Here is a 67,045-nt window from a genome sequence, read left to right on the forward strand (position 1 = left end):
AGGCAAAGGCAGGAGAAGGCAAAGAGAGGAGAAGGCAAAGGCAGGAGAAGGCAAAGGCAGGAGAAGGCAAAGGCAGGAGAAGGCAAAGAGAGGAGAAGGCAAAGAGAGGAGAAGGCAAAGGCAGGAGAAGGCAAAGGCAGGAGAAGGCAAAGGCAGGAGAAGGCCAAGAGAGGAGAAGGCAAAGGCAGGAGAAGGCAAAGGCAGGAGAAGGCAAAGAGAGGAGAAGGCCAAGAGAGGAGAAGGCCAAGAGAGGAGAAGGCAAAGGCAGGAGAAGGCCAAGGCAGGAGAAGGCAAAGGCAGGAGAAGGCAAAGGCAGGAGAAGGCAAAGAGAGGAGAAGGCAAAGAGAGGAGAAGGCAAAGAGAGGAGAAGGCCAAGGCAGGAGGAGGCCAAGGCAGGAGGAGGCCAAGGCAGGAGGAGGCAAAGAGAGGAGAAGGCAAAGAGAGGAGAAGGCAAAGAGAGGAGAAGGCCAAGGCAGGAGGAGGCAAAGAGAGGAGAAGGCAAAGAGAGGAGAAGGCAAAGAGAGGAGAAGGCCAAGGCAGGAGGATGCCAAGACAGGAGGAGGCCAAGGCAGGAGGAGGCCAAGGCAGGAGGCAGGACAATGCTGCTCTGAAGGAAAACGGAGAGCATACCAGGAGAGGGAAAATGACAGAGACCCTGGAAGAAGCAGACCAAAAGGAGCCCTCTCTCCATGTCCTAAGTTCTGCCTGCTACAACTCATGGAGCTGAAGAGGCTGCTCAGAGGACAGCAATGACCTCTGCTCTACAGCCAAAGCTGCAGCACCCTTCCTCCACAGACCCAAACTGTCTTGGGGGGTGAGGGGGGTGCCAATAGAATTCCTCTTCTCTCTCTCCCTATTTTCTCTCTCTCTCCCCTTCTGATCCATCCACTTTATTTGTGTACTACAGAGTCTAGCTGTTGCTATTTTGGCCTCCTCTGTGCCTCTAATTTCCTAACACAGGAATATTCACAAGAACTGAGGCTCTTTCCCTCTCCAGACCAAGACAGTGGGTTCCTGTTCCCAGCAAACCTGTAGGATGGACTGGAAAGCATCAAGGTCTCTCTCTCCCAAAGCCCTTTGCTCCCCAGCACAGCCTGGCTGAGCCCTGGGGGCAGGAGGTGGGTGGGGGTGATGCCAACCTGAGGCAGCAGTGCATAGCAGCCTGGCAGGTCGCTGTCCTTCCCCAGGGGCAGCAGCTGCTGGGCAGGGAGCTGCAGGCAGCAGCGGCCGAAGGTCACCACGGGCTTGGGCACTCCCAGAGCAGGAACCACACACCTGGGCAGAGAGAGGGCCAGAGGCAATGGAGACACTGGCAGAGGAGAGGCTGCTTGACCCCTCAGGGGGCATGGAAGGGAGCAGAACACAGCTGCCTAGAGCAGAGTGGCTGCAAATTGCCACCAGCATCCTGGCCTGGATCAGCAACCCCGTGGCCAGCAGGAGCAGGGCAGGGATTGGGCCCCTGGGCTCAGCACTGCTGAGGCCACCCCTCACATCCTGGCAGCACTTTAGGGCCCCTCACTCCAAGAAGGCCACTGAAGGGCTGCAGCAGGTCCAGAGAAGGGCAACAAAGCTGGGGCAGGCTCTGGAGAACAGGGCTGGGCAGGAGCAGAGCTGCTGGCTGGGCTGCTTTAGCCTGCAGCAAAGGAGGCAGAGCAGAGCCCTCCTGGCTCTCCATAAGTCCCTGCAAGGAGGCTGGAGCCAGCTGGGGCTTGGGCTCTGCTCCCAAGGCACAAGTGACAGCACAAGAGAAATGGCCCCAGGCTGTGCCAGGGGAGGGGCAGTGCCAAGCAGCCACAGAATTGCTGTGCCCTCTAGGAAAAGGCTCAGGGCCAGGCCTGGCCATTCTGGGCAGATGCTCCTCCAGGGGGCTGCCTGCAAGCCCTGCTGCTCCCAGCTCTGCCTGGGCAGAAGCAGCTCCTGCAGCAAGGCTCCTCCTGGGGAGCTGCAGCCAGCAAACCACATGGCAGGGGCTGGAGGCAGCAGGAGAGCCAAAGGGCTGCAAGGAAAGTGCTGGTCCCTGGCTGTGAGGGGCAGTGCCAGCAGCTCCTGGCCCACACCATCCACATCCAGCACCAGAGCCAGCTCATACAAGCCCTGGGTGTTGGAGCACAGGGTGAGCTGGGGGGAGAGCAAAGCCCCAAACACTTCAGCACCCCCACAGCTGCTGCCTTTCCATTCCCAGGCCATGGGAAGCAAGGGAGGCCTTGGCCCTGGTGCTGCTCCATCTGCAGAGCACAGGCCCTGGCAGCACCACAAGGCTGCTGGCAAGAGCTGCTTGCAGAAGTGCCTGTGGCAGCTCCCAGGCCATGGGTGAGAGGAATGCAGGCCCCAGCAGGCTGCCACTCAGCACTGCATGGCCAGGGAACAGCAGCAGTGCAGGGCAGAGCTGCTGCCTCCAGCAGAACCACTCCAGCTGTGCAGGGGGAAGCTGCTGCAGAAGCTTGGCCCAGCAGAACCTGCTCAGCTCACAGCCACCACAGCTTCTGCAGTCCCCCTGCAGAGCACTGCAGGGAATCCAACTCATCCTGCCCACAGCACAGGAGGAAGAAGAGCAGGCAGAGAAGCTAACTGCTTCCTCCAGCCACATCTCTCCCTGCAACAGCCTCCTGCTGCCCTCAGCCTTCCTCTGCCCAGCTGCAGGCCAAGGAATCAGCCTAAGCAGCTCTGAAAGCCTCAGCAGTGGCTTCTGGCCTGCAGCCTGGGGGGCAGGAGCTGCAGCTTCTGCCTGCAGGCTCCAAAGGCTGCTCCTTCAGGCAAGCCCCAGAGCAGCACAGCTCCCAACAGCCCAGCCCTGCTGCAGGGCTCTGCCTGGCCTCCCCCTCCCAGCCAGCAGCACTGAAGCCCTCTCCCAGAGCAGGGCAGCCTCAGCCCCAGCTGCTGAAGCCCCTCTGGCCCCACTGCTCCCTACCTGGATGTCCTGGAAGCTCAGGGCAGGGATGGTGCCTCTGCCAGGGCTGATGGTGAACTCACAGGGCCTGAGGCAGCTCCTGGCTCTCCTCTCCCAGCAGGGCAGAGAGGTGTCCAGCCCCTGGGCAGCGCTGGGCACGCTGGGCTCTGCCACACCGTCCCCGGGCACACGGAGGGTGAAGGCCACAGGCAGCAGGGAGGTGTTGGTCAGGCGACAGAACAGGCTGGGAGGGAAGCCTAGGAGAAAGGACACAGCTCTGCACCTCTGCACACAGCTCCCCTGCCTCCTGCAGGCAATCTCCTGACGTGCTCAGGCTGCCCTTGGGCTCTGGCTCTCTTCCCTCTGAGCTGCAGCTGCCGCGGAAGCCAAGCAGCTCTGTGCTGGCACTGCTGGGGGACAACAAGTTCCCCATCGGGCAGCCAGGGGCCCTCCTGGCCAAGAAGGCCAAGGCTGCTCTCAGCAGAGGGTGGCCAGCAGGGCACAGCAAGCACCAGGAGCCTGCAGCTGCAAAGGCCTTCTCCAGGCCAGCAGCTGGAGAGGACTCTTCTCCTCTTGGATCCCAGGCTGCTGCCTGCTGGCATCCCTCTGGCTCTGTCTGCTCACAAGGAAGCCAAGAGACAGGGCAGGGATGGAGGGAGGGGAGGCTGCAGCTCAGCAAGGGCCAGCACTTCTCTTAGCCAAGTCCCTCAGCAGGAGGAAAACAGAGAGGCATCCTGGCCAGGCTGAGCACAGCTCTTCAGTCAGCCCAGAACTGGCTTCCCAGGCAGAGCTGAGAGCCCCTCAGGGAAAAGCCTTCTGGGAGCCTGAGCTGAAGCAGCAGAACCTGCAGCTCAGTGCTCAGGCAGCAGAGCTGGGCCTCTGCTGGGCAAGGAGAAGGAGCCAGGGCTCTGAGCACACCAGGGCCTGAGGCAGAGCTCTTTCTTGGCCACATTCCCTGGCACTGACAACCAGTGGCCCTCCCAGCACCAAGCAACATCTCACCCTGCAGCTCAGGGGGGCAATGGTCTCCAAGCCTGGCAACATTGACCCACAGCAGCTATGGGCTAGGCCAGAGCTTCAACTCCCTCCTCCTGCAGTCCCAGCCCCTGGGCCCTGCTGGGGCTCTCACAGCCATCCTGCTGCCAAGGACTGGCAGCCTGGGGCTGATCAGACCATCAGGGACCCCACAAGACCCTGCTCTGCCAGTCCTTTGGGCCTCTGTGCCCTCAGGATGGCAAAGCCCTGCCCAGGCAGCCTGCAGCCCTGCTTGAACCTCCTGCAGGCTGCTCTGGAGGGCCACCAGTGCTGGAGGCTCTGAGGCTGCACTCTGGGGCTGCAGAGCCCTCGGGCTGTGCTCCAAGGCCAGGCCACACTCACCCCAGGAGCCGTCCCCGAAGCGCAGGCAAGGGACATGGAAGCGCAGAGGGGGTGCAGAGACACAGCCCCTGGGGGGACACAGCAGAGGAGGCCTTGGCTTGGCTGCAGAGCACTGCAGAGCCTGCAGCTTGCACTGCTGCTGGCAGGCTGCAAAGCTGCTCTCACAGCACAGGGGGCTGCACTCAGCCTCTCACCTGACAGCCAAGGGCCCAGGCTCAGGGGATCCTTCCACACTGCACCTCAACTCCTCTCTCAAGTGCCCCAGGACAGGGGGACAGAAGCAGACCTGGATGACTTGGAACTCATCTGGCCAAAGGAGGCCCTGGCAGGGGCAGGAGCTGAAGCAGGAGCCCAGAGCTGCAGCTGCAGGAGGCATGGATGGCTCCTGTCTTGTGCAGGATCACCTGCAAGACATCCCATGGCAAGCCCTGAGGAACCTTCTTTCCTTCCAGGAGGCTGATTTGTGTCCTGCCCAAGCACCTCCCTGCAGGGTTACACCCCCCTTGATGGGGGCTGAAAAGAGCCCAGCCCCAGCTGCTCTGGCTGGGCAGAGAGAGACTTGGCTTTCCCCCTCCCAGGAGGAGGGGGCCCCTGGCTCCAAGGGGCTCTATGCCACTGCCCCTCCCTGCCCAGCAAGCCTTGCTAGGCAGGGCAGAGCTCTGCTCCTGCTCTCTCTTTCCCCTGCACAGCCACTGCTGCACAGAAGGCTCCCCAGGGCTGCTGCATCCCCCCCCTGCTGCTCCCTGCTGCATCCACACCTCCTGAAGAGCTGCAGCCACTGGCACCAAGGGAGTCCAGTGCCAGCTGGGGCTGCCTTTGGATGCTTTGCCCCCTGCCCTTCACCCTATCCCTTTGGAACCTGCCCTGGGACTGAGATCTACACAAAGAGAGTGGAACAAGGACCTTTTCTTCTGCCCAACAGATTCCAGACCATTTGCTGTCCTGATCTTACCTCTCCTTTCTCCTGCCTGATTTGCTTGACCTTCCCAGCCAAGGGAGAGGGGGAGGGAATCTCCATCAGCTTCCATTTGGGCTTTTGGCCTGCAGGTCCAGCCCAGAGCAGCACAAGCTGACAGCTGGCAAAGGCAGAGGATGCTGCCTGCTGCTGCTTGGCAGAAGCCAAAGGGAAGTTCAGCCTTTGGGGGTTTGATGCCAAGCAGCCAGGACTTCATAGAATGGATCCTGGAATGGCTTGGTTGGAAGGGACCTTCCAGCTCATCCAGTTCCAACCCCCACCAGAGGCAGAGACCCCTCCCACCAGCCCAGGCTGCTCCAGGCCTCATCCAGCCTGGCCCTCAGCACCTGCAGGGAGGGGGCAGCCACAGCCTCCCTGGGCAGCCTGTGCCAGGCTCTCCCTCCTCTCACTCTAAAGACTCTTCCTAAGCTCCAGGCTCAAGCTGCCCTCCCCAAGCTTCACCTCATTCCCTCTCATCCCCCCTCCCAGCCCTTGGCCAAAGTCCCTCCCCAGCTCTCCTGGAGCTCCCACAGCTCCTGGAAGGCTGCTCTGAGCTCTCCCTGGAGCCTTCTCTTCCCCAGCCTGAACAGCCCCAGCTCCCACAGCCTGTCTCCACAGTGGGACTTCCCCCCAAGCCCTGCCAGCCCCTGCTGCTCACCTCAGAGCTGTTGCTGGAGCCAACCAACAGCTGCCCAGGGTCCAGCTGCTCAAGGCTGAAGCAGAGCCAGGGCCCTCAGCCTTCCCCTTGGATGTGCAGAGGCAGCCTGGCCTCACAGCCTGGGGGGAGAGTTCCATTGGATGACTCCTTGAGGCCTTGAGGTGGGAAGGGAGCTTCCAAGGCAGCCAGCCCAAGCAGCAGCACTCAGCAGAACAGCTGCAGGCACAGCAGGGAGCTCTGAGCCCCAAGCAACCTGACCTGAAGTGGTGCCAGCAGTGGGGCACCTACCCCTCCCTGGGCAACTGGGGCCAGGCTCTCACCACCCTCAGTGTCAAACATGCTGGAGGTCTGAGGAGGTCAGCCAAGGGGCTTGGAGGAATCAAGGAGCAACAGGAACTGACTGCCCACTTAAACATCCTGGGCTTCCTCTTCAGGCTCACAGGGACCTGGACTCTGGGCCAGTGTCTGCCCCGGGGGCACAGGGGATCTCCCCTGGGGGCACAGGGGGTCCCACCCCGGCAGAAGAGCCAAGGGCAGCCTCTGCTCATCTCACTTGTCAGCTGGAGCAGCACTTGGATCCTTTCTACAAGCTCCAGCCAGCTCCAGTGCTCACTGCAGGGCTGCAGCACCACAGCAGCACCCAGAGAGCACAGCAGGCTGCCCAGGAGCCAAGGGCAGCCCCAGGCACAAAGCAAAGCTCTGCTGCAGGCAGAGACAACACAGCCCCAGGGCACTGTCAGCAAGGCTCTGCCTCAGCATCAGCTCTGCTGAGCCAAGGCTGTGGGCAGCATTTGGAGGTCACCTTGGCTCCCCACTTCCTCCTCAAGGGCCTGCTGAGGCTGACACTTCTCCTGGGGCCTGCTCTTGGCTTCTCCTGCCCCAGGAGGAGTTTGACACCTCTCCAAGGAGGCAGCCAGCACTTCCTGCCCAAGCCCAAGAGCCTGAAGAGCCAGCAGAAGCAGAGAACCTTTCTGGCTGGAAGAGCTCTTTCAGCTCCAGTCCAACCATGCTCCCATTGCTAGGGCACCCCCAAACCATGGCCCTCAGCACCACACCAACCCCCCAGGGATGGGGACTCCACCACTGCCCTGGGCAGCCTGCACCAGGCCTTGACAACCCTCAAGGGCAAGAGATCCCAGCCTAGAAAGCAGCCAGGGCCAAGCAAAGCCTGGCCTGAAGAGCAGAGCAGGATGCTGAGCTCCTCACCTCTGAGTGCTGAGGCTGTAGGGAGCCTCCTTGGCTCTCTTCCTGCCCTTGGCTCCTGCAGCTCCTCCCAGACTCTGCTCTCTGGGCAATCTCCGCCGGCTCTGGCCACTGGCCTGCCCCCTGCCCCCTCAGCCTGCTCAGGGCTATCTGAGGCAGCTCTCTAATTTGAGGAGTTGCTGAAGGAGGAGACTAACTTCTAAGCCTTCTTCTGAGGCTCTGTGAGCAGCACCACTCAGCCCTTTGCCTCTGCTGCCTGCTGCTCTGCCTCTGCATGTCTCGGCTTCTGCTTTGGCTTCCTTCTCCCTGCAGCTCCTCCTTTTCTTCCCCTCCTTCTCTTCGCCCTCTGCCTTATCCTCAAGATGTCTTTTCAACCTTGATTGCTGCTTGCTGACTTCAGACACCTTTGTGCTGTCCCTTGCCTGGGGGGCAGCACGCTGGGGAGGACTTGGGCAGGGTTGCTTCTCCTCAGCTTGCACAGCAGGCTGAGCAGGGCCTTTAGCTGCCAGATGAGCTGTGGCAGCCCTGTGCTGCTCAGCAGGGGCTGGAGCTGGAGCTGCAGGAGATGATCCTTGCTGAACACCCAGAGAGGCAGCCTGCAAGACAGACAAATCCACCACTGGGCTGCCTGGCACAGCTCTGACTCTGAGCTGCTCAGATCCTCTCTGCAAACCAAAGCCACCACCAGAAGTGTCTTGAAAGCTGTGAGGCTCAGCCCCTGCCCTGCTAAGGAGCCCTGCACTGCTCATCACCAGCACTGCAGCCATGGAGCCCCCTTACAAAAGATCCAATCCAAGCCCAGTGCAGAATCAGGGCTCCAGAGCAGCACTGCAAGCTGTGGCCCTTCACACAGGGCCTCGCTGCAGCCTTCCTGCTTCTCCCCAGCCCTCCTGCTCAAGGCCACTCAGCTGCCCAGCCCCTGAGACACTTTCCCTCTTGTGGCCCTTCTGAGGTGCTTGGCTTTGCCTCCAGCTGCCAGCACAGCAAACTTTCAATGGCAAAGGCAAAGCCCTGCAGCTTAGCTGCCATCTTCAGAGGCTGGCATCCAACCAGCCTGGCCTGAGGAGCAATGGACTTGATTGCCAGCAGCCAGGCCTCCTTGTCCTGCCACAGAGCAGAGCTTTGAGGAAGCCTGGCTTGCTGTGAGCCACAAGAAGGGCTGGAAGAGGAGGATCACAGGCAGGGATCATTGGGGAGGGAAACTCAGGACCTTTTTTTGCCTCCCTTTTGAGTGCAAGTCTTAGTTTTGAGGTCACCACGTCCTGCCCAAGCTCCCCAGATGAACTGGCACTGCTCCACTCCTCACAGAGCTCTGCTTCCCAGGCAGCAGCACCAGCTGAGGGCTGGCAGCTCCCAGCACAGCCAAGTTCTATCCCCAAGAGCCTGAGCCCCCCCCAGCAAAGTGTCCCCACCTGTCCTGCTCACCTGTGCTTGGGCCTGCTCCAGCTCTGAGAGCTTCTGCCGCAGCTCCAGCAGCTCCTTTTCCTTCTCAAGCACTTGCTGCCTCAGCAGCTGCTCCTGGCTCAAAGGCTGTGCTGGAGGAGCAGAGGCAGCAGCCCTGGCACAGGCAGGGGCAGTGCATTCCTCTGGCTGGAAACAGAACAGAACCTGTGACACTGCACATCCTGAGGGAGCCAGGGAGCCCTGGAGCTGCTTTGCTTAGGACAAGGTCACCCAGCCCCAGCCTCAACCTAACACCCCCATGGCCCCCATGCTCAGCTCACTCCAGCTCCCTTCCCTGCTGCCACCCTCCAGCACTGGAGCTCACTCTCTGCAGCTGTTAGGAGCTGCACTCTTCAGGCACAATGGAACCAAACTCATTTGAAACCTTTGCCCCCACTTCAATTTGCTGCTGTGACAGGGGGACGTCGCCTAACAGCAGTTCCTCCATGGCCACCCTCCAGAGCACAGGTTTGACATAGGCAAAGCAAGCCCCCCCAGTGCTCTGCATTCAGGAGTGCCTCTGCCCTGCCTCCACAGCCCAGGCCCTGCACTCCTGAGGCACTGCACTCTCACCCAGCAGCCTACAGACAAGGATGGCTGCTCTGGGACCCTCTGTCCGTACAGCAGGCACACACACTGACCGAGGGAGCTGCAGGCTGAGGGCTCACAGGGCTGCCAGCAGCACTCCCAGCTGCAGGCAGAGGTGTCACTGGCCAAGCAGGATCTAAGGACTTGACTCTGACATCCAGGGCATGCAGCTTCTCCAGGGGGAAAACCCTGTCCCACGTCGAGCGCAAGAGGAATAAACTCTTGCGAGTCTCTGTGTCCCCCTGCAGCAACAAAACCACCCCAGGGCTCCCTCAGCTCCTGCCACACACAGCCTGCAGCTTTGCTGCCAGAAGGAAGGCTGCATGGCTGTCCTGTTGCTCTCAGCACTTGGCATCTCAACACACTGGCCTGGCTGTGCAGCAGCTCTCAGCAGTGCAGCTCACACTCCCATGCCAAGGGAGTCAGGCAACAGCCTCTGAGGCAAGCAATGAGCCCAGGGGCTTGTGCTCAGCTCTCCAGCCCCTGAAGGACTTTGCCCCACCAGATGCCAGAGCAGGGCTAGCACTTCCAATTCAGCCAGCTCTGCTTCAGCTCAGCTGCACCCTCAGACCCATCTGGGAGACACAGATCCAACCTCCTTGGAGGCTCAGGGCCCACTTGATTGCTTCAAACCACCAGCAGGGACCATGGCCCTCAGTGCAGAGCCAGGACAGAGATGCAGAAAAGCCAAGCACTTGGTGTGCTTCACCACCCAAGCAAAGCCACCCCTGGGCACAGGACTCACTGCCCAGCCACAGCTTTGGCCTACAGAACTCTTCTGAAGTGCAGAGACCTTCTCAAAGACAGAGAGAAAGGTTTCCACCAGGTTTGGGGCAAAAGCCTGCAGGTATGCTCCTCCCACGTTCTTGATGATGGAGTCCAGCAGGTAGAGAGCAGGGAGCTTCTGTGCTGGAGGAGCCTGGAATCATGAGAAGAGAGGGAGGAGTTGAGACAACCAAAGCACCTCTGAAGCATTGCAAACCCAGGGATTGCCAGGCTCAGACACCTCAGAGCCAGCACTTCAGCAGGGTTGGAACACTGAGGTTTGCTCGTGCAGGCCAAACCAGCCCCTGGGACAGGCTTGCAGACAGCTTTTAACCCCCAGGCTTCTGGGCAGGCTGGAAAGCAGCCCTCGGCCCCCTGCTGCCCTGCTCTGCCCCTCTCCTGCCTCACAGCAGGACATCTCCCCAGGCCCTCCTCGCCCTCCAGCCCCCCCCAGCCCGCTGGCTCCAGCTGCTCCCCCCAGCAGCACAGCTAGGAGCAGCAGGCAGGGGAACTTCCAAACCTTGGCCGCTTGTGCCTCCACCAGGGCGGCAATGCTGCTGGCAAAGGCCACCTTCTGCTGGGCCAGGACGGTCAGCTTGCTGATGTAGGACTTGCTGCTGCGTGTCAGGCCCTGCAGCTGTGCCCAATAATCCTGGCACACAGCTGACAGCTCTCTCCTGGCTGCTGGGCACTCAGCAGGCAGCTCTGGCAGGCTGGTTCCGCTCAGCAGCTCCGACCCCATCCCAAAGGCGCTGTGGGCTACAGGGCCTCCCACCTCCTCCAGCCCAGGCAGCTGCTTCCCTGGCAGCAGCTCTGCTCTCTAGACAGGGAGAGCAGTTCAGTGACAAGTCCAGGAGCCAAGGACACGCAGACCCTGCCCTCCCCAGCCCTCCCCAGCCCCACACAGGCCTTGGCTCTGCAGGATGCCTCCTGCAAACCCTCCTGCCCTGCGCCTGCCTCCCTGCCAGGCTGCAGCCCCCCTGCCCTGGCAGAGCAGAGAGAGGGGCAGCAGCTCCCAGCACCCAGGAGCACTGGCCAAGAGCAGCCTCCAGGGCTCCCCTGGCCCACCCCTGCTGAAGACAGGAGCCCCCTGCCCGCAGCTTTCCTGACCTCCTCTGGGACGCTGCCAGTGCGGCCGGACAGGCTGGAGGCAGCCTTGGCAATGGGCCCCTGCCAGCTCTTCCTGAGGCTGGGGATCCTGGGGAAGGCAGAGAAGGGCTGGCATGAGCTGCCAGGGGCTGAGCCTCTCTCAGAGATGCAGAGGAGAAAGAGGAGCCAAAGCTCTGAGGGCATGAGGTGCTCTTGAGGGAGAGTGAAACCGTGACAAGGGGCTGGGCCCCTCCCTGCCACCCTCCTCCCAGCCAGGGCATGCACAGGGCATTGGGGTACCCGGGCCAAGCTCCTGCCCACAGCCAGCCCTGTGCCAGCCCTGTGCCAAGTGCTGGGAGCAGGGGGCAGAGGGGCCAGCAGGCAGCAGACACTCACCTCTGGTAGAACAGCAGGTAGGCCTGCTGCTGCTGCAGGACCTCTTGGGGGGCTGCGGAGCCGACCCGCTCGTCGTCCCGCTCGATACCACTGCCCATCGCTGGCCTGCAGCAGCAGAAGAGAGAGCAGGGCTGGGCTGTGCCCAGGCACCTTCCTGGCAGCAGGAGCAGCAGGAGCAGCGCCCGTGGGCACAGCTCCTCTCCCCACGAGGCAGAGGAGGCTCAGGGCAGGCCAGGGGGCTCTGCCAGAGCTGAACCTTCCCCCCTCCTGCGGCACAGCACAGCCTGTACCCCCGCAGCCAGTGCTCCCCACCACGCACATCTGCTGAGCACCCTCCTTGCTGGGCCTACAGGGACCCCCCAGCACCCCCCAGCCCTGAGGGGGTGGCACCACAGCTCCTGGGCTCACCTTCACGTAGCAGTAGTAGTGCCCTGCGTGGCAGCTGTGCCCAGAGTGCAGCAGCACCGCATAGAGGCTGTACAGGACGGGGTCCCTGCGCCGCACAGACATGTAGGGGCGGAGGTTCAGCAGCATGGGGTACCGCACCTCCTGCAGAGACAGGAGGGCTCAGCAGCCTGCACAGGCCATGGCTTCTGTGCTGGGGCAAGAGCAGCACAGCTCTCCCAGCAGGGCCACCTCTCCAGAGAAGGGCACTCAGCCTCCTGGTGCAGAGGGGGTGCTGAGGAAGGCGGCAGGAGGAGCCGAACTCCGCCTGCAGCGCACAGCGGGGGAAGGGCTGCAGGAGCGCGGCACAGCTCCCGCTGGCCACAGCAGCACCTCCCGGCCTGCTCTGGGCAGCAGCACCTGGGGCCAGGAGAGAGCCTCAGCCCTGGGCTGCCAAGCGCTCACCTTGGTGATCTTCCCTGCGGCGTAGGGGGCAAAGCGCTTCAGGGCCACCGTGAGGACGTTGGGGGCTCGGTGGATGCTGAAGCGTTTGCTGGCCGACACCTCCTGCTGGCACCTGCACAGGCAGAGCTCCAGCTCTTCAAGCTGCTGCGCCAGCCAGCTGCCTGCCAGCCCTGGCCGGGCAGCAAAGCCCTTGGCACCGACCCTGCTGACAGCAGCCGCTGCTCCAGGGCCCCTGCTCACGGCCACGGCTGCCGGCCCAGCTCCTCCTCACCACAGGAGGCAGCCTTCGCGGCAGGCTTCCACGGCCACGGCCCTCAGGGCTGAGCCGCGGAGCAGGCAGTCAAGCCCTCCCGCAGCCAGCAGGGGGCACACCTGCTTGCCCCAGCACAGCGCCCCCCGGCCGCCCGCAGCCCCCAGCCTCACCTGCCACACTTGTAGGCGTTCTCCCCGCACAGCAGCTCTGCCTGCACAAACTGCCCCAGCGCCTGCACCACGCTCCTGGCCTCCTGCAAGGACAGAGCAGAGCTCAGGCCACCAGTGGCTGTCCACGCCACGGCCCCGAGAGAGCACACCCAGCGTGGGCACAGGGCCACAGGCTGCAGCAAACCCCTCAGCCCCACCAGCTGGCAGCGCCCAGCACCACGAGGGGCAGCTGCAGGGGCCCCAGCACCACGCAGCCTCACGCCCAGGCACCGGGCACTGCCCTGCCAGACACAGCAGGCAGCTCAACAAGGCAGCGGCTTCCCTCTTGCCTGGGCTGTGCCTTGGCACCGGCAGGCTCAGGAGCCCTGAGGGCAGCGATGCTGCAGCTGCAGGAACAGCCCCAGGAGAGCAGAGCTCCTCCCCAGCCCCCACCCTGCCGCCCTACCCCGATCTCCAGCGCCAGGTCCAGGCAAGGCTCGTAGCTGTCCGAGGTGCTCTTGCACTCCAAGCACGTCACTGCCAGAGAAAGAGCACTGAGCGCAGCCTGCCATGGCCCTGCACCCACCCCAGCAGCTGCAGCTGGGCATCTTCTGCACACGCTCAGCAGTGCTCCCAAATGATTCCTCCTGCCGGGCAGCCCTGAGAGGCCCAGGCCAGGAGCTGGCAGCCAACACTCACCACGGGACCGCAGGGAGCCGCCGAAGATCTGCTGAACCAGCGTCGGGGCCTGGCTCTGGCCATCCAACCTAGGCACAGGAGCAGCAGGGCTCACACCGCCCCTCCCCCACGCCCGAGGGCCCCCCCCGTGTCCTCAGCACAGCTCCCCCCGCTGCGCTCTGCCCAGCACACAGGCTGCAGAGCTCCAGAGGCAGAGGGAAGTCGCAGCCTCTGCCAGGCTGCTCTCCCAGGGCCACAGCTCCAGGGCTGGCACCAGGCTCCCAGGGGCACCTTCCTCCAGAAGGAGCAGAAGCTGCCGGCCGCGGCTCAGAGCTGTGCGCTGCAGACTGAGGCAGCGCAGGGCCCAGAGGAAAGCTGCTCACCCACAGCCACAGAGCTGCACCTGAGCCAGCTGCACCCCGGGTTCCCGGGCAGCTGGCACAGGATCCAGACCCACAGCAGCCTCAGAAGCGGGGGAGAGGGCCACAGCTAGGCTGGGGCAGAGGAGCCGGGAGAAGGGGGACTGTGGCACAGAGGGGCAGAGAGCTGGGCCATCCAGTGCGGCCCCTGCACTCAGTGCCTCCCTCTGGCAGTTCAGCCTGGGGCACAGGGTCAGCCCTCCCACGGGCACGGGGCACTGGTGAGGGCACAGGGCAGGAGGGCCACACATACTGGGCACAGCCGTTCCTGCAGGCCTGCTGCATGGCGTCGATGCTGTAGCGCAGGAACTCGTGGGCATCCTGCTGCTGCCGCAAGCAGAGGTGCTGGGCAATGTCTGCAGGAGGGGCAGCAGCCAGCCTCAGCATCTGCTGCAACAGATGCAGCTCCTCCCTCCCTCCCTGCTCCCCCGCAGCCCAAACCTGCTGTCAGACTCACGGCCACGGGAGGAGCCCCCCGCAGCCCACGGAGCCCCCAGCCCCTGGCAGGCTCCCTGAGTCACCTCAGGAGAGCTGTCTGCCAAGAGCTGCTCCCAGCCCACAGCTGCTGCTCCAGCATCAGTCCCTGCTGCAGGGCAGGGCAGGGCAGGGCAGGGCAGTGCAGGGCAGGGCAAGGCAGGGCAGGGCAGGGCAGGACAGGGCAGGGCAGGACAGGGCAGGGCAGGACAGGGCAAGGCAGGGCAGGGCAGGGAAGAGCAAAGCAGGGCAGGGCAGTGCAGGGCAGGGCAGGGTAGGGCAAGGCAGGGCAGGGCAGTGCAGGGCAGGGCAGGGCAGGGCAAGGCAGGGCAGGGCAGGGCAGGGCAGGGCAGTGCAGGGCAGGGCAGGGCAGGGCAGGGCAGGGCAGGGCAGGGCAAGGCAAGGCAGGGCAGGGCAAGGCAGGGCAGGGCAGGGCAGGGAAGAGCAATGCAGGGCAGGGCAATGCAGGGCAGGGCAGGGCAGGGCAAGGCAGGGCAGGGCAGGGAAGGGCAGGGAAGGGAAGAGCAATGCAGGGCAGGGCAATGCAGGGCAGGGCAGGGCAAGGCAGGGCAGGGCAGGGCAGGGCAGGGCAAGGCAGGGCAGGGCAGGGCAGGGCAGGGCAGGGCAAGGCAGGGCAGGGCAGGGCAGGGCAAGGCAGGGCAGGGCAGGGCAAGGCAGGGCAGGGCAGGGCAGGGCAAGGCAGGGCAGGGCAGGGCAGGGCAGGGCAAGGCAGGGCAAGGCAGGGCAGGGCAGGGCAGGGCAGGGCAGGGCAAGGCAGGGCAGGGCAGGGCAGGGCAAGGCAGGGCAAGGCAGGGCAGGGCAGGGCAGGGCAGGGCAGGGCAGGGCAGGCTCCCTTACTCTTGAGGTTCCGGATGAAGGACACCGGCTTTATGGCCTGCCCACTGCTGGCAAACGCCTGCCCCACGTGGTCCTGCATCAGGCACAGCATGCAGAAGCCTTCTTGGCAACCTGGAGCAGCAGAGCAGAGGACAGGACGTCAAGGACAAAGCCAGGAGAGATGGAGGCAGGACAGAGGCTGCAGGGATCTCTCTTCCAACAGAGCTCAGCCACGCTCAGTGGTCCCTAGGAGCTCTGTGCTGCAGCACAGCTCTTGGGCATCCTGGGTACACAGGGGCCAGCAGACCTCACCCTGGCTGATGCCATCCCACTCACAGTACCACTGCAACAGCCCTCCCCCCCCCCCAGAGGAGAGAGCATCCATGGGGATGGAAACAGCCACAGGCACTCTCCGGAGGAGGGCACAGGTTGGCCCTGAGGGGCAGGTCCCAGCAGAGCCCTACAGACAGGGCTGTGAGCCCTGAGAGCTCCCCCTGCTCCCAGCTCCGAGCCTCCCACAGCAGCTGCTGCCCGCAGGCAGCCTCCTGCCCTGCCCTGGCTGCAGCCAGCAGAGGCAGCACCTCGCCGGTGCCAGGCTGCAGAGCTGGGGAGCACCGCTAGGGCCAGGAGAAGACAGGAAGAGCCTCTGGTGGAGACAGGGGCAGCAGGGACAGAGAGGGCACAGCCCAACACTCGCAGCCCCTGCCAGGGCCACCTGCAGAGGTGCCGAGCGCAGGACAGGCAGGCAGCTCCCGCTCCCCACGGGCACCCTGGCATTGCCAGCCTGGCACCGCCAGCCGCCCGGCCCAGGCTCCCCACTCACAGCTGCGGCCGTGCTCCTCGGAGAGCAGGTAGTTGGCGAGCGGCGCCGTGTGGCTCAGGCACTGCAGCGTGGCGTTGAGGAAGCAGCTGCGCCCCAGGTTGTGCAGCCCAGCGCCGACCCCGCAGAGCCGCTCCCACCGCAGGGACAGGCGCCCCACGGGGAAGGGCAGCTGCTGGGGCACGGGGACCCCGTCCCCTCCTGCTGCTGGGGCTCGCTCACCGCCTGCAGGGAGAGGGGCGCTGAGCCACAGGGCTGAGGAGCACCAGCGGCCCCCTCGGCCCTCTCTACCTACCCTGCTTGCTGGTCAGCTCCTCCTTGGGGCTGCCGCCGTGGCTGCCAGCCTCGACCCAGAGCTCCAGCTGCTTCCCCCCGGGCTGATCCCCCTTGCCACGACCGGCACGCTCAGACTCTGCCCCCTGCTGCCACAGCTCCTTGGGCGAGGCAGCCGGCGGCCAGCCCGGAGCCCCTTCCTCACCCAGCCCCAGCCGGCGCCTCTTGGCTGCCGGCGCCAGCCCCTCCTCCAGCTCCTTCATCCTCCGCATGCTGTGCACCATGGCGCCACGCTCGCTGGCCTCGACTCAGCCGTCCCTGGCCACTGAACTCCTTCCTCCTCCTCCTCCTCCTCCTCCTCCTCCTTCTCCTCCTCCTCCTCCTTCTCCTCCTCCTCCTCCTCCTCCTCTTCCTCCTCCTCCTCCTCCTCGTGTCCCTCGCGCTCGGTGTCCAGGCAACAGGCTGAGGCGGAGCGGCGCTGCTGATTGGCTGCAGTGCCAAGGGGGGGCGGGACTTGTCAGGGCGTGGCCGTCGGGCTCGGCGATGCCCATTGTGTGCTGGCACCGCGGCGCAGCCGGGGGGGGCCTGGCCCTGTCCTGCTCCAGCCCCTGGCCCTGGCAGGTGCTGAGGGCAGTGGCACCAGGAGGGATCTGAAGGTGGCCTCGCAGCAGCTCCTCTCCTCCCCTCCTCCTCTCTTCCCCTCCATTCCCGGGGGCCCAGGGGATCCCTCCCTGGCTGAGGAGGGCTGCTGCAGACCCCAGCTAGTAGCTTCCCCTGCTCCTTGACCAGTGGGGTTCTTGTGCTGGTTTGCAGTTGTGAATAGATCTCAACACTGTAACTCCTGGAGAGTTTGTACATATTCCTTGCACCCCATTGCAGATTTCCCTTTGCCTATAAATACAGCTTTCCTTTGCTTCCAGCTGGGCTGGGCTGGCAAAGGTAATGTTGGGGGGGAATTTCAACCACAGGGAAGAAGGAGCAAAGATCATTGTCACATTTGATGCTCAGAGTTTACATCTGACTGGAGGGGAACAAGCCTTTGGCTGTCAAAGATCCTTCCAGACTTGCATTCCCAGGTACAGCTCTCCTTCAAAGTAAGCACAAGCTGTTCTCCAGGGCAGTATCAAAGCTAGGAGGAGAATCCAGGTGTGTTCCTGAACACCTCCTGAAGTCCATTCAAGGCAGCAGCTGGAAAACCAGCAGGGAAATCCAGCTTCTGGGTGATAAAAATGCCACCATGGGTCTGTTAAGGAAGCACAATCCACAGCACCCTCTGCCCTTGCCAGGCTGTGTCCCTCTGCCTAGATCTGCAGTTGAATTCATTTCTGACTCAGCAGTGGGGTTTTGTTTGCACTCTGCTGTTCCCTGCTCTGCAGTGGAGTTGGGGTTTTGTTGCAGACAAATGACTTGCATGTGCCTAAACAAAAGCAGGAACCACTCCCAGAAGTTTGCTTCTGTCTGCTGGCTTTTAAGGCACTGATTTGATTTGGGTTAAGCTAACCAGGCAGGAATTACAACAAGAGACTTCTCTTTATTCCCCCCCCCAAGATTAGGTATTACACTTATCAGATTGTGGACAGGTTCTGTTTGCTTGCAAATTCCCCCAGGGTGCTCCTGGGCAGCTTGAGTGCAGTGTAGAGCATTCAGAAAATGGCAAAGGCTAAACCACGAAACAGCTTCACCCCACTGATCAAACCAGAGGCCAGGCAGGAGCTCAGGGAGAGCCAAGGAGAGCGCAGGTTGTGCTCCCGGGGATGGAGCAGGAACTGGGAGATGCTCCCTAGGTCTCTGGCCGGCAGCAGGCTCCAGAGCTGCCGCTTTCTAATCTGATTTGCGGATCGTGTGGCACAGCCCAAAGGGAAAGGCCCTGCCAGAACCAAAGTGTCCTCAGGCACGGCTGCCACGAGGCCAAACTCCTGCGGCAGCCCTGTCGGAAGGGTGCGAGGCAGCCGCAGCTTGCCGGCAGGCAGCCAGGGAGCAGGGCCCCAGGGCAGGCAGGGCCAGGGAGAAGCCAGGACCCAGGGCTGGTGTCTGCAATGCTGCCGCCAAGGCAGCGAGGCCAAGAGGAAAGCAGAACATGGGAGTGAGCAAGAGGAAGGCAAGAGCAAGAGAGCCCCCACAGCTTTCTGCTCACCCTGCTTAAGGTGTTCAGAGACAATGTGTCCCAGGCCAAGGCACACTGGGTGCCAAGCACCCTGCTAATCATAGTGCCAACCCCAAGCGCACTTCCCCCTCCAGCAGCCTTGACCTGTCCCAGGGGAAGGCAATTTCCTGCCTTTGTCTTTCCCCATTCAGACCTCCACTGGTGGAGATGGGGGAAGGAGGGTTTGGAGCGCACTGTAACAGCCACATCTGAGCAAACTCCTTCTTTTAGGTGCAGTGGGGCTTAAACCCGAGATCCAGCTATAGACTGGCCTAGTGACAGAATGGTGTCAAAGCAGCTGCTCTGCTGCATAAGCAGAGGAAGGCACATTTTCCCCTGGGTGACATGTGTAGACCTCTAGCAAGACAGTTCCAGGGCCTCAAAATGCCAGAAGAGGTGAAGAGAGCTTATTCTGTGAGCCCCACCTGCATCTGTCACAATCCCCTCCCAGAGCAACCTGACAGGGCCAGTGCTGACCTGGAGATGTCACCTGAGGGCTGTGGGGGCAGGCAGGGCCCAGGCCAGCAAGAAGAGAGCAGAGACAAGCCCAGATGAGTGTGGAGTCCTGCCTGTGGGCTGGCATCAGCTGGGAGCCCTGTGCAGGCTGGGGAGCAGGCTGGTGCAGAGGGCCCTGGGGGTCCTGCTGGACAGGATGTGAGTGGGAGGCAGCAGTGCCCCATAGCAGGAGCTGGGTTTGGGGCTGTGTCCCCAGGGGCATTTCCAGCTGAGGCAGAGCTGGGAGCATCCCCCCAGTGCTGCTGTTGAGGAAGGCTGCTCTCAGGGCTCCTCCCTTTCTCCTCCCAGCGTTTGCCTACGGAGCAACAGGAGCAGGGAAAACCTACCCCATGCTGGGCTCAGAGAAGAGCCCTGGCATCATCTACCTCACCATGGAGGAGCTGTACAGGAGGCTGGAGGCTAGGAAGGAGCAGAAGAGCTACCAGGTCCTGGTCTCCTACCTGGAGGTAGGCTGTGCCCAGCTGTGCCCCTCCTGCTGCCAGGCCACCATCTCCAAGGTCTGGGCTTGTAGTGCCAGGGCTACCCCTGTGCTGCCAGCTGTGCCCAGTGGCCAGGACAGCCCCAGACTGGAAGCAGGCTGCCCCTACCCAGGCTGCTGAGCTGGTGCTGCTGGTCTGCTCCCTCTGGAGCTGGGGGCCACAGGGCACAGGGCAATGAGGGCTTCCTGGCTGCAAGGGCTTTGGAGGAGCAATGGCTCAGTGCCTGACTGGTGAAGCCTCCTGAGCTGTCCCCTGCCTTAGGGCACCTTCAGCTGCTCCTGCTGGCACCAGGTGCCAGAGGTGCTGTTGGGTGGGCAGCAGGCTCTGGGGTCCAGAGCTCTCTGCCTGCTGCCCTTTGGGGCCCCAAGCCTCAGCCTGAGCTGGAGCTGCCTGCTGCAGGTCTACAACGAGCAGATCCGTGACCTGCTGGAGCCCAAGGGCCCTCTGCCCATCCGGGAGGATCCTGAGAGAGGAGCTGTGGTTCAGGGTCTCTCCATCCAGCAGGTGGGGGTGGAAGCAGGCACAAGGTGTGGGCAGCACTGCGCCTGCCCCAGGGGTGCCAGCGGGCACTGGGGGACCTGGAGGGGGGAGGGGAGGGCTGTGGGGACCCGGGGCAGGGACTGCGGGGCCCCGGGGGTGCCAGCTGGCTGGGTGCTGGCTGGCAGCAGCGCTGAGCCCGAGGCCAGAGGAGCCCTGCAGGGGCGCAGGAGGCCTCAGCCTGTGTGCCTGTGGCCGCTCGGTGCCCGTGCCGGGGCTGCGCCGATCCCTGCCCTCTGCCTGCTCCCCGCCAGCCCAGCTCGGCAGAGCAGCTCCTGCAGATGCTGCTCGGGGGCAGCAGGAACCGCACGCAGCATCCCACCGATGCCAACGCCTCCTCCTCCCGCTCCCACGCCGTGCTGCAGGTGAGGGGTGGTGCTTGGGGCAGCCCCTGGCACCGCTGCCCGGAGGGGGGCAGGCGGCGATGCTGTGCCAGGGCCGGCGTGCCAGGGCTGCTGCCGCGGCTGCGAGCGGCGAGCCCGAGCGCCCTGCGGAGCCGCAGCCTGCCCTGCCTGTGCCCTGCCAGGTACAGGTGAAGCAGCAGGACCGCGCCGGGGGCCTCGCTGGGGCTCTGCCGGTGGCCGAGATGAGCTTGGGCGACCTGGCCGGCTCGGAGCGAGCCGCGGTGGCCAAGAGCAGGGGCGAGCGGCTGCGGGAGGGAGCCAGCATCAACCGCTCGCTGCTGGCCCTGCTCAGCGTCAGCCAGGCGCTGGCTGGGGCCAAGGTGAGGCTGCCGCCGAGGGGCCCTGAGCGCCGTCCCCAGGGCAGAGCTGTCGTGGGCTGAGCGTGGCCAGGGCTGGGAGCCGAGGGCCAGCCCCTGAGCGGAGCCTCGCTGTGCCGGGCAGGGCAAGCAGAGCCACGTCCCGTAGCGGGACAGCAAGCTGAGGCGGCTGCTGAAGGGCTCCATCGGCCGCACCCTGATGCTGGCTGCCCTCAGCCCCTCGCCGCTCTGCTGCCAGGACACCCTCAACACCCTCAGGTGTGCCAGCAGGGCCAAGGAGATCCAGGTCTCGGTGAGCACCTCGCCCCGCGGCCGGCAGCTGCTGGGGCTGCCCGGGAAGGAGCCTGGGGCAGGCTGCTGCGGGCTGCTGCCTCCCTGCTGCAGCCGGGCTGCCTCTGGAGCCCCTCTCAGAGTCAGCTGCAGCCGCCCGGGCCCCACCAGCCCAGAGGAGGCTGAGCAGCTGCCCCGCTGCCGCCTCAGCGGAGGGGAAGGAGCTGTCCCGGGGCTGCTCTCAGCTCCGCTCCTCCCTCCCCGCAGCTCAAGAGCAACCTGCTGAGCCCGGACTCCCACGTCTGTCCGTACGTTGTGCTGTGTGCGCAGCTGAGAGCGGAGGTGAGCTGCCGGGGGCAGGGCTGGGCTCTGTCTGCAGCTCTGCTTTGCCTGGCACCCAGCCTGCTGAGCTGCTGGGGCTCAGGGCATGCTCTGAGCCAGGGCTGCCCCTTGCTCACAGGTGGCAGAGCTGCAGGCCAAGCTCCGTGCCTAGGAGGATGCTGCCCGGGGGGCACAGAGCCAGGCGCCAGTGCTGCTGCCTGCCCTCGGCTCCAGCCTGCTGCAGCTGCCCAGGTGAGGCTGCTGGGCAGGAGGGATGGAGCCTGGGCTGGCACCTTGGGGTCCCCCATGGCCAGGAGCTTGCAGAGTTTGGCTGCTGGCTGCAGCCCAAGTGGCTGCCAGGACACAGCTGAGCTGCTCTGCTGCTGTGCCACAGCCTCTCCACTGCCCAGCTGGAGTGAGGAGCCTGGCAGCCCCCAGCCCCCACAGCTGGGGGACAAAGGCCAAAGCTTCCTTGGGCTCCCTCCCAAACCTTGGTAGGCCCAGGGATGGCTTCCCCAGAGGCTCTTCCCTGGCTCAGGGGCTGCTGCTGTGACTCCTGCAGGTTGGAGGAGGCTGTGCCCAAGGTGTGCCTGGACCTGACTGGTGGGGAGAGGGCTGGAGAGCAGCAGCAGCAGCTGGCAGCTGGGTGTCCTGCTCCCTCGCAGCTGGCCTTGGAGGAGGTGAGAGGAGGGCTTGGCCTGGTGAGTGGGACCCAGCAGGCAGCTCAGGTACCTTGCTGGGCTGCACTGGGCAAGCTGGGAGCTGAGCTGCTCTGGGAGGTCTGGGCTCAGCAGGTGCTGGGCTGTGGAGTGCTGGAGAAAGCTCTGAGCCTGGCAGGGAAGGGGCAGCTGGGGGCCCAGGCTCAGCTCAGCTCTGGCCTGATGCTGCTCTGGGGGCTTGCTGCAGGCTGCAGAGGAAAGGTCTGCCCCAGCCAGCCAGCAGGCAGATGTGCAGCAGGAAGCAAAGGAAGCAGCCCTCCTCCTGCAGGGCTTGACTGCCAGCCAGCCAGAGGGGTGAGTGTCCTTGTGCCCCCTCCCTGTGCCACTTCCTCCTGGCTGCTCAGAGAGTTTCAACCTTCCTGTGGTGTGCAGCCCCCTGAGGGTGCTGGAGGTGGGGGAGGGCCCAGGCCTTGGCTTACAGAGCAGTGCCTGCCCTCTGAGGTGGGATTTGGCTCCGAGAGAGCCAGTCCCAGGGGAGAAGCTCCCCTGGAAGGGTCAGCAGGGAAGGTTTCCAGGCACAGCAGCTGAGAGCCTTCAGTGCCTCTTGCCAGGCCTGGAGCTGCCTTCCCCAGGGCTCTGCTGCTGCCTCTGCTCCCCGAGGTGCTGCCCTGGCAGGGCTGCCCTGGCACCACCTGCTGCTGTCTCTGCCCCAATCTCCTGGCAGAAGGAAGCTCTTGGGGAAGGTCTCCCGAGGGAGGCTGCCTGTGCTGTGTGCCTGAGGCCCAGCACAGCTCTGGGGCTGCTGTTGGGTGCCCTGCAGCCCACAGGTGACCTCCCAGCCCAGCTTCTGCAGTCCCAGCCTGGGGATCCCTCAGCCTCAAAGCTTGCCTGGCCCAGAGCTCCCCCCAGGCTGTGCCCCAGCTGAGGAGGGGGCTCAGAGGTGCTGCTGGTGGTGCTGAGCCTCTCTTGGGTGCCAGTGGCTGAGGTTCAGCCCCTCACTGCTCCTTGGCTCTGTCTCTCTCTGCCCCAGGGCTGCAGCTGCTGCCAGGAGCCATGACCTCAATGTCACCTACCAGGTCTGCAGGCTGCCAGCCTCAGGCAGCAGCCCTGAGCCCTTGGGCTGCAGGGGCCTGGAGCCCCCAGGCTGGCAGCACAAGCAGGATGCCCTCTCGGTGCCCAAGTGAGTGCTGCCCTGGGGCCTTCCCTGTGGCTTTGGGGATCCTGCCCTCCATGGCTGGGTGCCTCCTGTGGGGATGGCTGCAGCTCTGTGGAGGGCAGAGGGTGGGCAGGAGGCACTTGGCCAGCAGGCACAGGCTGAGCTCACCTGGGCACGGCTGCACAGGGCAGAGAGCATTCCAAGGGAAGCTTTTCCTGCTCCTGCTCCTCCCTTTGGCCCTGGAGCATCCTCCAGATTGCTTCAGGAGTGCTGGCTGGCAGCAGGTTGGGCATCTGCTCTCCTGGCACTGGGGGTCAGGGCTGTGCCCTTGGGGGATTTGGGGATTTGGGGGTGGCTTTTGGCTGGTGCAGCAAAGAGGCTCTGGCTCTTCTGGAGCCCTGTGGCTGTGCAGAGGCTGAGCCCCACCTGGCCCTGCTGGTGCAGGACACCCCCAGGGAGACCTCCTTGCTTCTGGGGCTCTGCAAATAGCTCAGAGTGAGGAGAGCTGGACATGGGGACAGGGCAGGGCCCAGCCCCGTGCCAGGGGCAGTCAGGATCCCCCCTGGCACTAACCATCCCTGCCCTGGCTGCAGGCCCTGCACGCTGGCCTGTGCCACACAGGCACCCTCTGTGCCCAGGCTGCCTGTGGGCTGCAGAGCCTCTGCCCTGAAGCAGAAGGCAGCTGAGAGGTGAGAGAGCTGCCAGCAGCTGCCTGTGCTCCCCACTGTGGGGCCAGCCCCATGGCTGCAGCTGCACCTTGCCTGTGGCCTCTGCCCCGAGCCTGCCTGGGTGCCAATGGCCTCTTTGCCCTCCTCAGAGCCCTTTGCCCCCCCGGGGGTGGGCAGCGGAGCCGCATTCCCCCAGCTGCACAGCAGGCACCGAGCTGCCAAGGCCTCTGCCCCCCAGGTGAGGCTGCCCTGGGAGCCACTCTGCCAGGAGTGAGCCCTGCCCCGGGGCAGGCTGCAGCCTGCTGCTGTGCCAGCCCTGTGCCAGCTGGAGCAGAGCCCTGCCATGGGGATGGTTGGTGCTGGGGCAGGCTGCAGCCTGCTGCTGTGCCAGCCCTGTGCCAGCTGGAGCAGAGCCCTGCCATGGGGATGGTTGGTGCTGGGGGTGGCTGCAGCCTGCTGCTGTGCCAGCCCTGTGCCAGCTGGAGCAGAGCCCTGCCATGGGGATGGTTGGTGCTGGGGGTGGCTGCAGCCTGCTGCTGTGCCAGCCCTGTGCCAGCTGCAAGGCAAAGCCCTGGCATGGGGATGGTTGGTGCTGGGGGTGGCTGCAGCCTGCTGCTGTGCCAGCCCCGTGCCTGCTGCAAGGCAAAGCCCTGGCATGGGGATGGTTGGTGCTGGGGGGGATGGCTGCAGCCCCAGCTGGGGGGAGTGCAAGACAACAGGGAGCTGCCAGTGCCTGGATGTGCCTCAGGAGGGGAGCTGCATTTGCTGCTTGTGCCCCAGTGCTGTCCTCATGCCCCTCTCCTCTCTGCAGCCCCAGAGCATCCTTCAGGCCCTCTGCGCAGGCAGTGCAGGAAGAGGAGCCCCGAAGTGCTCCCAGCGCTTGGCAGCAGTCTCCCTGCTTCCAGCCCCCAGCCAGTGAAGCTCTTAAGGTGAAGACTTCAGCAGCCAGGAGCCCAGCCCAAGCTCCCAGCACTGCTTCCACCTTCTCCCTTGGTGTGGGAGCTCTTCTTCGTCCTTTGCTTTGTGTCCGTTCCCGCTTCCGCACTTTTACACCCGGTCCTGTCCGCGGCGCCGCTTTCCCCCGCTCCCCGTCCCGGTCCCGTCCGCGGCGCCTCTGCCCCCCGGTCCCGCTCCCCCTCCCCGTCCGCATCTCTGCTTTCCTCCGGCCCGGTCCCGGTCCCCGTCCCCTCCGCGGCGCCGCGTTCCCCTCTCCCGCCCCAGCCCTTTTTGCGGCTGGTTCCCCCTACCCCACTTCGCGGTTCCCATCCCTCTCCCCTCCCCTCTGCGCCGCGGTTCCCCCCCCCCCGTTTGTGGTGATCACTAAACGTTTGGGTTTTTGGCTCTTCAGACCTCTTCTGGCTACTTCTTGCCTCCCCTTTGGGGACCCTGGGGCTGGGGCTCCCTCGGGGGGCTCCTGGGCCAGGCCCTTCCTCCCGGGACGGGCTCCAGTCTGCCTTCCCCCTCTCTGCCATCATCGCAGGGGCTCTGGGGCTCTTGTTCTTAGCCTCTGTGGATCAGGCAGCCCCACTCAGCTTCACAGGGGGAAGGTGGAACCAAAGGGCTCTCTTCTTTCTTCCCCAAGCTCCACTCCCTCACCTTGGTGTTTGTCTGCAGCTGTGGCATGAACTGAGACCACTCTGCCTCCCTTTTCATATAGCCATTAAGGCTGGAAAAGACTTCTGAGATCCTGCAGTCCAACCATAACCAACAGAGCATGTGCCCAAGAGCCATGGCCACACATTTCCTGAGCCCCTCCAGGCGTGGGGACTCCACCACCTCCCTGGGCAGCCTCTTCCACTGCCTGACCACTCTAGCTGTAAGAAATTCTTCCTAGTATCCAAGCTAAGCCTTCCCTAGCACAGCTTGAGCCCATGACCTCTTGTCCTGTCATCAGTTCCTGGGGAGAAGAGGCCTCCTTTCAGCTAGCTCTAGAGAGAAAGAAGCTGTCCTCTCAGCATCCTCCTCTTCAATAGCTTCTGCCTTGTGCAGGAATCTTCCAGCCCCAGCTAGAGCAGGAGCAGAGAATCCAGCTCAGGTCACCCAGGAACACATCCAGACCGGGCTGGAAAGGCTCCAGGGAAGGAGACTCCACAACCTCTCTGGGCAGCCTGCTCCAGGCCTCTGGGACCCTCACAGGCAAGAAGTTCTTCCTCCTGTTGAGGTGGAGCCTCCTGTGCTGCAGTTTCCATCCACTGCCCCTTGGCCTATCCCAGGGCACAGTGAGCAGAAGCTGTCCCTGTCCCTGTCCCCTCCCTCCTGACCCCCAGCCCTCAGCTATTGAGAGGCATTGATCAGATCCCTCTCAGCCTTCTCCTCTCCAGACTGAACAGCCCCAGGGCTCTCAGCCTCTCCTCCCCAGGCAGTGCTGCAGTCCCTTCAGCATCCTTGGAGCCTCCCTTGGACTCTCTCCAGCAGATCCCTGTCCCTCCTGAGCTGGGGAGCCCAGAGCTGGCTGCAATATTCCAGGGGAGGTCTCAGCAGGGCAGAGCAGAGGGGGAGGAGAACCTCCCTGGCTCTGCTGGCCACACTCCTCTGAATGCCCCCCAGGACCCCCTTGGCCTTCTTGGCCCCCAGGGCACACTGCTGTGCCATGCAGAGCTTGTTGCCCACCAGCACTCCCAGGTCCTGTTTCAACCTCTTCAAGGATGTGCTGCCTGTGGGAGCCTGGGTGCTGCTCCTGCTTCCTGTGAGGAGCTCAGGCAATGAAATATTCTCTTAACTCCTTTTGCTCCCCTGTTCCAAACCATTTCACCTTGTGCCTTGCACCAAGCCCTTTGAGAACCTCTCCAACTGCCAGCCACACAAGGTGAGTTTCTCACATCAGCCTTCATGCTACCTGTGCTTGCAGACAGGGCAAGATCCAACTCAGAGTCCTCAGGGAAAGGGAAAACCAAGTCAAGGTTCTTGTGAGCCCTTCAGAATGCCAAATCATTTATTGCTCAGGGGTTAACCACCTGGGTTTCACAAATCATTTGGAACTCTTAGGAATTGCTGCAGTCAGAACTAGGGGCTGGGGGTGGCTGACACCCCTCAGGCTGTGCTGTCATCCAGTGGGCTCTGGAAGAGCTGAGGGCTGGCTGCAGGCAACCCTCCTGGAGTTCAACAAGGACAAGGGCAGGGTCCTGCATCTGGGGAGGAGTAACAGCAGGCACCAGGACAGGTTAGGAGCTGCCCTGCTGGAAAGCAGCTCCGTGGAGTCTTAGTGCACAAGTTCTGCATGGGACAGCAATGTGCCCTGGTGGCCAAGAGAGCCAATGGGGTCCTGGGGTGCAGCAAGGAAAGTGTGGCCAGCAGGGCTGGGCAGGTTCTGCTCCCCCTCTGCTCTGCCCTGCTCAGACCACAGCTGCAATCCTGGGTCCAGTTCTGGGCTCCCCAGCTCGAGGGAGACAGAGAGCTGCTGGGGACAGTCCAAGGGAGAGCCAGGAGGATGCTTAGGGGACTTGAGCAGCTCCCCTGGGAAGAGAGGCTGAGAGCCCTGGGGCTGGTTAGTCTGGAGAAGAGAAGGCTGAGAGGGATCTGATCAATGTCTATTGACAGCTGAGGGCTGGGGGGCAAGGGGAGGGGGCCAAGCTCTTGTGGGTGGTGCACAGCAATCAGCCAAGGAACAGTGGAGACAAACTGGGACAGGGAAGGTTTCAGCTCAACAGGAGGAGAAACTTCTTTGGTGTGAGGCTGCTGGAGCCCTGGAGCAGGCTGCCCAGAGAGGTTGTGGAGTCTCCTGCTCTGGAGCCTGCCCAAGCCCTGCATCCTGGACGCATTCCTGTGCAGACTGCCCTGGGTGCTGCTGCTCTGGCAGCCACTCACCCCTAGATCTATGAATACAGTCTCACAGGCTCACAGTCTCGCCAAGGTTGGAAGAGACCTCGAGGATCATGGAGTCCAGCCTGCCAGCACAGACCCGTGACTAGAGCATGTCTCCCAGGGCCACGTCCAATCTCCGCTTGCACACCTCCAGGGACGGGGACTCCACCACCTCCCTGGGCAGCACATCCCAATGAGGAATGACTCTCTTGGTGAAGAACTTTCTCCTCACCTCCAGCCTAAACCTCCCCTGCTGCAGCTTGAGACTGTGTCCCCTTGTTCTGGGGCCGGTTGCCTGGGAGAAGAGCCCAACCCCCACCTGGCTACGACCTCCCTTCAGGGAGCTGCAGAGGCATTGAAAGGATTTCTGAAGAGTAGCAAAGCTTTCAATAAAACACAACTGAAGTTTCTCCCTTCAGGCACTCAAGAATTGCTAGGGCTACACATGGAAGGGTACTTGTCAAAACTGCTGTGGTTTGTTCATTCCCCTGGGGTGTTCTGCAGACTGAAACCCAGGAGCAGACTCACCAGGACAGCCATGAGAATGTCAGGAGAATTCATTCAGAATTGTCTTTTCCATTGATGCATTTAAAAATCTTTTCTAATGGATACTTGTGACAGTTCCCAGGAACTCCAGCAGACCTCAACAGAGCAGCAGCAAGCACCTCCATGTTTGATTTGCTTTGTGGGTAGTTTTGTCTCTTAACCCCCCCCACGTTCAAGAGTCTGTACTGGGATGGGTGGATCATAGTCGGCGTGGATTCTCTTGGCTTCTTTTAGTCCCAGGAAGTGGCCCCAGCGTAGAGTTAGGTTTCACTGGTTTGCTGCTCCTGCAGGCACTGGAGCTGTGGTAGCTGCACATGCCCTCTGTGCAAAAGCCAAAGCCACAACTTCCAGCCTTGCACGCCGCCCTTTGTAGACAGGAGCCGTACTTGGCAGGTGAGCCACACTGCTGGCAGACTGTAAGGCTTTCAGTGCTTTTCAAGGTCTTGGCAGCCTCCCAGAGCTCCATGAGCCTGCTGTGATTCTGGGATGCTTTGGATCTGGTGCCTTTCTTGTTCAAGTTGGCAGGTGGGATTGCTTTCTGAATGGAAGCTAAAGCAGCTCGGTAGAGGCCAAACTCCCTCGCTGCAGCGTTCTCTGATGTCTCGGTGGCGCTGGAACAGCTTTGCACAGCTTTGCTCTGCTTTTGGAAGAGCCACTTACCTTCCTGCAGCATCTCCTGCCAGGTTGTGCTGACTGTGGCAAAATTTAGTGAATCCATCTCACCAAGATGCCTTAAAATATTTGCTAGTAGATGCTTCAGGTTCTTTTGGAAGAGGTCAGCAAGAATGTCTATTCAGCCCAGTCCCATTTGCTTGCCAGTTAGATGACAAAGTTCAACCTTTCCTCTCAAACCAATTTTTGTCTCCTGCAGCCCAAGACTTCAGGTTTTTTCCAGCACTTTTTTTCAAAGTTGAGCAAATCATCTCTTCAAAATGGATCACTGGCAACAAAGTCTTTTTTGAACACTGAACTTGGTTTTGGTTCTTAGGAGACTGCTTTGGTGTGCCACAGCTATTCCCAGCCAAAGGTATCAGCATGTTCTACTGTATCAGCATGCTGACTGCTTAGCACAGAGCAAGAACCACTGTCCTCATTACATTTACTGTGTGCCAGTGCCTCCATTTCAGAGATACCTTCATCCAGGCTCTGGTTCATTTGTTTCTTTTCTTTGTTATGTACAGGACTTCTTTCATCCTCAAGATCAAGATCACAGGTGAATGTATTGCAGCACAGGGGTGAGCACATGCAGGCACAGTCTCCTCTCTTCAGGCCACTCACATCCTGGGCTGCACCAAAGGAAGAGTGCCCAGCCGATGGAAGGAGGTGAGAGTGCCACTCTGCTCTGCTGAGACCTCACCTGGAGTACTGTGTCCAGACCTGGGGCACTCAGTGTAAGAAGAACATCAACCTGAGGCAGCAGGTCTGGAGCACAGCCCTGTGAGGAGAGGCTGAGGGAGCTGGGGTTGCTTAGCCTGCAGAAGAGGAGGCTCAGGGGAGACCTCATTGCTCTCTCCAACTCCCTGAAGGGAGCTTGTAGCCAGGTGGGGGTTGGGCTCTTCTCCCAGGAACAAGAGGACACAGTCTCGAGCTGTGCCAGGGGAGGGTTAGGCTGGAGTGAGGAGAAAGTTCTTCCCAGCAAGAGAGATTGGCCCTGGGGATGTGCTGCCCAGGGAGGTGGTGGAGTCCCCATCCCTGGAGGGCTTCAAGAGGGGATTGGATGTGGCACCTGGAGCCAGGGTTGAGTTGTCTGGAGGTGCTGGTTGGACTTGATGATCTCTGAGGTCTTTTCCAACCTGGCTGATTCTAGGATTCTAGGATTGTGCCCCTGCCCTGGGCACTGCTGAGGCCACACCTTGAGGAATGTTGGGCTCCTCACTACAAGGAGGCCATTGGAGTGCTGCAGCACGTCCAGGGAAGGGCAACAAAGCTGGGGAAGGGTCTGGAGGACAGGGCTGGGGAGGAGCAGCTGAGCAAACTAGGGCTGCTCAGCCTGGAGAAGAGAGACTCCTGGGGAAGAGACTCCTGGGAGTCCTTCTGGCTCTGCAGCTCCATGAAAGGAGGTTGGAGTGGAGTGGGGCTTGGTCTCTTCTCCCTAGCTGCAAGTCATAGGAGAAGAGAAAATAACCTCAGGCTGCACCAAGGGAGGTTTAGACTGGAGAGCAGGAGAAATCTTTCCTGCCAGAGGGGTCAGGGATATTTCCTTCCATGCTCCTTTGTTCATCCCTGACCTCCCACTTTACCCCAGGGCTACTGCTGGGCACAAAGATGCAGCTGATGTTGCTCCTCCTGACCAAAGCCAGCACAGGAAGCTTTCACTTTTAGCTTGAGCTGTGTGACACAGAAGCATTCTTGCACTCAGAAAAGCTGCTGCTAGAAACCTCCAGGGAGCTCAGGTCTGGAGGCCACAGGGAGGCCTAAGCACACTTTGTTTCTCAAGGCTGCTCTAGAGGGGAAAAGTCTGGCTTTACCCTCTAGTCTTTAATAGCTAACTACAAGAAGAAGCACCACTGCATCCCCATGGGACTGATCTTGAAGGGCTGCTCCTACTCTTTTCACTGTTCCACCAGGTTCAGCTCAAGGTTTTCTCCCAGTTGGGTTTCCAGGGAGGGACCTGTGAAGAGCAGGAACAACCAGACCTCAGCCCTGCCCCTTCCACACTGCCCTGCTCTCAGCATTGGCCACTACAGCTCATTTCACTGCTCCTAGCATCCAATCCAAGCTCTTCAGCTGAAGATTGGCTTGTACCCCTCATCTCCAAGCTGCAGGAGGACAGTAAGCACTTCACCATCCCTGGCTCACTCATTCACCCAGACTCTCTTCAAACTCACTGCTGGAAAGAGGCACCAAGGGACAGGGAGAAAAGCCTGGGGGCAGAATAATGCTTCCCTCCTCTAACAGCAGGCACTCTGGATGCTGTTCAGCACATGCTCCCCCAGCAGCATCAGCTTCTCCTCTCCTCACACCAGCTCTTCAGGTTTCAAATCCCATCCACAGTGCTCCAGGTGTAACTTGTTCAAGCTGGCAGATTGCTCTGTGTGCCCAGCTCCCTGCTGCTGTATACAGCTCTGCCCCAGCCCCATGCAGTGGCTCCAGCTCATGAGTGAGCCAGAGCCAGAAATCAGTGGATCTGCTGCTTCTATGGAATCACAGACTCAGTTTGCTTGGAAGAGACCTTTACAATCCTGGAGCCCAGCTGTTAAGCCAGCACTGCCAGATCACCACTAAACCATGCCCCTCAGCACCACATCTTTGTCTGTAAGTCCCTCCAGGGAAGCAGATTCCACCACTGCCCTGGGCAGCCTGTTCCAGGCCTTGGCAACCCTTTGGGGGAGGAAATGTTTCCTAGTGTCCAGCCTAAAGCTCCCTGGTACAAGCAGAGGCCATTTCCTCCTGTCCTATTGCTTGTTCTCGGTGAGACCGAGCCCCAGCTCACTCCAATTTCCCTTCAGAGAGCCAGAAGGCATCCCTGCAGTCTTCTTTGCCCCAGCCTAAACAACTCCAGTTCCCTCAGCTGCTCCTCAGACTTGTGCTCCAGACCCTTCACCACTATGGAAGGCATCTGCCTCTGCACACAGTGGCTTCTGCTGGAGAGATGAGAGGCACAATCTCATGCACACCTTGCACCACAAGCTTGGCTCTGGACTGGGCATCACCAATGGCACAGGGGGAAGTGTCACTGTCACTTTTCTCCAGGTCATTTATGGCCAGCTGCAGCATTTGTCCTTTCTCTGTGATCTCAGACTGCTTGGTAGCCCTGAGCTCAGCAGTGCCTTCCCTCCAGACCACAGAGGATGCAGCTCTCTGGCTCTGGCCAATCAAAACTGCAGTTCCCCTTTCAGCAGCTCTCAGGGCTGAGAGTTCCTGGACAGCATAATTAGGTTGTTCTGGAAGGGAGAAACCAAGAAAGAAAGACAGAAAGAAAGAGCTCTGCTAACTACCCAAGTGCTGAGCACAGAGTGCTCTGGGATCTCCTCTGCCCTCCCTTGGAGAATTACAGCATATAGAATCCTTTAGCTTGAAAAAGGTCCTTGAGATCACCACATCTAACTCTTTCAGCCTACCCCTGCCAAGCCCACCACTACCCTGTGTGCCTTAGCACCACCTCTAGAGGGCTTTTCAATCCCTCCAGGGAGGGTGAAACCACCACTGCCCTGGGCAGTCTGTTCCAGAGCTTGATAATCTTTTGGGTGAAGAAACTATTCCCAATAGCCAACCTAAACCACCCCTGATACAACCTGAGGCTGTTTGCTCTCATCCTAGCAGATGAAGAACCAATCTTAGAGGATCACCAGCTTCAACTCCAGCTCCCTCAGCCTCTCCTCATGGGGCTTGAGGGGTCTGGAGCACAGCCTTAGGAGGAGAGGCTGAGGGAGCTGGGGTTGCTTAGCCTGGAGGAAAGGAGGCTCAGGGGAGACCTCATTGCTGTCTACAACTCCCTGAAGGGAGGTTGTAGCCAGGAGGGGGTTGGTCTCTTCTCCCAGGCAGCCAGCACCAGAACAAGAGGACACAGTCTCAAGCTGTGCCAGGGAAGGTTTAGGCTGGAGGTGAGGAGAAAGTTCTTCACTGAGAGAGTTGTTGGCCACTGGAATGTGCTGCCCAGGGAGGTGGTGGAGTCCCCATCCCTGCAGGTGTTTAGGAAGAGCCTGGATGAGGCCCTTGGTGCCATGGTTGTAGTTGATCAGATGGTGTTGGGTGATAGGTTGGACTGGATGATCTCAGAGGTCTTCCTCTCCTCTCCTCTCCTCTCCTCTCCTCTCCTCGAGTCTCCTCTCCTCGAGTCTCCTCGAGTCTCCTCTCCTCGAGTCTCCTCTCCTCGAGTCTCCTCTCCTCGAGTCTCCTCTCCTCGAGTCTCCTCTCCTCGAGTCTCCTCTCCTCTCCTCGAGTCTCCTCTCCTCGAGTCTCCTCTCCTCTCCTCTCCTCGAGTCTCCTCTCCTTGAGTCTCCTCTCCTTGAGTCTCCTCTCCTTGAGTCTCCTCTCCTTGAGTCTCCTCTCCTCTGTCACAAAGCAGAGGAGGCAGAGTGTTTCCAGCATGTTTGTCATTGCACAGGTGTGGCTGAGGTCTCCTCTTGCAGCCCCCAGGCAGTTCTGATCACCCATGCTCAAGGCAGACTCATTCACACTGCCAGGTTTGATGGGCTTGTGAAGCAGCACAAGAGCTACTTCAGTGCCTTGGAGGTGCTGAAGTTGCTCACAGCTTTAGTGTTTGTTTGAATATTTAATCCATGACAGGTTGTGACAACTGAAAACTGCTCCTGGTGAGGGAGCTGGGAGGGAAGAGCATCTCCCACAGGCTGCAGACCTTTAGCCCAGCTTCTGTACACCCTGGCCCCTGCATGCTTCCACTGACCTTGCACTGTGATCCTGGCTTTTGCTTTAGAGGCCTCTGTCTCACAGGGGTATTCCCCCCTGGCCTTGGCTGTGGGCTCATGGATGATCAGAGTGGCTCCTGTGCCCTCTTGGTGCCAGTCACACTTCTGGCTTTTCCGGATGGCTTTGCCGTCCTTGTACCACCTGATGGCGGCATCAGGCTCTGACAGTTCCCAGCTCAGGCTGATGTCCTGTCCTGCTGCTGCTCTTCTGTCCTCCAGCTGCTTTACAGCCTCAGGAGGTTTTTCTGAAGAGGGGAACAGAACAGAACAAAACATGAGGGTGGTGAGAGCCTGGCACAGGTTGCCAGGGAGGTGATGGAAGCCTCATCCCTGGAGGTTGTGAGGGCCAGGCTGGAGGTGGTGCTGAGCAACCTGCTGTAGTGTGAGGTGTCCCTGGCCATGGCAGGGGGGTTGGGACTGGATGAGCCTTGAGGTCCCTAAACAATTCTATGATTCTAACAAACCAAATCAAAACCAAACCAAATTAAAACCAAACCAAACCAAACCCAAATCAAATCAATACAAAACCAAACCAAGCATAAAGAAACCCAAACCAAGCCAAACCCAAACCAAGCCAAACCCAACCCAAACCAAAGCAATACAAAAACCAATCCAAGCATAAAGAAACCCAACCCAAACCAAACCAACAACCCCCCACCAAACCAAACCAACCAACCACACCCCAAGGGAACTTTGAATACAACTCATGACCAATATATTATCAAGGGTTTCACAACTCAGATGCCCAGCAAGGTTTCATACTCCCCAGTGAATGACTGACATCAGGCTAGGGAAAGGGGGAGAAAAGCAGATCTTCAGGGCCCAGGAATGGCAGCTCTGGAGTTTCAGTGGCTATTAAGGATTCTGATAAGCCAGATCTAAGGAAGAAATTAGAGTAGATAGAAGAGAGAAATGTTTGACACTGAGGGTGATGACCTGGCCCAGGTCACCTAGTGAGGTTGTACAAGTCCCATGCTTGGAACCACTCCAGGTCAGGTTGGACAGGGCTCTGAGCAGCCTGATCTAGTTGCAGATGTTCCTGCTGCCTGCAGGGGGACTGGACTGGATGACCTTTGAAGGTCCCTTCCATCCTAAACCATTCTGTGGTCCTACAATTGCTTACAGGAGCTGAGGACTTGTCCTGAGGGCATCCATTTCAAGGGATGTCATCGTGTCTGCTGCCTGCACAGAGAGCCTTGGCTGATTCTCTCACATGCAGACAGTGTGAGCAGCAATTGTCTGTCCAATGAGACAGCTCAGTGGGTTCTGCCCTTCTCAAACACCTCTAAAACATTTCAGCATTTCCCTTGTTTCCAAGGCCAAAGCTCACTGCCTTGAGGCTGGCAGCGAAGGCTGCTCCTCATTTGGATCACCACTAAAGTTTGCCTTCATGGGTAACTGACAGAACCTCCTGGAAAGACAGCCAACGATGCAAACCCCAGAGCCTTTCTCATCTCCTTACCTTTCACACCCAGAGAAGCCTTGGAGGTCAGAGCAGGGGCAGTGAGAATGACTTCCCCAGCATCCCCAGGAGCCACGGCCCCGACGGGAAGTGTGCACTGCTGCCCCGCGGCGGAGGCTTCAGATCGCCCTCCGCTTTCCACTTGGCTCCCAGGCAGTGTCCAGCTGAAGTCAGCAATGCTTTCATGGGACACAAGACACTCAAAAGTGCAATCTGCTCCCTCCTGGATTCCTGTGTTCTTCAAGCCTTTGGTGATGCCAATGTTCAGCCCTGGAGGACAAAAAGTGGCTTAGTACAATGACATGGGCAGGAGTGTGGACATTGTTAGCTCATCAGACTGCTTTGTCCACTCAGCTGGGAAGACACCACTGCATTCCTTCCAGGTGTGTTTTACATGGGAAGGGTTTCTCAGCCATTATCCACTCAGAGTCACCACAGAGCTACAGAGAAGGGCATTGTGCTGGAAGGACTGCGGGAAGAACTGAGTGGAGAGAAGTCAAGACTCACTGAGCTAGAGGGGAGAAAAGTTGTCAGGTAGGAAGCCTCTGGGATGTTGTCTGAGGTATTTCTCTGTGTAGCTAGGAGAAATGGGATGTTTGTTCACTTGTTACCATCCTACCCCCACCTAATATTCATGGAACCATCATGGAATGGCTGCAGTTGGAAGGGACACCTCCTACTAGCCCGGCTTGCCCAGAGCCTCATCCAGCCTGCTCCTAAACACTGCAGGGATGGGGCAGCCACAGCTTCTCTGGACAGCCTGTTGCAGTGTCTCACCACCCTCAACAATAAGGAACTTCTGCCTAATGTCTGATGGAGCTGCTTCCTGATGCTCAAATCAGAGACATTCAAACTGTGTCTCACACATGTGAGTGTGAAACCATCAACAATGCTGCAGCTGTCCTTTAAGAGGAACTGGGCTTTGCTCAGACACCACCTTGTAATGGGAGGCTTTAGGAGGAACAGCTGTGAGACCAAGTGACCAAGGGCACCAAGAATTACAGCACTCTTTGGATGTCCATCACCCGCAGTACTTCCCCTGGACGCTGACCTTTGGCTTGGCAACATCAGTGCCAGGATCACAGGTGTGTAAGCCTGCATCTGTCTTTTCTAGGTCATGGCTAAGGAGGCACAGGGGCTTCCCACTCTGTGTCTGCTCCTACGTGCTACCAGAAGTGATCTTCTCACCATCCTTTCTCCAAGCAGGTTTGACCTTCTCTTTGGAGACTTCACACTGCAGGTACATCACACCACATTCCTCCCCAAAGCCATCAGCCCAGGCCTTCATGAAGACAGCAGGCTCCTCTGAGGGCTAGCAGCCAAAACAGAGCACAACCAGGATATGTCAGCTGAGGCACTTTCAGCTGCTGCCCACTATTGAAAGAGAGCTGCAGGAAACCCTTGCAATGCTGCTGATGCCAATGCAGACCCCAAAGCAGTCCCACACCTCCTGACTGCAATGAGTGTTAGGGAAAGCAGAACCTGTTCCTGGGTGGGTGAAAGGAAGGAGAGAAGCATTGCCATGGATAAGGAATGAGAGCCAGTGCTACAGCAGCAGTCTCTCTATGACTCTGCAGCTGTGAGCTTGCAAGGACATATTGCTCTCTGTGTTGGGGCATCTGTCAGGCAAAGGAGATCTCCTCACAGGGAACAGGGTTTGGAGCAGGCATGGAGTGAAGGCCAGAGGGACAGCTTCACACTTCTCTGGAGCAGCTACTCAACAAGCTAGGCTAGATTTAAGGAAGCCCTTGGCTGCATCATCAGGAGGAGAAATGTTCTTCAGGAATCTCCATCTCTGGAGCCATGTGGCATACTAAGGACAGCAGCAAACTGCTTTCTCTATGCTGAGTCAGACCAGCTCCAGACCTGCTGTACTGGGGATGTGCCCTACCTTTAAAGGCTCCTTCAAACCCCATAGTATTCTATGATTCTATGGCTCATAACACAGTCAGTTCAGGGAGCTGGAGAGGGCAAGAAGGTCTCCCCTGAGCCTCCTCTTCTGCAGGCTAAGCAACCCCAGCTCCCTCAGCCTCTCCTCACAGGGCTGTGCTTCAGACCCCTCCCCAGCTTTGTTGCCCTTCTCTGGACACCTTCCAGCACCTCAACCTCTTTCCTAACCTGAGGAGCCCAGAACTGGACACAGGACTCAAGGTGTGGCCTAACCAGTGCTGAGCACAGGGCACAAGGACTTCCCTGCTCCTGCTGGCCACACTCTTCCTGATGCAGGCCAGGATGCCCTTGGCCTTCTTGGCCCCCTGGGTGCACTGCTGGCTCATGTTCAGGTGCTGTCCACCAGTACCCCCAGGTCCCTTTCTGCCTGGCTGCTCTCAGCCACTCTGACCCCAGCCTGCAGCACTGCCTGGGGTTGCTGTGGCCAATGTGCAGCCCCTGGCACTTGGATGTGTTCAATCTCCTGCCCTTGCACTCTGCCCATCTGTCCAGCCTGTCCAGGTCCCTCTGCAGAGCTCTCCTACCCTCTAACAGATCAACACCTGCCCCAGCTTGGTGTCATCTGCAGATGTACTGATGATGGACTCAATGCCCTCACCCAGATCATCACCAGGCCAACCTCCCTGCTGCACACCATCTGTACCTTCAACAGGCAGTGTGGCTTCAGTCTCCGCGTTTCCAGCCCTGCCCTTGGACACACCAGCATCTTCAGGCTTCACCTTCAAAACCCTGAGCTCTGCTGAATGCTGCTCCTGCTTGATTTTGGACTTCTCAGAGGGCTCAGTGGCTGTGTGCTCCTTGAACCACTTCACACTCTTGGGAGAAGGCCTGAAGTCACAGGCCAAGATGAGCAAATGGTGCTCCAGAGCTCTCTTGTCCTCCAGCTTCCTGGTGATCTGTATGTGGGAATCTGCAAAGCAGGGGTAGGGAAGAAGAAAGGGGGAATGGGCAGAAGAGGAAAGTTTCTGATCTGTATTCCATGACAGTTTATTTCCTGTATGTCATTCCCAGCTGCTTGGTGAACTGCTCAGATGATGCTGCGGGTTTCTGTTACAGACCTGAGTGGCTTTGAAGCAAACCCAGCCTGAGGATCTTTAGGGAAGGCAAGGTTTCTGTAAGGCAACACTTTACATTGCAGATGCAGGGATCAATACTTACTGAATTGCTTGCTGATTAGAGTTGGCATTCAAGTATGAGCAAAGGAAAGTCAAAACAAGGACTTTAGAATGGGATTGGAGATATTTACCATGGTGACAGCAGAAGACATCAAGCCTGGAAGCTTGGTCCCAGATCAAGTCAATGACCAAGCAGATTCATTACATGAGCTGGCAAACTTGTCTAGCTCAGGTATGGGACAAAATAATCTCTCCTGGCAAATTTCTTTGGTTTTGTCCTCTGTGGTAAAGTCAAGAAGGAAAAAACAACCAACCCAAAGCCTAGCCTTGGCTCCATTTGAATACCAGGCACTCCAAACTCATGTAGTCAAATCCTTTCCTAAGGCATGGATGTCTCATCTATAGAATCACAGAATCATTAAGCTTGGAAAAGACCTCAAAGATTAGCAGGTACAACCATGAGCCCAACCCCACCATGCCCACTCAACTGTGTCCTGAAGTGCCATGTCTGCACATCTCTTCAATGCCTCCAAGGATGGGGACTCCACCACTGCCCTGGGCAGCCTGTCCCAGCGTTCCAACCAACAACTGGGAGCTGGGAATTGACCAGATCTTCCACATGCACCTACACTGCCAGGAGCCCAGAGCGTGGAAGCTGCACACTAGACAGTGCTGTCTGAAACAAATGACTTCCCAGGCCCTGTGAGAGGGAGGATCTCTCCATGGTGCAGCCAAGCCAGGACACCTTACCTCTGACAAGTAGGTTTGCTGTGGCTTTGGACTTGCCAGTGGAGAGCTGCACGGTGCCTGTCACGCTGGCACTGGTTTGCAGGACGGTCAGCCTGGGGCTGGTGCCTTCTTGCTGCATGATAATGTTTCTGCCAGCCTGCAAGGCTTCTCCACACAGCAGCCATCTGGGAGGTTTCACAGATGGAGTGGAGGTCTCCCATTCCAAGGTGGCCTCTTCAGGCTCGGTCACATCCTCGTCACACAGCTCCTTTACCATGCTAATGGATTGCTCTGCATCCAGGGGGGAAGAGGAGAGCAGGGATTTAGGAATCCCTCAGTAGCATTCTGCACACTTCTGCAATCTTTACTGAACTTAGTGGCTCAAAAAGCCTTCAAACATTCCTTTGTTTGTGCATCACAATAACCTCAGTTCCTCCAGGGACTGATTGAATGTGGTCCCCACCATCTGGGAAGGACTTGAAAGAGAAGGATCCCACCCATTATCAGAAGATACAAATTCCTCCCCACTGCTGGTGGCATGGGATGGGCTCACACCACCAAATCTGCCTTAAGTTCTCACCACCTTCCTGTCCCTGCCTAGCTGCACCCCCAAAACAATAGGCTAACTGTCCTGAACCTTCCTCCTTGGATTGGGAAGGTCAGAGCCTTCTTCTCAGTCCTTCTTCTCAGCACTTACTCCACCCCACCCCCATGCAGGAACAAGATCCCCCTTTGTCCTCCTACCCTCCTGAGGCATCCTGATGTTGGCAGCAGCCTTCAGCTTGTTGTCAGTTTTGGACCATTGGGGCTGGACCTCACCATGTGAAATGTCCCAGACAAAAGATCCACTCTCCTATTCATCCACTTCCACATCTTCCAGGGCTTTAACAATCCTGATCTCTGGGGCTGTGAAAGGAGAGAGAGGAAGATTTCCCTGAGCTTCATCATGCCTGGCTCTGCTGTGATCACCTTCTGCATGCTTGCAGACAGAGCACATGGAGTGTGTGTTATTCCAGACCAACATCCCCTCCTGGCCACTTTCCTTCTTCAGCACAGGAATCACATTCCCTGCTTGACCCTAGAGGCACAGTACCAGCTCCAGCAGAGGATTTTATGGCTGCTAGAACTTTACACAGGCTCCAAAAGAAGTTAACCACATTAAGGAGTGAAAATCTGCCAAGGATTCCTAAACACAAGCCTCCCATCTCCTGCATCCTAATCACTGAGCAACCTGATCCAGCTGCAGATGTCTCTGTGCACTGCCAGGGGGTTGGACTAGAGGATCTTTAAAGGTCTCTTGCAAGCCAAAGGATGCTATTCTACAGGAAAGCTGGAGAAGGGATCTGGAGAAGGGATCTGGAGAAGGGACTGCAGTGACAGGACAAGGGGCATTGATTTCCACCCAGAGCAGGGCAGATTTAGATTGGACATCAGGAAGAAGTCCTTTAGTGAGTGTGGTGAGACACTGGAACAGATTGCCTGGAGACACTGTAGATGCCTCATCCCTGGAAGTATTGAAGACCAGGCTGGATGGGGCTTTGAGCAAGCCAGTGTAGTGGGAGCTGTCCTGGCAGGGGGGTTGGAACTGGAAGAGCTTTAAGCTCCCTTCCAAGCCAAACCATTCTATGATTCTATGGAAGCTGTCCCATTCACATCCTTCTCTGCAAGCTTACAGCCTTGGCTGTGTGTCTGGACCACAGCAGCCACAGGGACATCTGCCACATGCTTTGCCCCAGCTGTAGCTTTGCTTCAGAGTCTCTTGCACTCAGCATATTCCTCTTTAACTCTGCACCTTTGCACTGACTCATCAGAACCAATTCACCATTTTGTGCTCCTGCAGCCCTTGCCTTTTGGAAGGGATTTCACCTTGACTCATCCTCAGGAGCAGGGCTCAGCTGTAAAGCAGCCTGCATGCAAAGGGCATCTCATCCCAGTGACAAAGTCAGGGAGGAAGGAGGAGTTCAACAGAGCAGTGGAACAGAACAAGTGTGTGTGAAGTTCTTGCTAAACCTAAGTGGCCACATGAGGACAGCATCTAGTAAGGAACAGGACACTGCCAGTTTGTCTTTTCAGAGCACAGACTCAGACCGCTCTGAGTTGGAAGGAACCTTAACATCATTTTCTCCCAACCCCTCTGCCATGGGCAGAGACATTTTCCCCTAGATGAGGTTGTTCCAAACTCCATCTCACCTGACCTTGAACACTTCAAGGCAGGGGGCACCCATAACCTCTCTTAGGAAACTCTTCCTGTGCCTTACCCTCTTCAGAGTGAGCCTAAGAGCTAATCTAAATCTACCTTCTGGCAGCTTCAAATCCTTATTCCTCATCCCATCATGACATTGCCCTGATGGAGGTCCCTCCCCATCTTTCCTGAGGGCCCCTTGAAGTACTGGAAGCCTACTCTGAGGTCCCTCTGGAGTTTATCTTCTCCAGGCAGAACAACCCCAACTTCCTCAGGCCCTCCTCACAGGGGCAGTGCTTCAGCTCTCCCATTTTCACCTCCCTTCAGATGCAGCTCTGGGAAAAAACCATCTGCCAGGGCAGAGCAGACCATTTATTTTTATTTAGAATAACCCATATTTATTTAGAAGAAACCAAACCAGGTTGGAAGAGACCTTCAAGATCATTGTGTCCAACCCATCAACCAATCCAACCCATCCAAACAGCTAACCCATGGCACCAAGCACCCCAGCAAGTCTCCTCCTGAACACCTCCAGGGATGGGGACTCCACCACCTCCTTGGGCAGCCCATTCCAAAGGGCAATCACTCTCTCTGTGTAGAACTTCTTCCTAACATCCAACCTGAACCTCCCCTGGCGCAGCCTGAGACTGTGTCCTCTTGTTCTGGTGCTGGCTGCCTGGGAGAAGAGACCAACCCCGTCTGGCTACAACCTCCCTTCAGGGAGTTGGAGAGAGCAATAAGGTCACCCCTGAGCCTCCTCTTCTCCAGGCTAAGCAACCCCAGCTCCCTCAGCCTCTCCTCACAGGGCTGTGTTCCAAACCCCTCCCCAGCTTTGTTGCCCTTCTCTGGACTCATTCCAGCAAGTCAACCTCCTTCCTAACCTGAGGGGCCCAGAACTGGACACAGGACTCAAGGTGTGGCCTAACCAGTGCTGAGCACAGGGCACAATGACTTCCCTGCTCCTGCTGGCCACACTCTTCCTGATGCAGGCCAGGATGCCCTTGGCCTTCTTGGCCCCCTGGGTGCACTGCTGGCTCATGTTCAGCCTTCCATCAACCAGCACCCCCAGGTCCCTTTCTGCCTGGCTGCTCTCAGCCACTCTGCCCCCAGCCTGCAGCACTGCCTGGGGTTGCTGTGGCCAATGTGCAGCACCTGGCACTTGGATGTGTTCAATCTCCTGCCCTTGGACTCTGCCCATCTGTCCAGCCTTTCCAGGTCCCTCTGCAGAGCCCTTCTGCCCTCTAACAGATCAACTCCTGCCCCCAGCTTGGTGTTGTGTGCAAACTTACTGCTGATGGACTCAAGATCCTCATCCAGATCATCAATGAAGATGTTAAAGAGCACAGGGCCCAGCACTGATCCCTGGGGCACACCACTGGTGCCTGGCTGCCAGCTGGGTGTGGCACCATTCACCACCACTCTCTGGGCTCAGCCTCCAGCCAGTTCCTAACCCAGCTCAGAGTGCTGCTGTCCCAGCCAGGGGCTGACAGCTTGGCCAGCAGTTTGCTATGGGGGATGGTGTCCAAGGCCTTGCTGAGGTCCAGGTAGACTACATCAACAGGCCTCCCCACATCCACCAGGCAGTCACCTGATCATAGAAGGAGGTCAGGTTGGTCAGGCAGGACCTGCCCTTCCTGAATGCATGCTGGCTGGGCCTGATCCCTTGGCCATGCTGTAAGTGCTGTGTGATTGCACTCAGGGTGACCTGTTCCATGATCTTGCCTGGCACTGAGGTCAGGCTGACAGGCCTATAACTCCCTGGCTCATCCAACCAGCCCTTCTTGTGGATGGGCACCACGCTGGCCAGCTTCCAGTCCTCTGGGACCCCTCCAGTGAGCCAGGACTGCTGAAAAATGATGGAGAGTGGCTTGGACAGCTCATCTGCCAGCTCTCTCAGCACCCTAGGATGGATCCCATCCTGTCCCATGGACTTGTGGGGATCCAAGCTGCTGAGGAGAGTTCCAAACACCTCCTCATGGAACATAGGGAAACTGTGCAGCTCCCTGGCTCCTTCTGCCAGCTCTGCAGGCCAGCTGTCTGGAAGACGTTCTGTCCTTCTCGTAACAGCTCCTGCCCAGCTTTCCTCTAGGCCTGCCTGAAATGAATCTTCATGTTTCCCAGGTCTAAGTTTGGTTCATAAAGATGCAGGAAGAGAGACAAACAACTGGGGGGAGGGGAAATCCCATTTGACATTTGGGACACTTAATTCCAGCCTCAAATGCAGTACAAGGTGGGCGTTGGTCTCTTCTCCCTAGGATCATAGAATCATATCAGCAACAAGGTTGGGAAAGACCTCAGAGATCATCAAGTCCAAGCTGTCACCCAAGGCCTCAGGACTAACTAAGCCATGGCACCAAGTGCCACGTCCCATCCCCTCTTGAACCCCTCCAGGGATGGGGACTCCACAACCTCCCTGGGCAGCACATCCCAATGGCCAACAACTCTCTCAGTGAAGAACTTTCTCCTCCCCTCCAGCCTAAACCTCCCCTGGCACAGCTTGAGTGACAGAAGGAGAGGAAATGGCCTCAAGGTGTACCAGGGGAGGTTTAGGTTGGCTATTAGGAAAGATTTCTTTACTGCAAGAGGGAGGGAGGGAGGGGAGCAGGGAGGGGGAAGGTGTTGGGAACCCCCTGGTTTTGTCCAGGGGGGTTCTGGTGTTGCTGATGAATTGTAACTGGATGTAACCATTGTGTATTCTGTACACAGCCATCGCATTCCATAGTTTAGATTGGAGCTTTGCTTGCCAATACAGCTTCCTTTGCTTTCCAGCTGAGCTGCTCTGGCAATGGTCAGTTGGGAAGGGCTGGGGGGGGTCATTGCAACCCACCCCAGGTGCAACAACTGAGGACAAACCCAAAGCTCCCTCCACATTGCCACCAAAGGAGCCATACCTTTGGGGGTGATGGTGAGGCTGCTCTTGTCACCCCTGGGCTGGCAGGAGTACTCTCCCGCATCCTCAGCCCGGATGCCTGTGATGCTCAGGCTCCTTCTGAGCCCCTCCTGGTGAATCTGGAAGCGTTTGCTGGCTCTGAGCTCCACACCGCTCCTGCGCCACACCACCTGCCCCTTGGCCTGGCTCACCTCCCAGCTCAGAGAGATGCTGCCTCCAATCTCAGCAGCAACAGCTTCCAGGCTCTGGGCAAACTTCACTGATGCAGGAGAAGAGAAAAGCTGTGGGGAAAGGAAAAGATCAAAAGCCTGTTCCAAGAAGCTGGTTCTGGGCAACTGTAGCAAATGAATCATCCTAAGAATCACAGAATCAGAGAACTGTCAGGGTTGGAAGGGACCTCAAGGCTCAGCCAGGGGCTGGCTTCCCTCAGGCAGCCAGCAAAAGGCTACACTTGGGCATTTGGGAGCAGGAGAACTTTGCTGGCCTCTGCTGGGGCAGCCACAGCAGCTGCACCACCAAGTCAGGCTTTGAGGCTGGAACAGTTTCAGAGTAGTGTCCTCCACCTTCCCAAGGCAGTAGAGCTGCTGGCTTTGGGACACAACGTGCACTGCTCTCTCCCCACCTTGCACCTGCACTTGGAATGCCTGCTTGGCATTCTTTGTCTGGCAGCTGTAGGCAGCAGGCTCTGAGCTCTCAGCCAGGGTGCCTGGCAGGGTCCTGGGTGCCCCTCACTCTTAATCACCTATGTCTTGCTGCCCTTGATTTCTGTTCCATCCTTCAGCCACTGCGTGCAGCCGGTTCAGGCGTCACTGAGGTGCTCAGTGTGATGCTCTCATGTTCTGCAACAACAAGAGGCTCCTCCTGGACAGCTTTGTGCTCAAATTTAGCCTCTGCTTCTAGGACAGGCAGTAAAAGAGGAAAAATTAACAATTTCCACCTCAAAGGGGCTGGTGGCTTGGGACTTTCCAAAGAGAGGAGGAGGGGCAGCGGGCTCGGATTGCCTACCTGCCGGAGGGCAGTGACGTAGCTGGGGGAGGGGTTGCCGCGGAGACCGCGCGCAAACCAAACAGACCCCAGCGCGTGGCTGAGGAGAGAGGCAGCTTTGCCACCTGCCCTTCACCCTATCCCTTTGGAACCTGCCCTGGGACTGATATATATATACATAGAGAGTTTAACAATGACCTTTTTCACTTCCAAACAGATTCCAGACCATTTGCTGTCCTGATCTTACCTCTCCTTTCTCCTGCCTGATTTGTTTTACTTCACCAGCCAGGGCAGAGGGGGAGGGAATCTCCATCCGTTTCCATTTGGGCTTTTGGCCTGCAGGTCCAGCCCAGAGCAGCACAAGCTGACAGCTGGCAAAAGCAGAGGATGCTGCCTGCTGCTGCTTGGCAGAAGCCAAAGGGGAGTTCAGCCTTTGGGGGTTTGATGCCAAGCAGCCAGGACTTCATAGAATGGATCCTGGAATGGCTTGGTTGGAAGGGACCTTCCAGCTCATCCAGTTCCAACCCCCACCAGAGGCAGAGACCCCTCCCACCGGCCCAGGCTGCTCCAGGCCTCATCCAGCCTGGCCCTGAACACTTCCAGGGAAGGGGCAGCCACAGCCTCCCTGGGCAGCCTGTGCCAGTGTCTCCCTACTCTCACTCTAAAGACTCTTCCTAAGCTCCAGGCTCAAGCTGCCCTCTCCAAGCTTCACCCCATTCCCTCTCCTCCTCTCCCCTAGCCCTTGGCCAAAGTCCCTCCCCAGCTCTCCTGGAGCTCCCACAGCTCCTGGAAGGCTGCTCTGAGCTCTCCCTGGAGCCTTCTCTTCCCCAGCCTGAACAGCCCCAGCTCCCACAGCCTGTCTCCACAGTGGGACTTCCCCCCAAGCCCTGCCAGCCCCTGCTGCTCACCTCAGAGCTGTTGCTGGAGCCAACCAACAGCTGCCCAGGGTCCAGCTGCTCAAGGCTGAAGCAGAGCCAGGGCCCTCGGCCTTCCCCTTGGATGTGCAGAGGCAGCCTGGCCTCACAGCCTGGGGGGAGAGTTCCATTGGATGACTCCTTGAGGCGGGAAGGGAGCTTCCAAGGGCAGCCAGCCCAAGCAGCAGCACTCAGCAGAACAGCTGCAGGCACAGCAGGGAGCTCTGAGCCCCAAGCAACCTGACCTGAAGTGGTGCCAGCAGTGGGGCACCTACCCCTCCCTGGGCAACTGGGGCCAGGCTCTCACCACCCTCAGTGTCAAACATGCTGGAGGTCTGAGGAGGTCAGCCAAGGGGCTTGGAGGAATCAAGGAGCAACAGGAACTGACTGCCCACTTAAACATCCTGGGCTTCCTCTTCAGGCTCACAGGGACCTGGACTCTGGGCCAGTGTCTGCCCCGGGGGCACAGGGGATCCCCCCTGGGGGCACAGGGGGTCCCACCCCGGCAGAAGAGCCAAGGGCAGCCTCTGCTCATCTCACTTGTCAGCTGGAGCAGCACTTGGATCCTTTCTACAAGCTCCAGCCAGCTCCAGTGCTCACTGCAGGGCTGCAGCACCACAGCAGCACCCAGAGAGCACAGCAGGCTGCCCAGGAGCCAAGGGCAGCCCCAGGCACAAAGCAAAGCTCTGCTGCAGGCAGAGACAACACAGCCCCAGGGCACTGTCAGCAAGGCTCTGCCTCAGCATCAGCTCTGCTGAGCCAAGGCTGTGGGCAGCATTTGGAGGTCACCTTGGCTCCCCACTTCCTCCTCAAGGGCCTGCTGAGGCTGACACTTCTCCTGGGGCCTGCTCTTGGCTTCTCCTGCCCCAGGAGGAGTTTGACACCTCTCCAAGGAGGCAGTGAGCGCTTCCTGCCCAAGCCCAAGAGCCTGAAGAGTCCTGGAGCTGTGAGGTGTGGGATGGAGCTGGGCAGCTGTGGTGGGTTAAGGCCTCTTTCTGCAAACAAAAGAAGCAAGCAGGGGGGAGGCTTGCGGGTACTTTACCCTCCCTGCAGGGCGTTTCCCCTGGGAAAGCTGAGGCTGTTCCACTCCCCCCTCCCTGCCCAGCTAGGGTAGAAAAAGCAGGACATCATAGCTGTTGGAGCTCCTTTTTGGCTCCTGCCTCTGCTGGATGAGAGCTACTGCAGCTGCCCTCCTGCTCCTCAGCCACGTGGCCGGACCTGATCCTTCTCCCTGCTGCCTCTGCCCCTCCTCAGAGAGAGACTGGTTCTGTATTATTCTTTTCTGTCCCCCTCCCATCCACTCTTGCTCCTTGCCCTTGTGAACTTTTCCTGTTATTGCCATATATATATATAGTTTAAAGGAAAATTCTTTGCCTCTCTACTCCCAAGCTGACTCCAGATTGTTGCTCAGTGGATTTGCTCCTTACCCTTTTTTGTTCCCTCTCCCTGTTTGGAGGGGGGGGGGGAGTGGGGAAGAGATTCTCAGCCTTTTCCCCATTTGAGCTTTTAACTCTCAGTTAAGGCTCAAACCACTACAGTAGAGGACAGTGCAGCAAAAGGCTCTGAGGCAAGGCAAGGGAGAAGCAGAGCAGGGGACAGAGGAGTGCCAGAGGCCCTGGGCACCACAGCGTCTGACAGAGCCCTGCCCTCCTCCTGTCACCCCTCAGGCCCAGCACTGGCTGGAAACCAAAGCTCAGGCTCTGCAGTGGGCAGCCAGGGACACAGAGTGCAGGCAGGCAGTGTCCAGCACTGACCTGAGTCACAGTGCAGGCTCAGGGAGCTGCAGTGGTCCTCGGGCCGCAGCGGCAGCAGCTCCCCAGCCATCTGCATGGCGTCCCCGGCCCCCAGAGCTCCCAGCCAGGGCTCAGCAGAGAATGGGCTGCAAGAGAGAGACACAGCAGGGCTGCTGCAGAGACCTGGGCACCACAGCCCTGCTGCAGGCCACTGCTCTGCAGCTGCCTTCTGCAAGCAAGGATCAAAGTAGCCACAGGCAGCAGAATCAGAGAACCTTTCTGGCTGGAAAAGATCTTTCAGCTCCACTCCAACCATGCTCCCATTGCCAGGGCACCCCCAAACCATGGCCCTCAGCACCACACCAACCCCCCAGGGATGGGGACTCCACCACTGTCCTGGGCAGCCTGCACCAGGCCTTGACAACCCTCAAGGGCAAGAAATTGTTCCTCATGTCTCAGCCCAAACCTTCCCTGGCACAACTGAGGGCATTTCCTCCTGGCCTATCACTTGTTCCTTGGGAGCAGAGACCAAGCCCTGCCTGGCTCCAGCCTCCTGTCAGGGAGCTGAAGAGAGACAGAAGATCCACCCTCAGCCTCCTCCAGGCTAAACATCCCCAGTTCCCTCAGCTGCTCCTCACAAGACTTTTGCTCTAGACCCTTCACCAGCTTTGTAGTCCCTCCTGGAGCCACCCCAGCACCTCAGTGTGCTCCCTGCAGTGAGGGGGCCAAAAGTCAATGCAGTACTCAGGCTGTGCATCCAGTACCCAGTGCAGGGTACACTGCTCTGCTCCTGTTGGCCACACCATGGCTGACCCAGGCCAGGATGCTGTTGGCCTGCTCAGCCACCTGGCCACAGGCTGGCTCATCTGCAGCCTCTGTTGCCCAGCACCCTAGGTCTTTGCTGGGCATCTTTCCAGCCACTCTTCCCCCAGCCTGCAGTGTTGCAGGGGGTTGCTGTGACCCAGGTACTGGACCTGCCACTTGGCCTTGATGAACCTCATGCCATTGGCTTGAGCTTTGATCCAGCCTGGCCAGGTGCCTCTGTACATTCACAAGCAGATGAACACTCCTGCCCAGCTTGGGCCTGTCTGCAAACTGACTGAGGGAGCCTCAATGCCCTCACCCAGGGCACTGATCAAGTGTTCAGGAGAGCTGGCCCCAGCACTGAGCCTTGGGGAACACCACTGGTGACCAGACACCCAGGGGAGTTAGCTCCATTCACTTGAAAGCAGAAGGAAAACCAACCCCATGGAATCAGAAAGAGAGCTCCTTGCTGGGGATTGTTTTGAGCAAGAGGGGACATGGGTCCCAGCAACACCTGTGCAATTCAGGCCTTGAAGAACTCTCTGTTGATAATAGAGCGGTGGAGTAGGAGCTGTGGGAAAGAGTTGATTGCCTGGTATGCTGAAGTCCAGCTGCCCCTGAGAAGGGAGGCAAGCAAGATAAGCAGGAGGCGAGATCTGGGAAAGAGAGCAATTAGACTGAGTAGGAAGAATTCCACAGAGTTGTGAAAACAGTGATGTAACCTTCTAGAGAGGAACCAACAGTGTGTGTTAAATTAGAACAGAATTAACTATGCATAAGATAAGACTCTAAATAACAAAGTGTGGAACAATAAAGTGGGATGATTACTGTCACTCATACTGAGTGCTGTCGTCCCTGCCTCTGTTCTTGTCAGCTCCTGGCTCAGTGCTGAAGAGATTCAGCACTCAGAAGGTCCCAGAGTAGAGAATGACACCAGGTGCCCCATACACTGCATCCAGCTCCCTGCAGTGAGGCTGCAGAGCCCAGCTGCTGGCAATGCCACCAGAGCAGGGCTGCTGGAGAGCACAGGGCTGGAAGAGCTGCTGGCACTCACAGCCTCACCCTGGCTTCCTGCCACCCAGAAACCTCACCTCAAAAGCTGCAAATGGCAAGGCAGCTCCTGGCCCAGGAGATCCCAGCCTAGAAAGCAGCCAGGAACAAGCAAAGCCTGGCCTGAAGAGCAGAGCAGGATGCTGAGCTCCTCACCTCTGAGTGCTGAGGCTGTAGGGAGCCTCCTTGGGCTCTGTTTCTGCCCTTGGCTCCTGCAGCTCCTCCCAGACTCTGCTCTCTGGGCAATCTCCGCCGGCTCTGGCCACTGGCCTGCCCCCTGCCCCCTCAGCCTGCTCAGGGCTATCTGAGGCAGCTCTCTAATTTGAGGAGTTGCTGAAGGAGGAGACTAACTTCTAAGCCTTCTTCTGAGGCTCTGTGACCAGCACCACTCAGCCCTTTGCCTCTGCTGCCTGCTGCTCTGCCTCTGCATGTCTCGGCTTCTGCTTTGGCTTCTTTTTCCCTGCAGCTCCTCCTTTTCTTCCCCTCCTTCTCCTCACCCTCTGCCTTATCCTGAAGATGTCTTTTCAGCCTTGCTTGCTGCTTGCTGACTTCAGACAGCTTTCTGCTTTCCCTTTCCTGGGGGGCAGCATCTTTACCCCTGGCTGGCTTCTCTCTCTCAGGCTTAGGTTTCCCTTGGGCCCGGCGAAGGGGTAGAAGAGGAGAGTCAGAGGCAGGGATCATTGTGGAGGGAAACTCAGAACAAACCCCAACAAATTCACCTTTTTTTGCCTCGATTTTGAGTGCAATTCTTAGTTTTCAGGTCACAAAATCCTGCCCAAGCTCCCCAGATGAACTGGCATTGCTCCACTCCTCACAGAGCTCTGCTTCCCAGGCAGCAGCACAAGCTGAGGGCTGGCAGCTCCCAGCACAGCCAAGAACTGTCCCCAAGAGCCTGAGCCCCCCCCAGCAAAGTGTCACCACCTGTCCTGCTCACCTGTGCTTGGGCCTGCTCCAGCTCTGAGAGCTTCTGCCACAGTTCCAGCAGCTCCTTTTCCTTCTCAAGCACTTGCTGCCTCAGCAGCTGCTCCTGGCTCAAAGGCTGTGCTGGAGGAGCAGAGGCAGCAGCTGTGGCACAGGCAGGGGCAGTGCATTCCTCTGGCTGGAAACAGAACAGAACCTGTGACACTGAAAATCCTGAGAGTCATGGAACCCTGGAACTGGTTTGGTTAGAACAAGGTCACCCAGCCCCAGCCTCAACCTAACACCCCCATGGCCCCCATGCTCAGCTCACTCCAGCTCCTTTACCTGCTGTCACCATCTAGCACTGGAGCTCTCTCTGTGCAGCTGTTGGAAGCTGCACCGTTCATGCACAATGGAACCAAACTCATTTGAAACCTTTGCCCCCACTAGAATTTGCTGTTGTGACAGGGGGAGCAAGTGGAGCATGGATTGGAAAGGGACTGAGGCACAAACCCACAGAAATATCTCCAGCCAAAAGGCAACAAAGGAAACTCTTTGACATGACATAGCCCTCCTCAGGTACTGCAAGGCCTGTTGTGGATGGGGTTCTGCACTTCACTCCCAAGAGGGAAGTAACAAGCTATTTAAAGCAGCCACACTCTCAGCATAGAGCCTTATACAAACCCCAAGGGCTGTAAATCAGATTAACAACAATCATTCACTCTGATGCCTACCAGAACATCCTGAATCCAGAAGATGCTTCCTTTGCTCTTCCATTGGAGAAACAGTCAGGAGGAAGAATGCAGCTGTGCTGGACCAGCCTCCTGCAAGACCTGAAACCAGCCCTGAGACCATCTTCAGCAAGGTGTTGGCAGAGAAAGTGGAACAACAGCAAAGGCAGAAAGCTAAAGCTGCCCTCTTGCAGCACAGACACTGTGTTTCATGGAGAGCAAAATGCTCCCTGGGGACAGGAGGCTGGGAGCTGAAAAGCCTCTGCCCCCGCTGCACTCCAGACAAACAAGCAAACCCAAAGCCAAAGCACACAGCCAGCCAAGAGCGGCTGGGGGCTGCCACTGTGTCACCTATGGACTCAGGCCTGAGCTGCTACAGAACACTTTGATGGGAGGCAACCTTGTGATAAGGGAAAGAAACAGAAGCCTGGATCCAAACGAATGACCCTGACAGGAGCCTTGGAGCTGTCAGAGCACAAAGCCTGAGACCTGTCCAGAGCTGCAGCTGGACAGCAGAGGGGCTGAGTGGAACAGAGTAACAGAAGCACAGCCAGGAGCAGAGGCTCTGATGAAGGCACTCAGGAGATGTGAAACAGGAGCCAGAACGAGGCCAGTTCCTAAAGGTGCTAAGTCTATCATCCAAAACTCACAGGAAATCTCCTTCTAGAGAGGTAAAAAGGGGCAGGAAAGCCTGAAGCTTTTCCCTGTCCCACCAACAAAGCCCAGGGGGGAGCAAGGGAAAACCCAAGGGCAAAGGATGCAAAAGGGATAAAAGTTTGAGCCCAGCTCCAGAGCTGAACTCAGGTGAGGGAAACACCACCTTGCTGTGACCAAACTCAAGAGTGCAACAAAAGAGACACTCCAGGGCTAGTAACTTGTCCCTGCTCACTGTTTTACTCACAGCAGTGTCAGGCAAGCTCCCGAGATTCCCCAGCAGCAGCCCTGGCACAGCGACTCCTCCAGTTTGCATTGACCTGGGGACAGAGACACAGAGATGTTTGCCAGCAGCCCCCTGCCCCTGCCCAGGGCCAAACATTTTGTGCCTGGGAAGAGCAGGCCCTGCATGCTCAGAGTAACAATGCAGCTCTTTGGAGATGAGATTTGCCAACAGCTAAATAAGCCCTTGGTAAAGAGGCCAGCTCCTTCCCATGCCTCTGCTGGGTGATCTCTCCCCTGGCTGGAAGCCTGCACCCTGGGAAACAGCAGGAATCAACTGGTCTGCATCCCTGGGAATCCTCTCCAGTGCAGCTGCAGACAGCAGGATCTGATGACAAAAAGCAAGACAACAAATCCAGCCAACGCCACCAACCATCCCCTGCCCTTGCCCTTGGGGATAGCTTCAGCAGGGAGACTTTGTGCAATCCTCACTATGTCTGGTGGCTGCTCTGCTGATGGAACTGGGCAGGGGAAGCAGGATGTGGAAGAGCACAGCAGTCACAGCCCTGCCACCGGGTATCACCAGGTGCTGAAGTGCTGAGGCTCCCTGGCACCCTGGAGCTGCCTGGCTGCCAGACTTCACTGGATGGAAGCAGCCGGGTTCAGCACCGAGCTGCACTGCAGCTGCTCGCAGCCTTGCCTGGCTAAGGGCTCCGTGCCGCGGGGCTTGGCCTCGCTCAGGCTTTAGAATGAAGCCTGCTCGGCAAACACAAGATCGAGACTCTTCTCTTGCCTTACCGCCACCGAAAGCAGCTCTTGGCCTTTAGCTTCTGCCCAGGCTTAGCCTCGCAGCAGCGCTTCAGAGGGAGCCGCGGTGCCGGGGCAGGGGGCGGCGTGGGGGCACGGCCGGCTCCGCGGCTGCCGCCCCGCAGAGACGCAGGGCCCGGCCCCGGCAGGACGGACGGCAGCCCGGGCACCCCAAAGGCACCCCGGAACCTCCTCCTCGCCCCCGCTGCGGGCAGCCTCCTGCAGGGCGGGGAGCAGCCGGCCCGGGCCCCGCCGCTGCCCAAGGCCGGCGAGGGCTCCCCTGCCCCTGCCCCTGCCGCTGCCCCTGCCCCTGCCGCTGCCCCTGCCCCTGCCCCTGCCCCTGCCCCTGCCGCTGCCCCTGCCCCTGCCGCTGCCCCTGCCCCTGCCCCTGCCCCTGCCCCTGCCGCTGCTGCTGCCCCTGCCCCTGCCGCTGCCGCTGCCCCTGCCCCTGCCCCTGCCCCTGCCCCTGCCGCTGCCGCTGCCCCTGCCCCTGCCCCTGCCGCTGCCCCTGCCCCTGCCCCTGCCGCTGCCCCTGCCGCTGCCCCTGCCCCTGCCGCTGCCCCTGCCCCTGCCGCTGCCCCTGCCCCTGCCCCTGCCGCTGCCCCTGCCCCTGCCCCTGCCGCTGCCCCTGCCCCTGCCGCTGCCCCTGCCCCTGCCCCTGCCGCTGCCCCTGCCGCTGCCCCTGCCCCTGCCGCTGCCCCTGCCCCTGCCGCTGCCCCTGCCCCTGCCCCTGCCGCTGCCCCTGCCGCTGCCCCTGCCCCTGCCCCTGCCCCTGCCCCTGCCGCTGCCCCTGCCCCTGCCCCTGCCGCTGCCCCTGCCCCTGCCGCTGCCCCTGCCCCTGCCCCTGCCGCTGCCCCTGCCCCTGCCGCTGCCCCTGCCCCTGCCCCTGTCCCTGCCCCTGCCCCTGCCCCTGCCCCTGCCCCTGCCCCTGCCCCTGCCCCTGCCCCTGCCCCTGCCGCGGGGCTGGCAGCGCTGCGCTGCGCTCCCGCCCGGCTCGGAGCGGCTCCGGCAGCGGCTGGGGCGGCAGGGGGCTGGGCCGCGGCTAACGAGCGCCCGGGGACACCCCCGGCCCCAGCTCAGCTCCCCTGCAGCAGCCCCCTCAGCCCACAGCCCCCCGCAGCCTGCCTGCCCGCTCCAAGGGGCAGCCCGGGGGGGGGGCAGCAGGGCCCGGGGCCGCTGCCGCCAGCAGCCGGCAGCCAGGGCAGGCCTCGCTCGGCTGCGCCTCCCTCCGGGCACCCAGGCTCTGCCCTGCTCGCTCTCGGGCTCTGGCCCAGGCCCGGCCTCGCTCCCGGCCCCCTGCAATGCTGCGGCGCTGCCAAGCTGCCGGCTGGGGACACCTCCCCCAGGGGGACCCTTCCCGCTCTGCTCAGCTCCTCCTGCCCCTGGGGCGGCTGCGCCAGCGCCCCCGGCTGGAGGCAGAACCAGAGCAAGGGGAAACACCATGGGCAAACTCCACTTGTGCCCAAAGCCAGGTCAAAGATAGGGTAGGGTAGGCTAGGGTAGGGTAGGGTAGGGTAGGACAGGACAGGACAGGACAGGATAGGATAGGATGGGATGGGATAGGATAGGATAGGATAGGATAGGATAGGATAGGATAGGATAGGATAGGATAGGATAGGATAGGATAGGATAGGATAGGATAGGATAGGATAGGATAGGATGGGATAGGATAGGATAGAATTAACCAGGTTGGAAGAGACCTTCAAGATCATCACGTCCAACCCATCAACCAATCCAACACCACCTAAACAACTAACCCATGGCACCAAGCACCCCAACAAGTCTCCTCCTAAACACCTCCAATGATGGCGACTCCACCACCCCCTGGGCAGCACATTCCAGTGGGCAATCACTCTCTGTGGAGAATTTCTTCCTCACATCCAGCCTAAACCTCCCCTGGCACAGCTTGAGACTGTGTCCTCTTGTTCTGGTGCTGGCTGCCTGGGAGAAGAGACCAACCTCTGCCTGTCTACAACCTCCCTTTGGGTAGTTGTAGAGAGCAAGAAGGTCTCCCCTGAGTCTCCTCCTCTCCAGGCTAAGCAGCCCCAGCTCCCTCAGCCTCTCCTCACAGGGCTGTGCTCCAGACCCCTCCCCAGCTTTGTTGCCCTTCTCTGGACTCATTCCAGCAGCTCAACCTCCTTCCTAACCTGAGGGGCCCTGAACTGGTGTGGCCTAACCAGTGCAGTGTACAGGGGCAGGATGAGCTCCCTGCTCCTGCTGGCCACACTCTTCCTGATGCAGGCCAGGATGCCATTGGCCCTCCTGGCTGCCTGGGCACACTGCAGGCTCATGTTCAGCCTACCATCGACCAGCACCCCCAGGTCCCTCTCTGCCTGGCTGCTCTCAGCCACTCTGCCCCCAGCCTGCAGCACTGCCTGGGGTTGCTGTGGCCAATGTGCAGCACCTGGCACTTGGATGTGTTCAATCTCCTGCCCTTGGCCTCTGCCCATCTGCCCAGCCTGTCCAGGTCCCTCTGCAGAGCCTCTCTGCCCTCCAGCAGATCAACTCCTGCCCCAGCTTGCTGTCATCTGCAAAATCACTGCCGATGGACTCAGTGCCCTCATCCAGATCATCAATAAAGATGTTAAAGAGCATGGGGCCCAGCACTGATCCTTGGGGCACACCACTAGTGATTGGCCACCAGCTGGATGTGGCACCATATGCCACGTAATGCCCTACCAGTGGATCAGCAGAAGGAATCTCGTTTGCTCGGGTGCAAGCAAGGAACTGTTTTGGCCACTCCACATCAGTTCGGTGATCAGGGAGAGCTGAACACCGCCACGAAAAGCCCAAAGGCTCCTGGCATGGCGCCGCCGGGGGTGCCCTCAGACGTCACTTCCGCCCTTCCTTCCGCAGGGGAGGCCGTGCTACCCACAGCAACCATGGTGCTCTCCGGTGCTGCGTCGTGACGTCACTTCCGCCCTTCCTGCCAGCCCCCACGCCCGGTGCTCCCGGCGGTGCTCCAGAGGCGCTGCTGCCAGCCGGGCGGCTCTGGCCCGGCGGCCCCCGGATCCGCACGGGGAGGCTGCAGCTGCCGAGTCGCACAGCCGGGACCCGCCGTGGCCAGAGCGCCGCTACGAGCGCACCCCGTGGCCCCTTCAGCCGCTCCGCCGCGGCTCCGGCTGCCCCGCAAGCGGGAAGCAGGGAGCGGAGGCGCCGGGTTCTGCGCCTGCACGGCCGGCGTTTGCTGAGCCTAGCCGCAGAGACCGGAGTCGTTTGGGTCGGGAAACCCAGCAGGTTCAGTTGAATCTTGGTGCCAGGGGTGAGCCCTGGGCTGGCCCCCAGGTGAGTGACAGCTGCTCCCCATGAAGCCCTCTGCTTACCAAAGGGGAAGAGAAAGAAATGAAGGAGGGAGACCGAGGCAGAGGGAAAGAAGGCTGAAAGCAGCTGTAAGGACACAAAGAGCAATCCAACGGAGTGGACAAAACCCCAGCTCCCTCAGCCTCTCCTCACAGAACTGTGCTCCAGACCCCTCCCCAGCTTTGTTGCCCTTCTCTGGACACCTTCCAACATCTCCACATCTTTTCTAACCTGAGGAGCCCAGAACTGGACACAGGACTCGAGGTGTGGCCTGAGCAGTGCTGAGCACAGGGCAGGATGAGCTCCCTGCTCCTGCTGGCCACACTGCTCCTGATGCAGGCCAGGATGCCATTGGCCTTCTTGGCCACCTGGGCACACTGCTGGCTCATGTTCAGCCCAGGGGCCAAGTGCCAAGCTCCCCCATGCCAAAACTTTATGCCCAATGACTTCCCCCACGATGCTGAGCCAGATACATGTTCAGGTGCCTTACAGCACCCAAGCCAGGGAAATCCTCCTGCAGAACTGTCCCGATGGGGCATAGCCAAGCCCAGCCATGCTTGACCAAGAGCCGGAGGACAGCAGCAGCAGCTGGAGGTAGATGCCAGAGGCTCTGCACAGAGCTGGGTCCGGACTTGCCGGCGGCACCAAGCCAGCAGCAGAGCTGCTGGGCAGGGCCCTGGCCGCTCACTGCTGTGAGCTGCTCAGCAGCTACTTGGCTACATTTCAGATTGCTGTTCCGCTGCTGCTCTGGTTTGTGTCCAACAGGAGTTAAGAGAGGGGGGTTGGTAAACCCTTCCCTTTCCCCCCTTGCTTCTGCCCGGCTGCCGGCCGGCTGGGGGAGTGCTGCTGGTGCCTCCCCCTCCGCCGGTGCCCAGCGGCTCCACTTCTCTCGCTGTGGACAAGGTGGAAGCTTAGCTCCTGCTTTCGCTTTGCCTCTGCAACTGCATCCAGAGCACAGCTTGGGCTTATGAAATTTCCTGCCTGCAGCTCCCGGCACAGCACCTTGGACTGACCGAATTTCCCAGCCTGAGCATTGCTGTGTGAGGAACCTGACTCTGGAGCTTGAGCAAAGGCTCCAGAGTTTGGGGTTTCCCCCTCTTTCCTCTGCCTCTGCTCCATGAAGGAGCTGAAGGGAGTCCATCTTGTGACCGAAGCAGAAACTGCAGCTCCTGGCTCTCTCTAGCTCTGGATTTGATGTTAGGCTCAGAGTTGTCTTTTCCCTTCCTCTGCCTAAATCGTTCAGCTGTTCCTGAAGGTGCATTTGATGTGGATCCTTCCCAGCCGGGCACAGGAACCTGAACATAACTGTACAAAAGTTGTATTGACGTTTTCTGGGGGCCTTTGGGATTAATACAGTTATCAATATCATTATTAATAGTTCTGCCAGTTATTAACTGTTATTAATGACAGTCGATTGAATACAGTTTGAAAGGAGCAATTTTAAGGCAATGAGAGACATGCAAAACAGCGCTGGGTGCACAGTGCACACTCACCACAGTCTAACTCCCCTTTAAATCTCCTACTCTTAATACATATGCATAGAAAGGTGGGTTTATTTAAATTAGCTTGTCCTTCTGGTGGGCTTTCAATGATGCAATCCTCTGGTCAGCACAGCCGGTGGGTTGTGTGCTGAGTCCTTGTGGTTGTGTCTTCTTAGCTCTGTTGTTGCCATCAACCTCCTTCCCAGGGGTGAATTTTCACATAGGTTCTTGTGACTGTCACAATTGTCTCTTGTGTTCACATCTCCTGTAGCAACCTCTCTTCCTTTCTCATCCTTGAACAACTTCTTGTTTCATAACACTTCAACTGTTAGCTGTTAGTTCCTAACATTTCCCTAGGGCCTTTGTATACATACGTTAAAACAAATCAAATTAATAAACAACAGGTTATAATGAAAGCTAAAATCTTACTCTGGAGTAAAGCAAGTCAAATTAATCATCAACAACTGATTATAATGAAGCCTAAAAAGAATCTCACTCTAGTTACATATGTCAGTTCCCAGTGTCTGATCCCTTGTTTCACCATTCATGCTCCTGCTTTTGCTTTAATCAAAATCACCTAATTGACAGGAATTATCATTCCATTCATCACATTAATGACCATAATCCTGTCAGGCACATCCTCTCAGCTGCTGTGGGCAGGCCAGCAGCAGCCCTTGGTGCTTCCCACCCAGCAGTGTTTTTCCAAGGAGCTGCCTGCAGGTCGCCCTGGATCAGAGCCTGAGCTGGCCTGACCTGGCTGCAAGGGGATGGAGGAAGAGCTCCAGGCCATTGCAGCTCCCCCTTGGCAGCTGCTGCCTCAGATGGCTTCCTCTGCAGATGTCAGTGGGGAGCTGCAGGGTATGGACTCCTCATGGCCCGGCCCATGGAACTAGAAGATCTCTAAGGTCCTTTCCAACCCAAACCATTCCAGGATTCTATCTGTCAGTCTGGGCACCACTGGCCTCGCTGGTAGGGTGCCTTGGCATCCCTTAGGAAGCATCCAACCCTCATCACCCCCAACAGATCACCCTCTGCTGACCAGAGCAGCTGGGTTTGTGTTTTAGAAAGAGCACTGAGCCTAAGAACACAGATCAGGAGTGTGGCTGAGAGGAGTAGGGCAGCCAGGCCAGCTCTGGCTGCTGAGGGAACAGAGCCACAGCCAGAGACACTCAACCAGAGCTAGACAGAAACCCAAGGGAATGTCCCATGGGAATGGAAGTTCCTTCATGGAAAGAAACAACAACTGCAGCTGGGCAGACACAGCCACCCTTTGCTCCAGGAAACCCCTCCCTCCAGGAAACCCCTCCAGGGATGGGGACAAGCCTGGGCCAGGACTTGACAGCCCTCAAGGGCAAGAATTTGTTCCTCATGTCCAACCTGGAGCAACCTGAGGCCATGTCCTCTCCTCCTATCACTTGTTCCTTGGGAGAAGAGACCAACCCCCTCTTGGCTCCAGCCTCCTTCCAGGGAGTTGCAGAGAGCCAGAAGGTCTTCCCTCAGCCTCCTCCAGGCTGCACCCCCAGCCCATCCCCAGCACACTGAGAGGGAGCAAGCTGGCAGAGGACTCCTGGAGGCAGTGCTCCCTGGCCAGCAGGCAACACACTGGCAGCTCTCAAGGGTCCAGCATGGGGGCAGTGGGACATGCTCCATGCTTCAGGGCTGTGCTTGGGCCATCAGGCCCTGCTCAGCTCAAACCCTGCAGCATCCCTGGAGAGGTTTTTCCCTTTGGAACAGGAGGCAGCAATGTGCTGGCAGGCTGGGCACGAGCCAAGCACGGGCAGGATCCAGGGGAAGGCAGCTGGAGTTTCCTGCCTGGCAGCACTGAGCTCTCACAGGACAGCTGCTCTAAACCTCCCTCTTTGAGTTTCAAACCATCCCTCTTGTCCTGTCACTACAGCTCCTAGGCAAAAGGCTGTCCCCAGCTTGCTTAGAGGCCTCTTGAAGTAGTGAAAGTCTGCAAGAAGTTGACTTCAGAGAATCCCAGAGAGAAGATCAGAGTCATGGAAAGTTTGCTGCCTGTCCAGCTGTGGGGGCAGGGAGAAGAGAACGGGCCCCAGCCCCCGGGGGTCCCCACCATGGCAAGTGCTGCAGCTCCCAGGGCCTCTCCCCCAGCACAAGAACCTCCGCTTGGCTCCAGGGACAACCTCCTCTCTCAATCCTGCCCCAAAAGCAGCTTCGTGCCGGCAATGTCCTCAGCACTGCGGCGTGGGACAGCGGCGCTCAGGCCTCCCCCCTCCCAGCCTTGCCCTGCTCCCAGCCCTCCCTCCTGGGGCACCCAAAGCCCCGCTCCGGGGTTTGGCTGGGGAGGGGACACAGCCATCATCACCTCGGCCCGGGGCCAGCACCAGTGTCCACCAGGATACACCAGCAGCCACCAGCAGACAACCACCAGCAGTCAGCCACCAGCAGCCACCAGGATCCACCAGTAGACAGCCACCAGCAGCCACCAGGATCCACCAGCAGTCAGCCAGCAGCAGCCACCAGGATCCACCAGTAGACAGCCACCAGCAGCCACCAGGATCCACCAGCAGTCAGCCACCAGCAGCCACCAGGATCCACCAGCAGACAGCCACCAGCAGCCACCAGGATCCACCAGCAGACAGCCACCAGCAGCCACCAGGATCCACCAGCAGAGAGCCACCAGCAGCCACTAGGATCCACCAGCAGTCAGCCACCAGCAGCCACCAGGATCCACCAGCAGCCACCAGGATCCACCAGCAGTCAGCCACCAGCAGACAGCCACCAGGACCCACCAGCAGTCAGCCACCAGCAGCCACCAGGACCCACCAGCAGACAGCCAGCAGACAGCCAGCAGACAGCCACCAGGATCCACCAGCAGACAGCCAGCAGACAGCCAGCAGCAGCCACCAGGATCCACCAGCAGACAGCCAGCAGACAGCCACCAGGATCCACCAGCAGACAGCCAGCAGACAGCCAGCAGCAGCCAGCAGCTCTGGCTGTGCCCCAAGGCACTCCCAGTGCTGGGTTGTGCCCTGGTTGCCACAGCAGAGGACACAGGCCTGCCCAGAGCCCATAGGGGAGCTGCCTGTGGCCCCTCTGCTGCAGCTCACCCAGAGCAGCCCTAGGAAGCCTCCCAGAAGCCAGGGCTGCCAAGCTGCTCCTGCAGGGAGCCCACACACAGCTCCTGCTGCCCCAGGAGACACAAACCAGCTGCGTGCCCCTGGCTGGCTGGGACAAGGCCCTGGGGATGCCTGCAGAGCATCTCCCAGCAGCAACAGCAGCTCAGGGAGAGCAGACATTGACCACAGCCAGAGGCAATGGAACTGCCCCAACACAGCTGCAGCACGGCCACGGCCCTGGGGCCTTCTGCTGAGGCACAGCAGAACTCCAGGGCAGGATCCCGAGTGCCTAAGGGCAGCTGGCATGCAGGACAGAGTGTCACAGCACCTGGCAACACCCAGGACACCAAGACAGCCCCAGCAGCCTGGGCAGCAGAGGCAGGGAGGAGAGGCTGCCCCTCTGCCTCTGCTCTGCTGAGGCCCCCCTGCAGGGCCAGCTCTGGAGTCCTCAGCACAGCAGAGCCATGGAGCCATGGAGTGGGGGAGAGGAGGCCACAGAAACGATCCAGTGACCTGCTGTGAGACCAGGCAGAGGCAGCTGGCCTTGATCAGCCTGGAGAAGGCTGCACAGAGACCTTCTGGGGGCCTTTGGGTACCTCAGGAGGCAGAGCAGAAAGCTGGGGACAGACTTTGGAGCAGGGCCTCTTGTGACAGGACAAGGGAGGATGGTTTGACACGGAGAGAGATTCAGACTCTTCTTCACAGCCCCTCCCCAGCCTTCTTCTAGGTGCCCTCCAGACAGGGAAAAGCAGCTCTAAGGTCTCCCTGGAGCCTTCTCTTCCCCAGGCTGGACAACCCCAGCTGTCCCAGCCTGTCCTCACAGCAGAGGTTCTCCAGCCCCCTGATCATTTCTTGTGGCCTTCTCTGGATCCTCTCCATCAGGTCCTTGTCCTCCTCGTGCTGGGGGCTCCAGAGCTGGACCTGGTCCTGCAGATGAGGTCACCCCAGAGCAGAGGGACAGAATCCCCTCTCTCCATCTCTGGCCACACTCCCTTGATGCAGCCCAGGGACATTCCCAAGCAAACCCAGCACAGGTAACCCAGACTCAGAGCACTATGAATGCAGGGAAGGAAGAGGGACACCAAGATAGCAGAGGGCTTTGCTCTGGAGGCGGGCTGGGAGAGTTGGAGCTGCTCAGCCTGGAGAAGGCTCCAGGGAGACCTTAGAGCAGTACCTGCAGAGGGCTCAGGAGAGCTGGGAAGGGACTTCTGACAAGGGCTGGGAGTGGCAGGCCAAGAGGGCCAGGCTTCAAACCAGAGCAGGGCAGACTTAGCTGGGACACGAGGAAGGAATTCTTTATTGTGAGGGTGGTAGAACACTGCAGGAGGTTGCCTGAGGAGGTGGTGGGGAAGCAGGGAAACATCTCTCTGGCCAAGACCTCCTTGGGCCAGGGCCGTGCCAGCTGGGCACCATGCTGAGCACAGGTCAAGCCCAGAGGCGGCAATGGCAGCTTCAGAGGGTCGCTGGTGCTTGACCTCACAGCAAAGAGCTGTGCCCCTTCAATCACAGCCATGCCTCCAGCCCCACATCAGCTCTGCAGGGCAAGGACTTTGCTCCCCCACTGCTCTGGCACTCTGGCACTGCTTCAGCCCCCCGGCAGGGGCACAGCAGGGCAGCCCCTGAGGCAAAGCCTTGGGGGAGGCACAGCTCAGGAGCCAGAGGCCGAACTCAACAGCAGGCAGGATCCGTGGCAGCCGGGAGCGGCTGGGCAGAGCAGAGGCTGCAGCGGGGCCCCCGGGTGCTGCGGCATCGGCAGGGTGGCAGGGCCAGGTCACAGAGGTGGCACGTCAGAGCCGGCAGCGTCCCTAGCAGCCGCCCTGGCAACGTCCCCTCCAGTGGCGCTGCAGCCATGGCCCCGCCGGACGCTGCGCCGGCAGCGGGACGGAGGAGGTGCGAGAAGCGTCGCTCGCCCAGGCAGGACGAGGCTCGGGAAGGCAGCGGCGCTGCAGAGCTCTGCGCAGGCCCCGCAGCCAGCCGCGGGCGGGACGGGGCGGGCACGGCTGGGGCGGAGCGGGGCTGCTGCCGCGGGCAGCGCTGGCTGGGGAAGGGCACCCGGGGCTGCTGTGCCCTGCGGGGCTGCTGTGCCCTCTGCGGCTGGACGGGGTCGCAGCCTGGCAGGTCCCTCAGGGGCTGCTCCCGGAGCAGAAGGCTCTCTGCCCTTGCTCTCGGCGGCTGCCGAGGATAGGAGCAGCCGAGAAGCATCTCTGCTCCCGTGCAGAGCCAGCTCCCGAGCGCAGGTTCCAGGCGCTTTGGGCTCCTCTGGTTTGCCACCAGCGTCCTGAGCTGGGAGCTGAGAGGGCCTCCGGTGCGCTCTTGCCTGGAGCAAAGAGGAAAGCTCCTTGCTGGATGTCAGCAATGCTTTGGGGCTGGGAAGAGGCAGGAAGGGTTGGGAAGCCTCAGCAGAAGGAGAGGCAGAGCCTCCCCGCTCTAGGGAGGCAGCCAGGGCTCTGCAAGGGCTCCATGGCCTGGCAGAGGTGGGAGTGCAGGGAACTCAGCCTGGCAGCAGCTTGCCCCTGGCTGCCAAGCACTGCTCTGTGTGCTCTTCCCTCAGAGCTGTGCAGCTTGTGGAGGATGAGGAGCAGGAGGTGCCTCGCAAGAAGCAGAAGTCAGGTACTGGCCATGGCAGGAGAGGTCAAGCTGCCAGATGTTCCTTGGGTTGCCTGGAGCTGGGAAAGCTCTGGCTCTTGTCCTTCAGCACTGCCACTGAGCCCGTGGCCTTTGCAGCCCTTCTGTGCCCCTGGCCATGGCTGTAGCCAGTGCCTGAGGATGTCTCCTGGGGCACGGCCCCGCGCACGGCGCTCTCAGGAGCTCCCCCAGGCCCCTCTCTGTGCTGGGGAGCCCAGAGCCCTCAGCAGGAGGAGGAGCTGAAGTCCCAGCTGGGAGCCCCCTGCTCCCTGTCCTTGCCCTGTGGCTCTGCCAGCTCCAGGTGCCTGCTTGCCTGAGGAGAAATGCCTTGCAGCTGGGCTGTGAAGGAAGGTGCCTGCCCGGTGCTGGCAGGCAGAGGGAAATGGCATTGCTGTGAGCTGCAGCAGCAGGGAATGTGCCCCCCAGCAGGCTGGGCTGGCCCCTCTGGCTGGCAGACTCGGGGCTCGGGCTCTGAGCTCCAGCTCTGCAGCACTGCTCAGGAGCCAACCCCTCCGAAGCCAGCAGCAGCTGCTCGGGGCAAAGGGCTCTGTGCCTTGGAGCCAGTGCCACTGCTCCAGGGGGGGCTGAGGAGAGGCCTTTAGGCCAAAGAGAGCTCCTGGTGCCCTTTCCAACCCTGGTCTCCTGTGGGCTCTCTGTTCCCCAGCTGAGGTCACCTCTGACGACGCCGGGGAGGTTTCGGTGGTGAGGAAGAGGCCGCTGAAGGCCAAGGAGAAGCCCCAGGGCTCTGCAGCCAGGGGGCCTGCAGCAGAGGTCAGCAAGGCTTTGGCAGCTGCCAGAGGCTGTGCAAGGTGGCAGAGGAAGCTGCTCCCCCTCGGGCACCTCGATTGCCAGCCCTTGCTGGAGCGGGGAGCTGCCCAGGGGCCCATGTGCTGGGGTCTGTGCCTCACAAGTGCTTCTCCCTGTGCATTGCAGGCCCTGGAGGCAGCAGCCAGAGCTGCCCTGGGCCCAGGTGACCCTCGGGAGGTGCTGAGCAGTGCCTTCAAGCTCCGTGTCACCCGGGAGGCCATGGGCACGCTCAGGGAGGGCCAGTGGCTGAACGATGAGGTACAGCAGCTGCAGCCCAGGGGCATGGAGCTCAGCAGGGCTTTGCCACTGCTGCTGCCCTGCCTGCCCTGCTCTGCTTTGGGGCAGCTGGGTCCCCTTTTACATCCCCAGCTGCTTCTTCCTGGCACAGGTCATCAACTTCTACCTGCAGCTGGTGGCAGAGAGGAGCAGGAAGGCTGGATACCCTTCTGTCCATGCCTTTAGCACCTTCTTCTACCCCAGGCTGGTGTCTGGTGGCTATGAGGGGGTGAGAAGGTGGACCAGGGGCCTGGACATCTTCCAGAAGGACATCATCCTGGTTCCCATCCACCTGGGGACACACTGGGCACTGGTGGTGAGTCCAAGTGGCTTCTTGGTAGAGCTGGGTGGGGGTGAAATCCTCACCAGGGAAGTCAGGAGGCTCTGGCTGTGTGTGCAGCCAAAGGCTGTGCTTTGTCCAGCAGTCCCCTTCCAACCACAGGTCATTGATGTCAGGAGGAAGACCATCAGCTACTATGACTCGCTGGGGCAGAGGGGCATGAAGATCTGCCAGGCTCTGCTGTAAGTAGCTGCTCAGCCAATGCTTCTGTGCTGTGCATTCGGAGGGGTTCAGAGGCTGTCTCTGCCTCCTGGCTGCAAGGTTTCCTACTTCTTGGAGGCAGAAAGCAGCAGCCTTTGATGTGCCTGCTGCCAGCTGCATGCCCTTGGCTACCTGCCTGCTCTCCCCTGAGGCCCTGCACTCAGGGTTTTGGGGGCCTGCAGTCTGCCACCCACGCCCCAGAGGTCCCCATGGAAGGGCACTGGGGCAGCTGCTCCTCCGTAGATGTCTCTGCCAGTGCTGCACAAGCAGGGAGGAGCAGCTGCAGCAGCTCTGCAGAGCCAGGGCAGGAGAGTGGCCCCCCAGAGCCAAGTCAAGTGTCCCTGGAGCCCTGTGCTCTCCTGAGCAGGTCACAGCAGCTGCCTGGGGAAGGGGGGAGCAGCTCTGCATCCAACCATTGCTGCCTGGAGAGCTGGTGGCCAGGGCCCCTCTGCAGCCAGCAGCCTTAGCCCCAGAGCTTTGGCACTGGTTGTGCCAGAGGTGAGGCCAGGGTGTGAGGGCTGGGTTTGCTTTGCACAGCCAATACCTGCAAGAGGAAAGCCGCAGCAGGAGAGGCCTGGAGCTGGCTTCTGCCGAGTGGGCTCTGCACAGCATGGGGGCCCAGGTACGTGAGCACTGCTGGGCTGCCAGCTGGGAGCCTGAGCTGCCAGGCGGCTTCTCTTGCCCAGGGAGTGAACTTCTCCCTCTGCTTTGCCTTCCCCAGGAGATCCCTCAGCAGAGGAACCAGAGTGACTGCGGGGTCTTCCTCTGTAAATATGCTGAGTCCATCTGCAGGGACAGAGCCATCACCTTCAGCCAGGTGAGTGAGGGCTGTGGGCAGCTCCAGAGCTCTGGGCACGAGAGCCAGGGAGGTTGCTCAGCAGCTCTGCCTTGTGCCTGGGGCAGGGGCTGAGTTTTTGTGCCTCCCTCTCTCTGGCTTTGGGGCATGGCTGCTTGGCTTGGAAGTTCCAAGGGGGCTCAGCAGGGCAGAGCTCTCTTCTCCATCCTTGTGTCCTGTGCCTGCTTCCTAGCGGAACCTGTGAGGTTCCTCTTGGGCAAGAGGCAGCAGCCAGGGGGTCGTGGCCATTGTCTGCCTCTGCCTGCTGTGGCTTCCCATGTCATGGCTCTTTGCTTTCCTTCCAGAGACACATGCCCAGCTTCAGGAAGAAGATGGTCTGGGAGATCCTTCACCAGCAGCTCCTCTGACTTTGGCCTCCTTTGCCTCCTTGTTGGTTCCTCCTTGTTGCCTGTTGGTTGGCTTCTCAGTTAGTTAGTTAGTTAACTTACTTATTTCCTTACTTAGTTACTTGCTTAGTTAGTTAGGATAGAATAGAATAGAATAGAATAGAATAGAATAGAATAGAATAGAATAGAATAGAATAGAATAGAATAGAATAGAATAGACCAGGTTGGAAGAGACCTTCGATATCATCGAGCCCAACCTCTCACCCAACACCATCTGATCAACTCAACCATGGCACCAAGGGCCTCATCCAGGCTCTTCCTAAACACCTCCAGTGATGGTGACTCCACCACCTCCCTGGGCAGCACATTCCAATGGGCAATCACTCCCTCTGGGAAGAACTTCTTCCTAACCTCCAGCCTAAACCTGCCCTGGCACAGCTTGAGACTGTGTCCTCTTGTTCTGGTACTGGTTGCCTGGGAGAAGAGACCAACGCCCCCCTGGCTACAACCTCCCTTCAGGTAGTTGTAGAGAGCAAGAAGGTCTCCCCTGAGCCTCCTCTTCTCCAGGCTAAGCAACCCCAGCTCCCTCAGCCTCTCCTCACAGGGCTGTGCCCCAGACCCCTCCCCAGCTTTGTTGCCCTTCTCTGGACACCTTCCAGCAGCTCAACCTCTTTCTTGAGTTGAGGGGTCCAGAACTGGACACAGGACTCGGGTTAGTTAGTTAGTTAGTTAGTTAGTTAGTTAGTTAGTTAGTTAGTTAGTTCCTCTCTTTTGTAGCATCACAGAATAGTTGGGGCTGGAAGGGGTCTCCAAAGCTCATCCAGTCCAACTCCCCCTGCACTCAGCAGGGGCATCCCCAACTCGCTCAGGCTGCCCAGAGCCCTGTGCAGCCTCCCCTTGAATACCTCCAGTGATGGGGCCCCAACCACCTCCCTGGGCAACCTGTTCCAGGCTTCCACCACCCTCACAGTGAAGAACTCGTTCCTCACATCCGGTCTAAAGCTGCTCTGCTCTACTTTGAAGCCATTGCTCTTGCAATAAGAGCACTTGCTCTTGTTGAACCTCAGGAGGTTCCCCTGGGCACCACCTCTCCAGCTTGGCCAGGTCCCTCTGGATGCCATCCTGTCCCTCTGGCCTATCAACAGCACCACTCAGCTTGGTGCCATCTGCACACTGCTGGTGGGGCCCTCGACCCCCTGTCTATAGCAGGGATAAAGATACTAAAGAGTACAGGTGCCAGTACAGACCCCTGAAGGACAGCACTGTCACTGCTCTGCAGCTGGACTGCCAGGCACTGAGCACCAGCCTCTGGATGGGACCTGTCTGT

The 67,045-nt window shown here is 59.6% G+C and overlaps 2 protein-coding genes, 1 long non-coding RNA gene and 2 pseudogenes across 4 annotated transcripts; 1 reads left to right on the forward strand and 4 right to left on the reverse strand.

The window, feature by feature from the left end:
* Nucleotides 1-9,104: 9,104 nt before the first annotated feature.
* On the reverse strand, nucleotides 9,105-16,397 carry LOC137458444 (ubiquitin carboxyl-terminal hydrolase 36-like; annotated as a pseudogene).
* Nucleotides 16,398-27,044: 10,647 nt separating this feature from the next.
* On the reverse strand, nucleotides 27,045-29,208 carry LOC137458449 (F-box only protein 5 pseudogene; annotated as a pseudogene).
* Nucleotides 29,209-30,765: 1,557 nt separating this feature from the next.
* LOC137458448 (obscurin-like) lies at nucleotides 30,766-38,808 on the reverse strand. Its single transcript, XM_068169916.1, has 5 exons — nucleotides 38,577-38,808; nucleotides 37,355-37,621; nucleotides 34,762-35,031; nucleotides 33,278-33,544; nucleotides 30,766-31,814 (listed from the first exon to the last, which is right to left on the reverse strand). The coding sequence occupies exons 1-5, from the start codon at nucleotides 38,692-38,694 to the stop codon at nucleotides 31,477-31,479; spliced, it is 1,260 nt and encodes a 419-aa protein (XP_068026017.1). The 5' UTR covers nucleotides 38,695-38,808; the 3' UTR covers nucleotides 30,766-31,476.
* Nucleotides 38,809-46,311: 7,503 nt separating this feature from the next.
* Nucleotides 46,312-50,996, reverse strand: LOC137458446 (uncharacterized). 2 transcript variants are annotated; one of them, XR_010991755.1, is made up of 3 exons: nucleotides 50,747-50,996; nucleotides 50,047-50,211; nucleotides 46,312-46,520 (listed from the first exon to the last, which is right to left on the reverse strand). It is a non-coding gene; the product is annotated as an uncharacterized lncRNA (long non-coding RNA). The 2 variants fall into 2 exon arrangements; XR_010991756.1 differs by lacking the exon at nucleotides 46,312-46,520 and adding an exon at nucleotides 47,517-48,718.
* Nucleotides 50,997-62,136: 11,140 nt separating this feature from the next.
* LOC137458445 (sentrin-specific protease 2-like) lies at nucleotides 62,137-66,224 on the forward strand. The gene is made up of 9 exons (XM_068169915.1): nucleotides 62,137-62,390; nucleotides 62,839-62,897; nucleotides 63,577-63,683; nucleotides 63,846-63,977; nucleotides 64,108-64,311; nucleotides 64,438-64,517; nucleotides 65,074-65,158; nucleotides 65,258-65,353; nucleotides 65,677-66,224. The coding sequence occupies exons 1-9, from the start codon at nucleotides 62,137-62,139 to the stop codon at nucleotides 65,737-65,739; spliced, it is 1,080 nt and encodes a 359-aa protein (XP_068026016.1). The 3' UTR covers nucleotides 65,740-66,224.
* Nucleotides 66,225-67,045: the final 821 nt, after the last annotated feature.

The sequence above is a fragment of the Melanerpes formicivorus genome, unplaced genomic scaffold, assembly GCF_026170545.1.
Source record: "Melanerpes formicivorus ecotype bairdi unplaced genomic scaffold, bMelFor1.0.p_v2 SCAF_244, whole genome shotgun sequence".
In the NCBI taxonomy this organism is placed as follows: Eukaryota; Metazoa; Chordata; class Aves; order Piciformes; family Picidae; genus Melanerpes; species Melanerpes formicivorus.

What these genes read in the sequence shown, in the direction of transcription:
- LOC137458448 (XM_068169916.1), bottom strand. Translation starts at nt 38,694, where the DNA reads ATGCAGCAAGAAGGCACCAGCCCCAGGCTGACCGTCCTGCAAACCAGT. An exon ending in AGCCACACTGCCTGTTGAAG is followed by an intron (nt 35,032 to 37,354) that starts GTACAGATGGTG and finishes TTTGTCCTCCAG; the next exon opens with GGCTGAACATTGGCATCACC. An exon ending in AGCCAGGATCACAGTGCAAG is followed by an intron (nt 31,815 to 33,277) that starts GTCAGTGGAAGC and finishes TCTCCCTTCCAG; the next exon opens with AACAACCTAATTATGCTGTC.
- LOC137458445 (XM_068169915.1), top strand. Translation starts at nt 62,137, where the DNA reads ATGGCCCCGCCGGACGCTGCGCCGGCAGCGGGACGGAGGAGGTGCGAG. An exon ending in GCCAGTGGCTGAACGATGAG is followed by an intron (nt 63,978 to 64,107) that starts GTACAGCAGCTG and finishes TTCCTGGCACAG; the next exon opens with GTCATCAACTTCTACCTGCA. An exon ending in TGCACAGCATGGGGGCCCAG is followed by an intron (nt 65,159 to 65,257) that starts GTACGTGAGCAC and finishes TGCCTTCCCCAG; the next exon opens with GAGATCCCTCAGCAGAGGAA.